Source organism: Clarias gariepinus, chromosome 18 (assembly GCF_024256425.1).
Source record: "Clarias gariepinus isolate MV-2021 ecotype Netherlands chromosome 18, CGAR_prim_01v2, whole genome shotgun sequence".
In the NCBI taxonomy this organism is placed as follows: domain Eukaryota; kingdom Metazoa; phylum Chordata; class Actinopteri; order Siluriformes; family Clariidae; genus Clarias; species Clarias gariepinus.
Window position 1 is genome coordinate 22969080 of NC_071117.1, and position 72089 is coordinate 23041168.

At 36.3% G+C, this 72089-nt stretch overlaps 1 protein-coding gene across 1 annotated transcript; it reads right to left on the reverse strand.

Moving 5' to 3' along the window:
- Positions 1 to 34884: 34884 nt before the first annotated feature.
- LOC128506219 (SLIT and NTRK-like protein 1) lies at positions 34885 to 39057 on the reverse strand. Its single transcript, XM_053476559.1, has 2 exons — positions 38255 to 39057; positions 34885 to 38178 (listed from the first exon to the last, which is right to left on the reverse strand). Exon 2 carries the CDS (start codon positions 38068 to 38070, stop codon positions 36001 to 36003), a length of 2070 nt encoding a protein of 689 aa, XP_053332534.1. The 5' UTR covers positions 38071 to 38178; positions 38255 to 39057; the 3' UTR covers positions 34885 to 36000.
- Between the last annotated feature and the right edge of the window lie 33032 nt (positions 39058 to 72089).

Sequence of the window (72089 nt, forward strand, 5' to 3'; positions counted from 1 at the left end):
GGTTGTGTAGTGTGTGCACACAAAGGCAGAGGAGGTCTCAGGGAGGCTGACTCGAGGACCCGTGAGCCTGGAGTATCATGAACATCCAGGCTATAAAATCTAACAAATGTGTGCGGAGAGGACCAACCTGCCGCATGACACACTTGTTGCAGGGGAATACCTTTTGCCAGCGCAGTAGATGAGGCGATCCCCCTGGTTGAATGAGCCCTAATTTCTAGAGGGGAAGTAAGCCCACGCGCCTCATAGGAGAGGGAAATAGCATCTATGTGACAGGGTCTGTGTAGTGGCGGCCGCCCCCTGGTTGTGGCCCCCATACCAAATAAAAAGCTGCTCTGATTTACGTCACTGGCTGGTGCGGTGGACGTAAATGTGAAGAGCACCAGGGGCACTAGGGGGCAGTGGTAGCTCAGAGGGCTAAGGCACTGAGTTACTGATCAGAAGATCGGCGGGTCGATCCCCAGCTCCACCAGGTTTCCACTGTTGGGCCCTTAAGCAAGGCCCTTAACCCTATCTGCTCCAGGGGCGCCGTATCATGGCTGACCCTGCGCTCTCACCCCAGTTATGCTGGGATATGTGAAGAAGGAATTTCACTGTGCTGTAATGTATATGTGACAAATAAAAGCTTAACTTAACTTAACCAGAAGAGATTTCCTCTGCTACATGAATTCTTTTCCAAATGGACTACTTCGGGGTGGGGTTTCCATTCCCCGTGTGTCAGAGCTTAACTGGACAGCATATCTGCTTCCACATTCATATGCCCTGGAATGTAAACCGCCCTGAGGGACAGGAACTTGTCCTGTGCCCAAAGCAGAACCTGGTACGCTAGCTTATTCAAGCTGCACGAGCGCAGTCCACCATGGCAATTAATATATGGGACTACCGTAGTGTTGTCCACCCGTCCTAGGACATGGTAGCCTCTCAACTGCTGGAGGAAGTGCTTTAGGGCCAGAAATAAAGCCATCATTTCGAGGCAATTGATAAGCCGCAGGAGAAGATGACCTCTTCAGCTTCCTTGGGCTGGACGGTCATCTAAGACCGTGAGGGAAGCATCCTTCGTTAGCATCCTGCGATGACAAGATGTACGTAGAGTGAGACCCAGAGTCAGAAACCGGGGTCTGAACCACATAAAAAGGGTGGTAAATTTACATTTACATTTAGGCATTTGGCAGATGCTCTTATCCAGAGCGACTTACAAAAAGTGCTTTAATGTTTACATCATTGGATACATACTTACACTGGGTTAACTAGGTTAATAACTAAGTGCCATTAGTCCAACACAACTGGGAAGAGGGCAGCTACAGGAAGCCAGTGCAGGGAGCGGAGGAGTGGGGTGGTGTGTTAGAACTTGGGAAGGTTAAAAACAAGACGTGCTGCTGCATTCTGGATCAGTTGCAGAGGACGAATTGTGGACAGAGGCAGGCCTGCCAGGAGTGAGTTGCAGTAGTCCAGTCTTGAAATAACAAGGGACTGAATAAGCACCTGAGTAGCCTGTGAAGAAAGAAATGGACGAATTCTTCTGATATGGTAAAGAAGAAATCGACAAGAGCGAGTAAGGCTAGCGATGTGTGGGGAAAATGACAAATGATTGTCTATGGTTACCCCAAGATTGCAGGCGGTGGCTTAAGGAGTGATTTGGATGTTGTCCAGGGATATCACAAGGTTTTGACTTAGGGATGAGTCACAAGGGATAAACAACAGTTCGGTTTTACTGAGATTGAGCTTCAGCTCATGAGCAGCCATCCAGAATGAGATGTCTGCCAGACATGCTAAGATCCGGGTGGAAACCTGAGTGTCAGAGGGAGGAAAGGAGAGAACAAGTTGGGTGTCATCTGCATAACAATGGTATGAAAATCCATGCGATGATATGACCTTACCAAGAGACCGGGTATAGAGGAAGAACAGAAGAGGACCAAGTACTGAGCCCTGCGGGACACCAGTAAAGAGTCTACGTGGAGCAGATGTAGATCCTCTGGCGGGTAACCCTTATTGGGGATTGGCCCTGGAGTGAAATCCCCTGGTTCTTAGCCACAACTGAGATGCTCTCATGTGCAGAAGGGCCAAAGGTATCACCGTGGATGCAGCTGCCATGAGAGCTAAAGATCTCTGAAAGTGATGAACAGTCACTTTCTGGTCTAGCTTGATTTCCTTGAAGTGTTGAGAATGGATTCGACATGGGGTAAGGGGGTTACCCACACGGTCCTGGGCGCATGAGCTTCAGGACTTCTTATTTTAAAAAAAGACGCGGCGGTCTGATCTCTTTGAGGCGGCTTGTAAGGGCGGCGAGCCGTACCCCAGTCCTTATGAGGGGGTGCCTGGCTGCTGATGCTTTCCTTCTGCGCCTCCCGTCTGGCGAGAATCAGATCTGGTCGAGACTGGGTGGCCGACAGCACCGTCTGCTTGGTCGCACGAAGGGACAAGTCAGTAGCCCTGTGCCACTGTAAATCTATGAATGATATCTCATTTACAGTGCCACTTGTGCTCAAATCCTTTAGCAGATCAACCTGGTATGCCTGCACGACCGCCATGGTGTGCAAAGAAGCGCCTGCCTGACCTGCTGCTTGAAAAGCCTTTCCTACCAGTTTAGAGTAGGAAGGGAAGTGGGAAGGAGGGAAGTGGAGGGAAGTGTTGGCTTCTTTAGTGAGGATGATGTCCCAGGAGAGAGAGAGCCCACGAGCGTCTCTTTTATCTGGGGCATCACCATATAACTTCGTGCTTTTGGTACAAAAATATGGGATGAATTTGGGGTGAGAGCGGCATTGTGGCGCCATCTCCTGGCTACGTGACAGAAATCTGTCGTCTAATTTTGAATATTTGGGGAAGGCTTGCTCTTCCGGCCAATCAATGTACTGTACAGCCGCTCAACTGCACGCGTTATAACTTCAAGCAGCTTCTCATACTCTCTATCTTTCTTAGAGGAGTGTTCTGAGGTAGCTACTTCCATTTCTATAGAAGCAAGAGAACAAGTCTCTTCTACACACTCACGAGAAGCACCAAAGTGCGCTTGGGAAGTGGAAGGAGAGACTTCCCGATCGGAAGAGAGGGCGAGAGAAAGGAGAGGAGACTCTGTCTTGCGTGCCTTGGCCAGATCGGCTTGTGATCCCCAGGAGTGCTGCGCAGCTCGTGGTTCTCTGAAGAATGCGAGGTGCTTGCGAAGCATTTCATGGGAAGAAGATCACAGTGTTCGCAGTCTCCTTGAAGCCCTTGGAGAGCATGACTTTCACCCAAACACTCAAAGCAAAAGTGTGGAGATCGCCTTCAGAAAGGAAATTTTCGCAAGGGGGGGACATCTCACTTTAAACTCCACCTTTATATTGGTGAGTTAAACACTTTTCTTTGCTTTTTAATTTGCTTGTAACACACACGCACAATGTGGTCTAAAGAAAAAAGATCTGAAAAATGTTTTCGGTTTACTCCTATTTATAACCAGCAGGTGGGTCTCATCAGATGACGTTACCTGACCGAGGTTATATAAGGCAAAATTTTACGTGTTTGATACACACATGCTTCACAACCGGCAACACAAAAAGATGTTCACATAGCGTTTTCACGCAGCATCGAGTGTAATAATAATATATATAATAAGTTTATTTTATATAGCGCCGTTCAGGAGACTCAAGGCTGCTTTACAATAACAAAAATGTTTACACATAGAAAGAGACATTTGAAAGACAACAAAACAAAATACAGATAAACATGAAAACCGGTAGAATTGATCTAAACACATATTCAAAGATTGGGAAAAGAGGAGGAGAAAAGATATTACAGAGGTGATAAAAGGCAGGATTTATTAAGTGAAGAAATGTGAGGCAGAAAGGAAAGATGGGAGTCAAAAATTATACCCAGATTTTTAACAGTGGTGGAAGGTCTAACCAAGGTCCCGTAAATGTTAACAGTATCAGTACAGAAAGAAGCAACGTTTTTATGTGAACCAACAAGTAAAAAAATCTGTTTTATCAGTATTAAGCTTGAGAAGGTTATGGATCATCCAGGCATTTATGTCATCAACACTAGCTGAAACGGAGTTAGTGGGAAAGGTATGGTAGTGTCGAAAACTGACATACTGTAGAGTTGAGTGTCATGTAGATGATAAACGGTAGTGGGCCAAGAACAGAACCCTGCGGAACACCATGAGAAACAGGAGCAGTAGAGGATTTAGACTGGCGGAAAGTAATATAGTGTTGATGGTCAGACAAATAAGAAGCAAACCAGGATAAGGCAGTTCCAGAAATATCAAGAGCAGAGAGTCGTGAAATGAGAATACTATAAGAGATTGTATCAAATGCAAAAGAAAGATCTAACAAAATCAAAATGCTAACAGAGCCAGCATCAGAAGCCATAAGAAGGTCATTGACAACCTTAAGTAGCGCTGTCTCTGTACTGTGGTGAGGGCGAAAACTGGATTGGAAACATTCATACAGATTATGAGATGACAAATAGGACTGTAGTTGAACAGCAACAACTTTTTCAAGTATTTTTGTAAGTAGCGGAAGATTTGAAATTGGTCGGTAAAGTAGTTGGCCATATCAGCCTGGTCAAGGCCAGGTTTTTTTATGACAGCTGCAGTCTTTAATTCAAGAGGAACAACACCAGTGTTCAAGATTTTAAAAATGAGAAGTGAAATAGGCCGTGGAATAACAGGTGCAGAGTATTTAAGCAGGGACAGGGGCAGGATCAAGGTGACAGAAAGAAGGATTAACTTTACTGAGTAACTCAGAAATAAAAGCAGGAGTTGGAGGATCGAAATCAGTAAAAATACCAGTTGCAAAGTCTGTAGGAAAGTCATTTGAGTGGATAGGGGAGTACACTGTTAAAAAGAGAGAATGTATACGAATTATTTTATTTTGGAAGTAATGCAAGAATGACTCACAGAGATCTACAGAGTTGGTCATAACAGGGACAGGAGGGCTAGTGAGTTTGTTAACTACAGAAAACAGTGTTTTAGGATGAAAAGATGCATTTGTGATAAGAGTAGATTAATAGCTGGAACGTGCGTTATTTAAAGCCAATTTATATAGCTGAATACTGTATGATCCTTGTATGCAATAAGATGCATGGTCAAGCCAGATTTTCTATAAAGGCGTTCCAGACGACGACCAGTGGTTTTCAATTTGCGAAGTAAAGGGGGTAAACCAGGGTGATGTATGTGTGGAAGGTACGATTCTGCATTTAAGTGGGGCGTGAATATTAAGGGCGGTAGAAAGAGCGTTATTATATTTGGCAAGAATATCAGGAGCAGAGCTGTGTTAAGTAATATCTGAAAGATGTGTCTGTACAAAATCAGTAAACAGTGAATGATCAACTGAAGTAATTTTACGAAAAGTAATGGTTGATTTTACCCTGAGGCATGGGAGAGGCATTTCACAACTGAGTTCAATAAGCAAGTGATCAGAAAATCCAATCTGAGATCCATACACAGAAACATTACATAAACCAGTTGTACAAATAAAATTTAGTGTGTGACCTTTTAGATGTGTAGAAAAATTAATGTGCTGTACTGGATTAAAACATTTAAAAACTGACATGAGTTCACGGGAGTCTGCACAATCTTTTTTAACATGTATGTTGAAATCACCAAGTAAGATTATACAAAAAGACACAAGTAAGTGTTAATAGTTCATGAAGTTCAGTGAAAAAAAGAGATTTTGAGAACCAGGTTTTCAAAGGTTGAAGTTGCATAAAAATCAATGGTTTTAACAGGAAGCCAGACCACCACCCATCGATGTCAGACGGGGTTTGGTCAGTTAGCTGTATCCAGAGGGGGTGAGAAGATTTAGGTGGAAATAGTCATTTGGTATTTGCCATGTTTCAATAAGCAGCAAGAAATCCAGGTATTTATCAGTTAACAGCGCGGAGAGCACGTGTAAGTAAGTGAACTACAGTTGAGCAGTGCTAATGCAGGACGAAGCGCACAATCATTGCGTGTCTGTAGAGCAGATGGAGACGGAGATACAGTAATTAATGCAGTACGATTGATGCCACGGTGGTTGGCCGGCAGCATAGAATAGCGTATAACTGAACGGTTAGACTAAATAGAAGGAATAGACGAGGATGTCAAACAGCGTGATAAAAGGTAGTGGCGACCGGAAACGATGAACGTAGCGCGGCCGTCTAGTAATCCCAAGTTCCTTGCAAAGCCTGTATGTAGATGCGTCCAGACGAGGGTGTGATTTCAGGCTTCGTAGTTGAGTTAACGAGTAGCTGAGTGCCATAACAATAACACAGTCACAGCTTTGCGAGCGGTGAAAGACATGGTTAGATGCAAAAGCACAACATCACTGGCAGATGAGGAACACACATCTCTCAATGAAAATGCAGGAGAGCCGCAACACACTAGCTTTGAAAGGGAACTCTGGCTGTGCATCAGAAAAAGTGGGTTAGCCACATGTGTTGTCAGATTAATGGGCAAAAACTATATATTAAAACTATATAAGCTACATAGCCTTTATAAGACTCTATATTTAAGTGCATGCACAATGACGACAAAACGTTATGATGTTGTAAAATAATGAAAGCAAATAGGGATACAGCGCTATTCTGTATCGGTTTCTATAAACTAGAGCATGTCAAAAAATAAACCGAAACTCTGTGTTTACTCGCCTCACAGACGTGAAAAATATATACTTACATAAAGCGAAATGTCTGTTTTTATATAAACTAATAGGAAAAAATTCAAGTTATGTAATTCATATGAAACGTGAATTGCTGGCCTAATTAAAGATGCTGGACATAAACAGAAAAAAATCATGATGATTATTCTTTTTCTGATTATTATTATCATGTTCTTTTGCTGTTTATATTTTCAGCGTTAAATGATTATTTGAAACTGAAGCGCCTTGTGTGGATTCATGCCACGAGTCATTTTATCATACAAAGATTATTACGTCGATGCTATCTTTAATAACCGGTGGAGATTTTAAGCTGTATACACACTCATTCTTGACTTGTGACACAATAACAGTAATATTTCGAACATTTTTTAGGCTCCCATTTTCATTATTCCCAGAGAATAATGAATAAACCAGTTGTTGGGTCAAAATAACCCAACCAGGTGTTCATTAGTATATGACCCCCTACATCTCATATGACCCAACATGAGCAATCCAACAATGTGTTTAAAGTATCCGAAATAACCCAGAACTTAAATTACAATAAACAGATACAGAGATACGCTATTTACCTGTTTATACTTTGTACAAATATAATTGTCAGCTAGTGAACTTGATCTAAACAACATTTAACCAATGTTTTTTTTTTTTTTTACTCATTATTGTATAGTAAATATTAATAGCCCTGGTTCAGATTTTTCATGCTTGTTGTTTTTTTTTATTTATTTATTAACAGGACAATGCATATTAAAAACAGAACATCTGTAACATGCCAGAATTAGCCAAAGGCTAGTTTTCATCTGTTGTCCTGTAAGCCTGTTGTACAATGGCACCCTAAAAAAGCATAAAATATTATAAACAGTTAAACAAAAAGCAACTATAGGAATCGGCATGTTAGCGGAATATTAATTGATTACAATAGTAACCGCAATGGCGTAAAAAAACAGTGTGGTTCAGATTAAAGAAGTTGTGAATAAGCACTAAGAGCAGCAGCAAAGAGTTTAGTAAAAACATAAAAACAGGAACAGCAACAAAAGGTTTAGCAAAAAAAAAAAAAAAAAGCAACAAAACAGTGTAAATAGCGAACATTAACAAAGCAGTTTGGATATTTACAAGTGCATATTAAAATAACAAACATTGTTAATATCAAGATCATAAAAAAGATTACAAAGGTCAGAAGGAATCACGCACTCACAAGTAAAAACACATGCTGACAGCAGCAGTGTTTTAGTGTTGACAGGTCTGATTACGAATCAGCCAATGTTTTAAGTGAGAGCGAAATAAATTGTATATGTTTATGTATCTGATTATTGATGAAATGGTGTTTCATTCCTGAGAGGCTTTGACAGAGAAAACTAACTGGGATAATACAGTCACCTCTAAATACTCCTCGAGTGATCCTGTATTTAAATGTTCTAAAGCTGACAAATTCACTAAGAGGATATGGGGCCATCCCATGTAGGATTTTATATGTCTGACAGGCGTTAATGTACTTAATTGGATTGTCCTAACTTAAAAGACTGTGTTTTGATAGAATAGAGCAGTGATGATAGTATTTTGGTTTCTTATCAAGTACTTTAATTGTCTGCTTGTACAAGGACTGTAAAGGTGTCAAGATGGTGGAATTAGTCTGGGACCAGCTTATTAACCAATAAGTAAAATGAGAGAAAATCATTAAGTGCATAATGTTTTGGCGGCCTGGACAGACTGGGATTTCTAATAAATTGGAAGTTAGCTAGGTTTAATTTAACTTTTTTACAGGTTTGCTTTACATGTGACCTAAAATTAAGTTCAGAGTCCAGGTGGATGCCCAAGTATTTAAATTCTTGGTCAATTTGTATTTTTTCTCCTGACACTACAATGTCTGCATCTTTGGTTACTTTATGATTTAGTGAAAAACAAACCTACAGTTGGTTTACTTTGTCAAATGCCTTTCTAGGATCAAGAAAGACTGCATCTCCGATGTTATTACTATCAAGTAGTAACTTGATTTTCTCAATGAGATGACAATTAGCTGACTCAGTTGAATAATTAGATCAGAATCTAAATTGTAGTGGATGAAGCTGAAAGAAGCTACAGTATTTAAGTGATCTTTGATTTGTTCACATATCCATTTCTCAAGAACCTAGACATTACTGGCAAAATACTGATAGGTCTATAATTGGAAATAGATTAAAATTTCCTGATTTGAAAATAGGTAATACAATGGCAGTTTTCTAATTGTTTGGAAACTCTGCTTGGCATATGGACTAATAATTTATTTTTGTGATGGGACTGATTAATGCTGGACTAACATTTTTAAACATAGTTGTATCCATCCCATACATATCTTTAGATTTAGACGGTTTAAGTGTTCTTATAATTGATTTAGTGTTTGTTTCAGTTGCATAATTAAAAACAAAACTAGGTTCTATTGTTTGAACTTTACACATCTCAGCATTTACAGGAGGGAAGCCCTCGCAATAGCTGCAACCGAGTAAAAAAAAAAAAAACTGGTTAAATGTTGCAGCTACAGTGCTGCAGCTGGATCCGTAAAGCGATTTCCATCCACAGTTAGTTCAGGAGATTTTCTTGTTTTAGATTTTTGCCCTATTAATATTTTCAGCTTGCCCCAGACTATCTTCAGGTTACCTATTGCCTCACTAATTATAGACAGAAAAAAAATTGCCCTAGATTTTCTTAACGTAGTTGTTACGGTATTCCTTAGCATAACAAAGTACTGTTTGTCGTGAGACAGTTTTGTCTTAACGGCCCTCTTTAAAGCAAGATCACGCTCTTTAATTTTTTCAGGACATCTGTTGTTATCCATGGGAGGCTACTTCTTTTTTTCTTGTGTGTAAACCTACAGGTAAATTCTTTAATAATACACTGTAGTTTACGTGAAAGTATTTTGCTTCCCTCATTTACTTCTTTTTCAGTTAACAAAAAGTCCCAATTAAAACTATTTACTGTATTTTTGAAGGTTTCCTGGTCTTTATTAGGTATTCTGAACGATTCCTGTTCTTTAACAGTACAAACACTGAATCTCTTTTTAGATATTTTTCTAACCGCCAGTAATAAATTGTGGTCAGATAACCCTGTGAACATATTTAGAGATTTTGTAATCCTTTCCAGTCCATTGCTAAATATCAAGTCAATCTGAGTTTTGGTGGACTGTGTTACTCGTGTTGGCCCTTTAATTACTTGCGAGAGATTAAAACAGTCTGTTATTTGTTTAAGATTTTTCCTGGCTAATCTGTCTTTCCAATTTACATTTATATCCCCCATTAATATTACTTTCTTATCGAAATTGCAATTTGTCAAAATAGTTTGTATGTTTTCATAAAAATCAATATTGGAGTTCGGAGGGTGATGAATTACAATAAGGCTAAATAACATTTGAGGTGATAAGGAAATTTTTTAAGCAATATATTCTAAATCACAGTTTGCCAAAGTTATCTTTTCACACTGGATGCTGTTCTTTATATATATCATGACTCCACCTCCTTTAGATCTCACTCTGTCTCGTCTGTAAATTTGGTAGACTGGTACCATAACTGCTGCAGATGGTGAATTTGCATGGAGCCAGGTTTCAGACAGTCAAGATAGTCAAGATTGGATTCTGTTAACATATGCTGAATTTGATCTGATTTAGGTACAAGACTTATATTAAGATGTCCCCCAAATGAGCCCCTAGGTTTCATTTTGGAATCCCATATTATTTTGGAATGGTTAACAGTTTGGAATATATTCCACTTCTTGTTTTTTACAACAGCTGGGTTTGTGTACTATTTCCAATGTTGGCAACTTTTTACACCGGGTGTAGTTAAACTCTTGTTTTGATCAGCTTGTATAAAGTACTCATGAGAAAATTACCATCACTATTGTACTTCTTCAAAACAACATTTCTGTTGTTGAAAAAATGACTAAATTTTATTTTAAAACTGTGGTGAGTGAAAATGTCACTTTGCGCCACCTGGCGGTAACTTCACGAATGACTTTGAAATGCAACTGATTTATTTTGGCTGCTGTCATTTTGCCGCGGCTGTGAGCACAGCGGTAATAGCCATTCCAAGTGGGTACCTACTCTAGATTACCTTGTGTACAAAGAGCAATTAAAAAGACACAGAACTGATGGTAATGCATCTACAAAGTGACACAACATTACTCCAAAAAAGGAAGAGTAGACTATGAAAACTGAACTTGCAAAGATGAATAGACAAATCAATGTATGTTTATTCTTTGTGCCGGATCACATGTCTCATGTCTCACATGTTCCAAAACTATGGCGCTAATAAAAAGCAGTAATGTGAAGCACTACTATAAAACAAGGGTCATTAGAGCAAACATATCCGCAGCAGTCTGATGTGAGAGCATGTAAAATACTAAGATCCGAACTGAGACCCCAGTGTTATACGCTCAAATCAAAATGTTGAGTACATAGCGATGTTATGAACAGTTATGTGCCGGATTTGATAATCTACTTTAAAATAAGCTATTAGTACTGTAAGCTACTTGCTCAATGTAAACAAACACATGCACCAATAGATGGTAATTAGAAAATCTAAACTAAATACCTTTACTGGTATTAGTTCATATTTTCAAATAACATAAATAGCAGTGGTATACTGTATATGGATTTTAATGTGCTGTTGTTGTTTTAGGACAAAACAACCATTATTTGATTTAGATTTTTTTATTTTTTATCTGTGATTTACTCCCTGATTACTGAACAGGGAGTGTATTTGGCTGATGATGAAAGAAGTACAACTTAGTGTAAACATTTTTAAGATACTCAACCTTACAAAATTTTAGATCTTTGTATTAATAAGCTATCCAAAGAGTTCTGCAATACATAGACACATAAAGACATGTACATGGGCTTCAACCAGAAATAATATTTTTACTGATTACATTAAAGCATACCTACATCTGCTCATTTTTATCTTTACCCTTTTAACTATTTCTACAAACTCTTTTCCTGTCCACATTGGGTAATGACCCTTGTTTTTGATAAAAGCCTGGGATTTTATTTGTGTCTCTCTCTTTCATTTCACTTCATGCTATGTCATGATAACACCAATGTTAAAAATTAAACAAGTAAAAAGGGAAATTTCAGGTGGTTGTCAGGGCTCATCAGATAAAAAAGAACTGGCAGTGGAGCCAAGGGGAAAAATGGGAGGAAAGAAATGAAGAGAGATGGATAAGAAGTAAACTCCATAACAGGAATGTAATGTCTCTTTGACTCAGTGTACTCAATGCCATGCATGAACAAAAGAAGGAAAGAAATCAGAATTTAGTTGAGCAGATAAATCACAGAAACCAAAAATAGTCTTTCTGACTGTGAGACAATTGAGGAAACGTGTCCAGCACCAGCTGTGTCCTTATTTCACAGACAGCAGGGGTTTTTATAATATTATACACAATTTGTGTGTTAGTTTTTCTTGAACAAGTCTATTTCTGTCCTAAAATAGTCTCCATTTGAGCTTTCTCAGTTTTCACAAGGACTGGACAGTCATCAAGCAAAACACACTTGACACTCCTGTTTTCTGCCCTCAGGTTTTTCTCCAAACGAGCAAAACTAGTGAGGTGGTGATGGGGAATCACTAAGTGGTATTTCTAAAAAAGGCTAAAAAGTAACATTTAAATGCATCATATTACATTTTTAGGTCACAATTATGCTGGTATTGGATTAAAACAAGTTAGAATTAAATTTAGTCTACCAGAATCAAAGCATCACTTCAACAACAGTTCAAAGTGTTATCTACAGTAGTGGCCAAAAATATAAAGACAACATCTGCCATCTATTAAATTTGTCCCTGAGCACAAAACAGGCGATGCCACTAATTAGTTTGAGTATATCTGGTTGAAGAGTTGTGTTAATTAAAATCAGCTGGTTTTGTTAATAGATGGCTTTGTTCAGGATTCAGACACAGTCTCAGTGTTTAAGTTCATGCCTAAAACCTTTTTATTTAGCCAAACATTTTTTGCACCTGCTTGCACTCTGCAGTAAATATACATTTGTTTCATACTGTGGCCATATCTAACTGTTATCTTATCTCTTTTCTCCCCTTGTCTCTCTCTTTTGAGCTACACATGGTTCTCCTCATCTGCCCGTGATCCAGACCTCCTCTGCCCCGAAGACCTGTCTGACCCAACCTTGGTCTCCTGATTCTGGTTGGAGATCTCTTTGCATGGAGCTCCATTTTACTCTTGGCTGATGCAGACAGCTGTTCTCTGATGACTTGTGACTATATTCACTCAATAGTTCAGGACTAAAAGTCCCACAAAAAATTTGTTCCTGGGCCTCCAATAATGAAAGTGGACTTCATGTAACATGTCCTAATATCCATCATTGCTATCTGATTTAACCCAAATTAGAATAAATTCCCTAATCTGGTTCCTCTCAAGGTCTCTTTAGATTGCCATATCAGGCAGTTTTTCCTTGCTACCCTCACGTTTGACTCTAGGTGAGGGATTGAATGTAGATCTATTATTATTATTGCTCATCAGGGATAATTTGATCATTTTTGTTTATAAATATTTTCTCGTAGGAAGAAACCTTGAGAGGAACCTGACTCAACAGGGAACCCATCCTCATTTGGGTGAAACAGAAAGCAGGAATTGATCTGCATTCATACTGTGTGTTACTGTAGTTGGCAGGCAGTTCAGCATAACAGTTGATGTAATTGATGTTAATATGGAGTCCAGTTGGTTATTGAAAACTCAGGTAGACTTGTATAAAGTTCTAGTCCTGAACTATTGAACAGTCAAGTCCTCAGAGAAACAGCTGCCAACACCAGTCGAGGCCAGTACCGTCTTCTAGGTAGAAAGAACCATCCCCAGACACGAGACAGCAGTCATGGATTGAGGAGTATTAAAGACATAGTTTAGACTCTATGCCCAGACGAAACCAGCATATTTTGAAAAATAAAAAACTTTATACTAAATATTGATTGTTGTATAGAAAGTTCATTGCATTAAATGTTATTATTATTATTATCATTATTATGTTGTTGTTGTCATTATTTTTAAAGTTCATTAACACGTATTTTACTTGTCCTAATACTTTTGCCCACTACTGTACAATGACTATTCATACATCTATCAAAGTATGTTCAATGTCTGTATGTTTGTTATTTAGTTGTGCCTTTGAGTTGTGAGATTCATGTAGCTTATACTGCAAGTAATAGTTGCAAAGTTTAAAGGGCAAAAATATTTGTATTTTAATATTTTAATTATAGTTTGTTTTAACTAAAAACAAATAACAACAACAACAACGTAATGCAGTCATAACTGTGTTTCTTAAACTTAACATAAAAAAATAATAATAAAGTAAAGATTGCAATGAACACAAAATCTGTCTGCCTGTCTTGACACTTGGAACAAATTGCCTGGGGGAAAAATAGAGAGATTGAGGAGGACAGCAATATAAGCAGTAAAGAAAGTGTCTTGTTTTTATTTATTTAATTTGAACTCTCTTTTCTCTTCAGTATATATATATATATATATATATATATATATATATATATATATATAATTTTTTAAAAATGTTTACATTGAAGAAAAGCAATAAATCTTTATTTTACTTTATGTAGATGACATTGTGTAATGTGAAAAAGTTTGCTTATACTTTGCTTTCAAAGCGGCCTCAATTTTTCATTGCATGGATTTCACAAGATGTTGGAAATATTTTTTTGACATTCTGGTCCATGTTGACATGATTGCATCATGCAGGTCCTGCTTATGTTTCGGGTAAACCTTCATGCTGCAATTGTAATACATCCCAAAGGTGTCCTACTGAATGTAGATCTAGCGACTGTTGAGGCCACCAAAAAAGCTCATTGTCATATTCAGGAAAACAGGTTTTTGCTTTGTGACAGGGTGCATCATTATGCTGGAAGTCGCCATTAGAAGATGGGCAAAATTGTGGTTATGCACATGCAGGGATGCACATGATCAGCAGCAATACTTACAATACTTACTTACTTTGAATGCATCATACTACAGTATGTTGCATTTAAGCAATGAGTAATTAGTATTAATGCGTCCAAAGTGTGCCCAAAAACATATTTTCAACACCATTACCTCACTTTCAACAGCCTTGACTGTTGACACAAGACAAGTTTGCATCAGCAGAAATTAGAAATCCGGTTTTACAGTCTTTAACTGTCCAGGTTTGGTGAGGCTGTGTGCACTGAGAGAAGTAAAACCTGACATGCTTTTTTACTGCTGTAACCTTACTGCCTTAAGGTCGATGTGCATACTGAGATGATTTTCTCTTCTATAGAATAGGTATAGAATCTGATAACTGCATTTATCTGCATAACTGTGTAGGTGCACAGTTGTTCCTGAAAAACTGTTTTGACAGTGTACTTACACTAAACCTACAGCTCCTTTGTGATATATACTAGTCAAGCGTTAAATCTAGTGTGTTAATATTCTGTTTTTTGATCTTCCTTTTTTTCGATAGTTTCTCATGCCTTGTCTGATTTAAAGTTTGTTTTGCATTGCATGATTCCAGCTTCCTTTTATGAATATGTAAGAGATGATCACAACAAGAAGTCTGTAATGGACTGTGTGATAATGTGTTCTTTATGTTAAATTAGATGTTGAAGATAGTTACTATGCACTGCCATACTGAGTGTGCATCCATGCAGGTTTATAGCTCTTCAATGGAAAGGCACAAAAAATAATAATAAGAAGAGGAAATTTAATAAAAAAAGGTCTCCTGTTGCAATTTAACAGAGAATCCAAAACTGCACATCATTTACCTCAGCAAAAATGATGGTCCATTAAATTTAGCAGAAATAGTATATGTAATGTTTGACTTTTGTTCCTTGTTATATACAGTTTAAAGACAAATATATCCTGTTAATTTAAACTTGGTCAAGATTTTGCACATGATTTCAAACAAAAAAACAAAGAAACAAAGAAACAAACAAAAGGCTACTTCTATAAAAAAGGTTAAAACACTGAATGAAATAATTTTATGTCCTGTGTACATAATAAGAATCCAACTATTTCAAATTTTGTATTGTTACAACTGAAAATTGAATAATTGGGATTATACACCAATTAGCCACAACATTCACACCACTGACAGGTAAATTACAAACAACATTGATTATCAATTATATATCAGTAAACTGGTGACACACTGAAAAAAAATGTTTTTCATTTATCTAAAGTATGTTTCTACATTGATATGATGGAAACTTAGCAAGTTCACTTACTCATTCACTCATTGTCCATACTGCTTTATTCTGTCTGAGTCTATCCCAGTGGACTTAGGGCACAAGGCGGGGTACACCCTGGACAGGGTGTCAATACAGCACAGGGCACACACACACACACACACACACACACACACACACACACACATTTACACACACAATCACATGCTACACACACTTTGCGAACACCAATTAGCCTAATCTGCATGTCTTGGACTGTGGGAGGAAATCCACCAAGCACAGGGAGACCATGTAAACCTCGAACCTGGAACCCGGAGGTGCAACCTGACAATGCTAACCACGAAGCTGCATTTTCAGAAACACCTGAGTTTATAAATTGCTCAGATTGTTATGACGAACAGCATTAATTAATTATATTCAAGTATTATTGGTTGAAGGTGTAAAGATTTATGGCCAAATGGCCTAAACAAAGATTAGTTTTCTTTTTTCTTTTTTACAGTATGTGGTATTTGCAATGTAGTTGTATTCTTAAAGGCTTCTAGACTTGCTAACTCATACAGTATGACCAATGTGGTCATGGCCTCCATTTATAATGTTAAAATTGCTATAATGTTAATATTCTTGTTCAAATAAAAAAATAAAATAGGACAGTAACACAATTTTAAGCCCAGTTTTTTTTTTTTTTTTTGATTAAACATTACACATGTGTGAATGTCTATGTAAGCTTGAGGGTGATGGGTATGTTACATGGCAAAATCAATTTACCATATATAATATGTGTCAGTCATTAATTGGCAGAGGTGACATGGGCACCCAGTATGCTGGCACTGTCTCTCCTTCTGCTAGTGTTTGCATGTGCAATGCTATCTGGCTACATCTGTTATAAACATGAGCTATCCAGGTAAGCTCAAACAACATTTTAAGGGCCCTGCTAAATAACAAAAGAAAGTGTGCTGAGTGTCAAGCTAGAAACTTTGAATAAGTTTAAGACATATTTCTGTTGAGCATGTTTTGCTGTTTTTATGCTTGATTTCAAATAAATCATTGTGAGATACTCAGAGAGGCCATTGTTGCATTTGATTTAAGAAAAAAACTAATTGAGCTAATTTAACACAGGCCTGTTTTGTAGTTTGAGTAAAGATAATATTTGTCTTACTTTTACATGGGACCAGCCACTGTTTGCTCATGCAGGGTGTCACCAGTAACAGCATTTTTTCTGTATTAAAATAAATTGTGTTTTATTTATTTTGTTTTTACTACTGTCTTTAAATTATTTATTCAATTTAAATATCATAGTAGAACATAAAAAAGAGGTAATTTACAGCTACATTTTAAAATATGCAATAAATGTGAACGTCTTTGGAGGAGAACATCTGTCTGTTATCTGACTGTTCATTGTGATTTCTTTCATACAAACTTCTAATTAAAATGGAAACCAAAACAAATTTATTTGAAAAAAAGTTATTTAAAGAAATACTCATTTTATTTTGCTGCTAGACAATCAAGTCATATCTAAGGAGGCCTCACCTCACAACCCATAGCACCCAATGGACAAGGAACCACAGCACACTCCCAGAGGTCTTGTGTAGTCGTGACCCAAGGGGCCACAGCTGCCCCGGTGGTACTGTACAAGGTGACCCTTCTGTACACAATACTAGGCTGATTGATGTCACAAACATGATTCACAGTACAAATGTTGTTCTGACTGTACTAAGCAATGATAAGTTTCCATAGTGCTTTGAGATAACCGTAAAAAGATAAACCTTAATCTAATTAGAAAACAAAACCTTTTTCTTTAAGTTGATTAGTCTCCAACATGTACTTTGGCAAACCCAAATTCAAACATGGCTTGCACATTTTTTTTAGATATTTTTTAAAGCTATATCCGCTTGATATTTGTCTAGGTATGTATGGCAGAAGGGGCAAGTTCGAGTCACGCATGCAGACAGATACTAGCATAGTGAACCAGCAGGTACCACATAATGATTTTCACCTTTCTGCAAAAGAAGGGGAGTCTGATTTATGACAAAAGTAGTGTGTGTGTGTGTGTGTGTGTGTGTGTGTGCGTGTGTGTGTTCTAGAAAATATGCACTAAAATGATGAAAAGAAAAGAAAAATGTGAAAATTAAGCCATAACTGCCTCTAGATCCACAGTGCACAAAACTGCTATAGTAGGTATTCTACCTGCCCTCTAACAAACTCTAGGTCTTTTAAGAGCAGGTCACAAGGTTACAGGGTTTATGTAGTAAGGTCATGTGACACTTTAAGTGCACACAGGTTGACGATATGACTTGCAGCAGAACTAATTTCAGAATATTACATTAAAGGTGGCTGAACACATGCCACATTAACTTTTTTATTTGTCAATACTTTTGCAAACTCTATTATTTTTTTTCATTATACAGTACTTTAATATTAAGAGCTAATTTGTATAGATGTGTATGACATACCATGACCATCACAATTAATACTAATGAATCAATACAGCATCATGATTTATTTATGACTAATAAAGTCAGCGTTTTAGTAAAAAAGGTAATTAGGAGAAATATATACTTTACCTATGTCACTGAGGGACTTTATTATTTGCCATTATTTTTGTCCAACCTTGGCCTAGTTGAGACAAGGCTAATTATGAAAGCTCAGCTGGAGGAAAATGAGCTTCCTGTAGTGTGCACTTCTTAGCAATGCTCTATCCCGTTGCCTTGCTTGTGTCTCAGGGGGTTACTGCAGTGTTTATTTAAAATAATCCATAATGCATTTAATTTAACAATAAACAAAGGCAGGAGCACTGTATTTTAAAAAGTAACTTGAAATGTTGAGTCATATAAAAGGTTAAAACATGTTTACTGTAAGTGAGCTAGGTACAGCAGTTGACTTGGTTGCTAGGTCAAATTTACTGAACTTGTCCTTTCATTTAATTGGTTTAGTTAAATATGTTCTTAACCAATTAAACAGCATCACAATGGTAAAGCGGTTAGCACCGTAGCCTCGCACCCCCCAGAACTGAGGGTTTGATTTCTGCTTTTTGGCTGTGTGCATGAAATTCCCATGTTCTCCCTGTGCTTGGTGGGTTTCCTCCCACATTCTTGCCTTAAAAAACTTTCAGATTGGGCTAATTGGCATTTACAAATTGCCCGTAATGTGTGTGTGTGTGTGTGTTGGTTGCATGATTTCATTTTAATGAGGTCTTCTATATAAATTGTATAAGGAAACTCTAATGTATATGCAAACTTAACTGCACCACTGCACACAGTTAAGTCTACATAGGCCAAGTAATCGTATACTGTACCATTTTATTATTAAACAAACAAACACTTTAACAAACAACTTGTTATTTAAGGGGTCACCACAGTGGGCCACGTGATCTGTACAATACTTGGCTTGCTGGGTGCCCTTCCTGACACAACCTTTCCATTATTTTTTTCATATTTCGAAAAGCAAGCACACACACACGCTTAAAGTAATCAAACTTTTGCAAAACATTACTATATGGACTGCTAATGAAAAAAAAAAAATAGTATATTTAAAAACACACAATACTGTGAAAAGTCTTCAGCCACCCAGCATTACTACATATTTTGCTGCTAAAAAGCCAGACGTTCTTGTATTTTATTGTGGTCTTGAAGAATAGTTCTTAAGTTTTTTTTTTTTCTATTGCCTTTACCTGACAAGTTTCAGAGGAATGAAACTGTGAAACCAGAGTGACATATAAATCATTTAAGCATTAAAAAAAAATAGTTAGTATATTGCTGATTCTGAATGCTAAGAGGTTGGAACACATGAGATGGGAAATTGGGTTGCTGCTCAGGTTGTTACATATAGAACCGATTTTTTATTTGTCTTTATGAAGTTTCCTCTCACAACATTTGTTCCAATTTCCTGAATTTAATCTCCTGTACATAATTTAAGTTAATTTAATATAAAGAAATGAGAGTTTGCTCAATACTTATTCAAAGATAGTCAGATAGCATATAATTATACATTTTCAGTAAAGTATTTGAGGAAGTAAAATGGTTAACTCCTCTTAACTGAAATAGCTTTGTCATCATGGACTGTTTTCTGGGGGAAAAAAAAGTGTGGATTAAAGTCAAAAATAAAATTTCTGCTACATCAAAGGTATAACTTCTCTTTGTTGTACTCAATATTAAAGATAAGAAAGAGTCCAAAGAGAAGGCCAACAGGGTAAAGGGTAGAATTGAACAGTCTGGAAGATCTGTGAGCACAGCATATTCCCTGAGCACATTGCCAATTTTAGTAACAATAACAGGGTAAATAAAAAAAAAAAAATCTTCCCCAAGCACCTTTAGAATGCCAAATTTCAATTTTAAACTAAAGACCTAGAAGACAACAATGATGTAAATCTTGTATTTCCACAGGCCTACATAGTGCCCTTGCAGTGTGCCACAATATTGAATGTGCATAATAAATTAAAAAGGCTTTATAGCATTTTATATAGTACTTACTATATAAACTAGACAGTATATTTGACACTAAATCTGGTGCATTTCCATATTCCATATCCAAGTTGAAAATGCAGTATTAAGTGGTGGAGTTTTGGTTCTTTGTCTTTGTTTATTAGTTCTTTCTCATCTCATGTCCATGATCTGTGTTATTATATTGAAAGACAGCTAGCTTTAGCTGGCCATTCAGGCTCAATACACCCATCAGTGATTAATGTTCAGTAGGGTGGGATATACTGTATTAGCCAGACAGTAAACATTTTTCCCCTGAAGTTAATGTAACAGAAGCACACAATGATTTATAAACACCACTAGTACATAACAGGAACTCAGCTGGGAGTTATTGCCCCCCACCCCTGGAACTGTCCTAACCTCACTTCATACCATTTGCACATGTTTGGGCCTTAAATTAGTTTCTGGGATGCCAGTGTTTCACAAGTAAGTAGTCTGATCATGGCTCTGATGTACTGAGAAAACATTCTACCTTGATGGTATCCAAGTACTAGTGAAACAGTGTGATAAGTTCTTTATAGGGGATTATGTAGAAAAATAAAGGGAGTTTTTACTCTCATAACCCTTATATTATTCTGCACAATCAAGTCCCAATTTGACATAAATGCCCCATGACAGCCAAACCAACCTCATTTTCACAAAACAACGTGGGCCATTGTTTATGGCTTTTAGCAGAAGAATAGAAGTTGGTATACTCCAACTTCTATTGGATAACAGAAAAATTCCTATTTTTTTCTCTCTTTTAAATACTTATGTTTCTGTTCTAAGCTGTCATCATCACCCTTGCGATAATTAGGAAAAAAAATACTTCTTCTCTTTGGGATTTTTGATAAGCCCTTGGCTCTCTAGACCCTTCCATGTGTTTACATTGACATTCTCACAGCCAGTTGCAAAACTTAGATTTAGACTCCGTCCACACAAAGCCGGTACGTTTCCTATCCGATAATTTTTTTCCGTGAACACGGCGTCGTCTCAAGAAATATCTGCGTATACATGAAACCACTGAAAACGGTGTAGTATATATGCCAGACCAGTATGGGGTGCTGTAATTCTGCCATAGAAATACACTATACACGGAGAAGAAGCATGCGCATAACCTTTGCGCTGTATATGAACCAAGATTGTGTTGTCCATTATCGCTTGTTGCTCATAACAGTTGCATAGAAGCAATAGATTTTGCTGTAATAAAGCTAGCAGGCTTAGTAGCAACACGAACACAATCATGTAGTCCGTGATTATTGTTGTTGTTGTTACGTGTGACGCAGCCGACACGTGATGTGATGACATCATCATTTTAAAAAATATACGGATTGGCCGTACACACGAAGACGCAAGGGTGTCGTTTTCAGATTTATCCACTTTGGGACCCGTATACAGCAAAATGCGTCTCCATGTGGACATGCCCTTAATTCTTATTATCTACCTTTCATATCCTGGATCTATGAGGCATACTGTAGATGTTTAAAAAGAACTGCATCAGCAACTTTCTTTCTCTCTCTCATGATGTGCTGAATATGGTGTAAATTTCTTCTGCAATTTTCTTAAAAAATCTGATTTAATTTTTGAGTCTATGAGAAAACCACATCTGCTTTATGTAGCCTCATTTCAATATCACAGGAAAAGTGTTGGAATATAAAATTTCATTGTGCTATTTAGGTAGTTTGGACTTCTGTGCAGTAGTACAACAGTACCTAACAAACTTGTGATAGAGGAAGCACAGGGCATACTGGATGAAGGAGAAATGGCATTTGATGTAGAGACAATGACAAGAATCTTTTAAGCAACATAGTTTACCTTCTTTTTTATTTATCTTAGATATATTGAAAAGGTCACACAGAGTTTCTGCAAGTTCTGGGTATCTAAACAGGAAATTAAAGTAACCACGGAGATTGAATTCTTATCTTAACATGTCTTTCAGATTATCTACGATTTAGGAAAACCAGGCAGATCAGCTACCTTGTTTTGTGATCAGTTACCTTTAAATACTGTAATAATAAATAAAATGTTTCTTTTAAGACTTGATACAACCAACTCAACTATTTCTCTAAGGTCCATCAAAACTTCCCATGATGGCAGAATCCTTATTTTACTATTGTGGGAGCAGTGGTACAGTACATTTTTTCAAAAGCATGTTTGTACTGTGCAATGACTTGAGGCTTATCCACCTATCTGTGTTTTTTTTTTTTTAATCTACAGTGAGTAGAGAAGTACTCAACACTCTGCTTTAAAATATTCACATTTTGTTGCTTTTCAGTTATAGGGTTGCAGAAGTTAAGATTCTAATTGTAATGCAGAAACACAACCAAACACAACAGAAAGCTTTTACTAGAGTAGTCCCAAAAGGATGACATGAAGTGTTGGCAACAAAACAAAGATAACATACCAGATATGAGACAAGAACGTAACATATGACAAGACTTTTTTTTAACCTACAGTACTAATAATAAGGTCACTAATAACCTACTAATCATTTATTAATAATGAATTAAGCTTAGGTAAGTGATGAATGAAGGTGGTAATATCCTGTTATGGTGGTGTTTCTCTGCAGCAGGAACTGGAGCACTTGTAAGGATAAAAGGAAATTGGATAGGACAAAATGCCATAAAATTCTTGATGCCCTCTGGAAAAAAAAAGTTGTGAATGGAAGGAAGATTACCCTTTCAACATGACAATAACCTGAAGCACACAGTAAAACTGACCACACAGTGGTTAAAGGGGAAAAAGGTGAATGTCTTTGCATGGCTTAGTCAGAGCCTATACTGAACTTAAGCCCTTTAAAAAATCTGTAAATTACTCAAAGATTGCAGTACACAAACGGTTACCATCAAATTTAACTCAACTTGAGCATTTATGCAGAAGAATAATAAAATATTGCAAAGTCTAGATGTGCCATGTGCTTTGTGTGCCATTGAGAAGGTGATTAGCTTCACCTGAATGAGATTTGAGTAAATACTGTACAGCTGGATAAAATAAAAATTGTGTCTGTTTTTATTTCAGGCTGCAAAGAAACAACATGCGAGTATTTTAAACTTTTCTGTACCTACTGTATAAAAAGTACAATGATTGCTTATAGATGTGAGGATGTGATTGCAGTTTATATTCCAGCAACATTTAGAAGTTTCTCACCTGTGTTGAGTTTCTCTAAGAAGGCATCATGTCTTTAGATAGTTCTCAATAGAATATGCTTAATTTCTGTAGTAACCACTCCATTTTGACTAAAAGACAAGAACAAAAATCTGAAGAACATTTCAACATTGAGGTGTTCCTAAAAATCTGTAAGTCTGTGGAAACCAAGATTGTTAGCATTCACACAAAACTAACAAAATGACCAAGGGTCTTAACATACAATAATTCCCCCTCTCTTCCAAGGACTTGATGTCTGCTATAAAAATTCCCAAAGAACGTTTTAGAACCAAACTGCCAAACATCAGCAGTCTTCCCATGCAGAGCTAGCTATAGGGATTGCATAGAAGAATCTTGGCAGGTAAACTAAGAAGAATCCAATAAGTCGCAGTAATCTTCATGAATATTCATTAATGTGGATTTTTGCAAATTACAAATTCCAAGTCATTACTAAATAGTCCTGTGCATTCTTTTGAAATCTGTAGTGAGAATTTACTTTCGAAGAGGGTTGTTAAGAACAATCTAGTTGTATGATATTATATGACTTTTTCTTTTTTTTTATGTCTATAGGAAACAGAAAATATCATTCAATTCAATACACAATTTACATTGCTTAAACAGTTTCTAAAGAAAAAAGGCCAGTAAGTTGAGCTTCTTATAAAACACTGTGGCAGCGAGGCTGAGCAAGGTAGATAGTAAAGGATGCAGATATGCAATGCTTTGAAAAAAAAAAAAATCCTGATTTTCTCCCTAATTTAGTCATGTCCAATTCCTCTCCGTCACTAGGGGGCTCCATATTAAGGCTACTATTACCACTCAGACAGAGGGCCGAAGACTATCATGTGTTTCCTTGCTCACACACCATTGAGAGCAGAGTAACACACTTGGAGGGCAGCGCTATCTGCTCCTTCCGCTTGCGTGAGCTCACAGATGCCCCTGAATGCCCTAAATTCCGGTTTGCTGCCATCACTACTATATTGCGATAGCCACATCGGCTCGGTCATTCAAAGCTGCCGCTTTAAAGGGATGGTGAGTGGCCTTCTAGCCTTTTCTTTGAACATGCACCTCCATTTCACGCCCCTATTTACCGCCATCTTTTACCACCCTAGTGTCATCATGCCCACTGGTCACTGCTTCTAATGCAGACATGCACATTTTTTTTTTTTCACGTTATCTCTTATTTTCTCTCTCCTAATTTTTCTCTACCAAAGCTCTATTATATGTCATCTTTTTAATATGATCAATTTAACTGACCCAAAGTTTAATCAAAACATCTTAACCAACTGTTTAAAAATGTTACAACATTGAATGATCATTTCAGGAATATTTAATATAGTAAGATTTCCTCTGGATTTATGCATTTGAGCTTGCTAACTCAAATGCACACACGCAATTTGATTTGAAATATCCATTGAGGAGTGGATAATACTGTAAATGTAACAATATGACATTTCACCATGCATCAGTCTTACTGTATTTATAATTGCTAAACATATAGTAGCAACTTTGGAAATGATAACGCAAAAACAAAAACGTATGTGGTTAACATGCACATACAGTATGGGAATTCATGTGCTTAACTCGAGTATTTTTGAAGCAAGTATAATTACTGAGCTTCTGTGATGTTTGCATCATTTGGTTTGATGGTCATCATAAAAGATATGCTCAGTCAATCTGACAAAGGCAAATAATGATCCTCTGAAACACACCACATAAAAACCCACCTTATCACCTGAGTAATTAAAATCCTTTGTTCTTGATATCTTTTAAATTTGTAACATGTACAAAAACCGGCTTGGCAAACCTACACATTTGAAAAAGAAAAAAAATCCTCAAAGGTTATTTGAATAGTCGATGCTTCTAGCACTCTAAAAAGCTATTTATAAAATGTTGGAACTGGCATGCTAACCACATCCAGATTCATCCAAAGGGTTTTTTTATTTTTTATTTTTTATATTTAACAAGTCTATTTATTGTAATAGTCATCCAGGGAGATTTTAAACTGTCATGACATGCATACACTCTTGAAAAAAAAAAAAAAAAAAAAAACAAGTTTAGCATAGCTTCTTTGAATTCGGATATGTAAAACTTGGCACTTTACACTTTTACAAAGTTCCTTAATGCTTCACACACCATTATTCTCATAAAAAAAAACAAAAAACAAAAAAAACAATTCTTACAGGTCTCCAAAATGTTCCAGCTAAAACACAATTCAATGAAGAAGTAGGTGTTTTTTTCTCATCCTTTTTTTGAATGTACACACACCACAGAGACCATATCAAATGAACAAAAGGGGAATTTTTCCATTTTTTTACCCTTTGACAGCGTTCCAGATTACCACATGCCACACATGCCAAGATCTCTTATAGAAAATACTCTACTGTTGGATATCAGCGTGACTGTGATGTGGTCAAAAGGATGAGAACAAAGCCTAAGAGCCAAAGGCATCACAGCTGTGCTATATCCAACACTTCTGGACAACATCAAGTGTGGTGTTGCTTACAACAGTTCTGCAAATATAACTTATTATAATCAGATTATGATTTCTTTCTATATTTAACTAGTTATAATACTCTTTTGTGACTAGCAGAATTAATTTACCATCATGGGCATAGCTGGCTGCTGACCTGGAGTTTGGGTATTGATCAGGGGTAAGTTATTTTTAATTCTTACTAGTACTATGCAGCCAAAAGGTGAGAAGAATGAAACATGGGGGTGGTGGGAAATTCTGTAAATCTCGTTCATTTCACTCTATATTTTTATAGAAATTTCATTTAAAAATATTAGCTCTGTTAACTTCTGGGTTGAAGCTAGGGTGTACAATCTATTGTCACACACATCAAGTAGTGCACTTGATCAGGGGATAGAGAGTTATTTCAGAATTTAGCCTTGTGTTAAAAGGTACAGTAATTAACTTTGTAGCTATAAATAAAAGAACATGAATAATTCCAATGCAATTGTTAAGGAGTCTTGTTTTGCTTGCTGAAAGTGCTTCTGGGCCAAACTTAGAACGTGGTTTTCAGCAGGCAGATGCTCTCTCCTCAGTATGGCTGCCTGCACAGACCTACTTTCACACATGCTGGTGACTGACAGATAGTGTAAGTAACAATTGTTAGAACATCTGTGATGCAGAGTGATACATAGAGATAAACATACCAGTGCAGCTGTGCTGTACAGTATATCACCACACATGGACTGTCTCCTGTCCAAACAGATTACTCAGTTGCAGCTTTGATAAAATAGGCATGACACAGTAAGTGTTAAAAGTGCTGTTCTCTATTTCAAACTTCCTCGGAAGATCGAACTTCCTGTGGCTCTAAATAAACGTTCACATTTCCAAAAGCAACAAATATGAACGTGACAATAGAACCTGGGATGAACAGTGTAATATTTTTTTTCCAGCGAGTAACTAAATTAATTATTAACGTATAGAATTTCAAATGAACAAATATGGATAATAGAATATACATACACAGAACTATTGCACATTCTGAGAACTAAGATTTTTTCCCAGAAAGTAAATGTTCAATATACTAAATATTTAATATTCAAGATTCTGCACAATTTTTTTCTGCAGCACATTCTTGCTGAAATTCTAAAACATCACAAAGGAGTTCTACTGCATTTAGATCTTCTGATATAGGAGGGCACTTAAAGACACTGGTCTCATCAACATGTTCATAAAACCAGTTCAAGATGACTTTTGCGTTTTAAATGTTAGAAGTAGCCATTAGAAGCTGGATAAATTGTCATAATGAAGAGATGTACATGGTCAGCAACAACACTTAAATAAACTGTGACATCTAAACAATAATTGGTTGGTGCTAATGAGCCCAAAAGATTTCCTCTCTTCATTTCGCCACCGTCACTGGCCAGGACTGCTGATACAAGGCAGACTGGGTCCTTGGATTCATGCTGTGGGTCCCAATTTCAGTCCAGCTTAAGCTGCTGGACAGATGGCTTCACATTTGTCTCTGAAAATATTCTGGTATAAAGGGCAATTTCATTGTAGTTCTAATGACTGTGAGTTTACTAGAACCTCTTCAAAACAAGTTTGCCAATCCAACTGGGTAATATACTGTGTTTGTTTTGTTGCTAAACATGCAAATGTGCATAATGACCAAACATCAACTTGGTCTCAACAGTCCTAAGGATATTGCTACAAAAAATATGCATATTTGTTTTGTGGAAAATTGGCTTCCTTCCTGCCACCTTTGTTATGCCACAGCCTCTCTTTCAGGCAGCACCACAGACAGCCAACTAGTTTTTATAAACAACCCAGTACTGATTGCTAGGCAAGGCCCTCAGGCTGACAACCATTGCAACACATGCCTTTATAAAACTGCAGCACACATACTGTATGCATAATTACTGTTCCACTTGTCCAAGTAGCTGCATGTTTCTTAAGCTTCTGGAGTAGAAGCTAATCTAATCTGAGAAAAAGTTTGATTGATGAAACACTTTGACTAAATATTAGGTTAATTGAGTTTTGCGCTGAGAAAAAGCTTTATTGAGAGAGAGGACTTAATAGCTTTATTAAGAGAGGACTGAATATTAGGTTATTTAATGCAGCAATTTTACATAGAAAAGAGGACAAAGCCAACTCGGTGTTTTGTAACTCACTTATGAACAAGTCCTGAAGTTGGCAAGGTGCATTTGGTTCTAACCCATACAGTACTTGTTCAGTTATTTTTTTTCCCTTGTTTGTGCAGTCAAAAACATTGAATGTGCTCGCAGAGGCTTTAAGCTCCTGGCTTTTTTTTTTTTTTTTTTTTTTTTAATAAGCAGACTGACCTTAAACTAAATTTTCTGTTATAATAATTTCTGGCATGACTGGCAGATGTCTTGTTCATTTTTGTTGTTGTTGTCACCTGTGGTTGCATGTTTATTTCTGGATGTACAGGACTATACAATTTTAAATTACAGTTGGTTCAATAAATAAAAGACATTTATTAAATAAGTGTCTATGAGTAGGAGATTATTATCCAAAAAAAAATTGAGCAATGCTTTTTTGGAACTACTTTTATAAATAGGAGTAAGAGCTATTTCTTAACATTCTTAAAACATAAAATCATTCCTAGCTCTCCTAGCTTTACCAAAATGTATGAGATCTCCATAGGTGTCCTGACCGGTTAGGAAATAACGTTTAGGCAGATAATTCTTTTTTTTTTTTCTTTTTTACACAGTGTGCAGTATGTAACTGGTTCATAATAAACATTCTGTAGTAGGTGACTGCTACTGTGTGCTTTATTTAGTAATAATGAAGACGCAGCTTTCAAACAGGGACCCAATCAGAAATGTCAGAAATAATTAACCAAATTTGGCTCCTCTAAGCGTCCTAATTGCCCCTAAGTAGACAAAAATTTTTAGAATGACGGAATTTCGGTCCTACTTTTAGCCGTAGGAATAAGAGATATTTATCAAGATTTTTAACATATCATTTGTATTTTCACCAAAATGTAGGAAAGCTCCAGCGCTGTCCTAACTGGTTAGGAGTAGTGAGGAAATGACGTTCAGGCAGAGACATGCACAGAGGAGAGGCATTTTAGTAACACTGCGGGACACAACGTTTATAAAAGATATGATTTTTATTATTTTAATCGTGTATGGTACGTAACTGGTCCAAAAACAAACATGTTGTATGCTGTCTCCGCACATGACTGATTCTGTAAGTTTTTCAGTAACAGTAAAAATGCAGCTTTAAAACAGTGACATAGCTGACATAGTGTCAGAAATAAGGAATTAAACTTTGCCCTTACATCACTGCAGGTGCAGATTCATGCATTTCCCCACCAAGCAGCATGAAATCAACGAGAAACAGGCTGGATTCATGGAGTTGTGGGCATTATTCATTGCACACAATAAACTTTTTATATTTATGTGTACATTTTATACACATATTAAATTATTTAAGTGTACTTAACTGTTTGTTTTAGATTCTCTGCTATAAGCAGCAATTCATCACTTCGTTACCATGCTGTACCCCTGTTTTACACACTTCTCAGTTTTTATTTTTAGAGGTACTGTACATTTAGGGCAGAATTTTACTTTAATGAATTATTTACATTTTACTACCTTCTCCACAAGCAAAACACTCTGACCATCTTTTAAGTTTCACTATCTTTTCGAAGTCATTTTGATCAAGTTATGACAGTCCCACACAGCTCTGTTATAGGGCTTTAGTCTCAGTTGTGATTGGAACAGTATGATTAAAATAATGTTATTTAGCGAGTCACGCATCTATAAGGTTTGTCTATGTGCATAAAGCTTTCACACATCTGCTGCTGATTTCACTATTTCGCTTTTCCACATTTTAAAACTACAGAACACCTATTATAAGATGCAGCCTACTTTGCAGTGCAGACAACAGTGTCAGGAAATAAAAAATGAGACTCTGCTCTTACAGCACCACAGATCATGTTCAATTTCATACATTTTAACACAGCGTGAAATCAATCAAAAACAAGCTGCATTCATAGAGTTGTGGGCATCATCCATGGCACACATATTAAAACAATAGCATTTATATATATATATATATATATATATATATATATATATATATATATATATATATATATACATTTTATATATTATTTATACATACTCCTCACAAAAAAGATTCCTAAATAACCTTTATTTTATTCAATCCCATTTCCGAGACGCTTAAAATTAATTCTGACCAAGGATTTGCTTTGGGATGAAAGCAAGCTGGTGAAGGAAGTATGATGTTCTGAGTAAAGTTCAGATGTTTCACACTGAGTACAATGCTTCATTCCAATCATTGGCCATATCATATTGGAGCAGGGTAATGTACACTGCCACTTTACAAAAATTGTTTAAATTTTTTTTAAGGAAAATGATGCATTTTATATTTAATATTCATAATGTTGACTTGGCGACAAATTCTCCTGTGAGATGTGCAAATCCAATCCATCCAGTTTTCACCTCACAACTTACATGCAGTCCTCTACTGATTATGTTGGATACACCTAAATTGCGCTTGAAAATGTAAAATATTCTTTAGTTTAGTTGCTCATTATTTGAGTTATTTAGATTACATAGAGCATTTACAGCTCATTAGTAATTTTTTCAGACCTGCATCTTTATTATAGTATATTATTTACAATCAATTATCTAAACTTTTCTGACCATTCATTTACACACAGTAATCCGAAAAGACAATAAGTGGTTCAAAATCGATTTAAAAATATTTATATAAATTTTCAGACCCTTGGCTAAAGTCACTCTAAATTGCACTTAGTTGTATCCCTTTTGCATTAATTATCTTTAAATTTCTCCAGAACCTGACAGTAGTCCATATGAGGTAAATTTAATGATTTGTCCATGATTTAGATAAGCATAGAAAATCTGTACATATTATATCCTACAATTTACAAAGTCAGATTAAAAAAAAGGTTTAAGTAATTTTCGGGTAGTTGTCCAGAATTAAATTTTGTCAAGTCATAAATAAAAGCATGGGTATAAAATCAATTCTGAAGCTTTGACTGTTTAAAGCACACCGTGTGTTTCATCATTCTGAAAAAAGAGGTTGGAACTTCTTACCAAAGATGGCTGTTCAGCAAATCTAAGTGACCAATACTTCTAAAAACAATTCATCTGTTAGTCTTATATGTCCCTTTTGTAATAAAAAAAAAGGCATATGGCAGACATAAATGGCTTGAGAGCAAATTTACATATGTTCTAGGCCCACATTTGTTACATGTCTCAGAATTACTAATAGCAATCATGCTCAAAGGTTAATTTAGAACAGCTTCTAGGAAAACGTTTGACGTTGCTATTTATAATCCTGAGACCCAAAGTGGACTACACATTACAGTGGGTGTTGTAGTTTTGAGACCGGTTTGTAGTTTTAAAAACAAAGTAAAAGCGAAATGTTAAAATACATACCAGTTGTGTAAAGCTTTATGCACATTGGCAAAAACCTATTGATGACTGATGGACAGCATGAAGTTATTCTATTCAGACTGCTCCAATCATAAATCCAAGCCCCTATAATAGAGCTGTGTAGGACTGTCATAATCTAATCAAAATGACTTAGAAAAAAAAAGCCAAACTGAAAAGATGATAAGACCATTATGCTTGCAGAGGTAATAAAAGTAAGGAAATATTTAAAAGGAAATTCTCCCCTTCTTTTACCTCTAAAAATAAAAAGTGAGTGAAAGGTAATTTGTGAAAGCCTCATAACCACCTACCATTTTCCTGCATGTATCTCCGAGAAGTGTGTAAAATGGGGGTAAATCATGGTAATGAAGTAATAAAGTGTTGTTTATAACAGAGAATCTAAAAAAAAACAGTTGTATACACTTAAATAATTTAATATGAATAAATACAATTTATATATATACAAGTATTTTAATGTGTGTGCCATGGATGATGTCCACAACTCTATGAATTTAGCTAGTTTTTCTTTTATTTCACGCTGCATGAAGTGTGACAAATTGTGGCTGCGACAAACACAAATCAGCACTGTTTCAAAGCTGCATATTGCTGTTACTTAAATACATAAAATACTAGTCACGTGCAGAGACAGGTTCCGAAATGTTCATTAATGGACCAGTTGCATATAACACATGCACTGTCACAAAAATTATTCCATTTTTGTCCAAACATATCTTTTATGAGCTCAGTGTCACGCATTGTTACCAAAACATATCTCCTCCACACACGTCTCTGCCTATACACAATTTCCTTACTATTCCTAACCAGGTATGACACCTCCAGAGCTCTCCTATATTTTGCTGGAGGTAGAAGTGAATTCCTGTTGGTACATTGTTCTTACTCATACTTCTAATAGTGAGATAAAAATTGCATCACACTAAGAATTTTTCAGCACTTAGGAATGATTTCCTACTCTGAGACACTTTGCTGGTGTAGGCGTTGGTCTCATGAGACAAAATGGTAACTGTTGCTAGTCTAAACTTCTAGCATTACATCAGACAAAAACAAGGTGCTGCAAAATAGCTGAATACTACCAGTTCTGTTATGAAATATGATAGTGGCAACATCACGCCACTGGGTTGTTTTTCAGCAGCAGGACTGGAAAAGCTGGCCAAAGTCATTGGATACGACAAAAAAAAAGACTTACAAAGTGCACACAACCAAATGACCACCTTACAGAATAACAACTTGAAGTGTATACCCAAGATAACACCAGTGTCCTTAGGTGTCCTTGAGCAGCCTAGCTTAATCCTAGATCTTAAGATTCTAGTTCAGACAATCCCCATTAAATCTGATCGTGATTGGATTAATCAGAAAAAACAAATCCACAGGTTTGCCCAAGAAGATTACTAGCCATAACATAACGGCAAGAAAAAGGTGCTTCTACAAACTATATGCATATCAACTTCTGATTTCAAATACATTTTAAACATTATTATTATTATTATTATTATTATTATTTATAATACAACTAATATAAAAGTATTGATTAATTATTTCAACTTATAACACAGCAAAGGGTACAAAAACTGAAGGCAATCAATGGTGAGTACACAAATTTTTACTCCTAAAGGAGCCTATACTTCAGAAATTGTGTACAGACATACATTCGAAGGTCTTTTTTTTATTGTTTTACAATTATTAGCTTAACACACAGTTGGCAATGTTAACGTGAGACATTAATATCACAAATATATATATTATTTTTCTAGTTGAATTTTTTCATAAAACTAGAAAAATAATGTAATAGTGTAAATTTAGTGTAAATTTTTGCACAGAGGTTTGAGGAAAGCTCAAAGCTGCCTGGGTAGCACATTTTACATTTCCTCAAAAGACATTATTTGGCCCAGTGACATTATTCATTGGTAAACAAATTTCAACTAAAAACATAAAGAATAAAAAAATATTTAAAATACTGAATGAAATTGTGTCCCATCATGGCATTAAATTTTTTTTTTTTTTTTTTACACCTATGTTACAGCTGTTTTTAGTGGTTTAGTCAAATTGTCTTTAGAATTTAAAGCAAATTTAAAATGAAATGTCTTGGTAGCAGGTGTTACTGAACCTCAACCACACTTTATTAAATGGAACAGAAGCAGGTGGAATGCAGCAGGAAAAGCAAACAGATGCAACCGTTGAGGACGCGAAAAATGCAACAAAGAGGAGATGTATTACAGAGACAAATAAACCAGCTTATACTGTTATTACAGTGTGTGCATGTGTGTGTGTGTGTGTGTGTGTACAGTATGTGTGTGTTAGTTACATCTCCATTTAGTACATTACATCTCCATTTAATTTCAAAATCAGAGGATTTTACCAACTGCACATTAAAAATAGGCAAAAAAAAAAAAAAAAAGAAAAAAAGGATGCCATCCCTGCTGCCGTTTTTATGTCTCTCGCTTTAAAATGTTAAAATGCAGCTTTAGGATTAGATAACATCAGTGTTTCCTGAAATATCAGTCATTTTAGGCTGATGAAAAAGGCCTTTACCTACTACTAGTCATAATAATAATAATAATAATAATAATAATAATAATAATAATAATAATAATTATTATTATTATTATTATTATTATTATTATTATTATTATTATTATAATTGTGTATATGAATCAGTGATGCTACACATTATTTTAATTAAAGAAAAGTATATGCTAATTACAAGCAAAATATTTTTTGCTTTGAAAAACAAATTATTTTAAGAATTGTATATTGCGAGCTAAGCTGATGGATGCTAATACAGTATGCTAATAGAAGCATCTGTTTACAAAATTATTTCCTTTTTTCCCTTGTTTTGTAAATAATACAAGTTCTAAGCTAACATTTTAACATTTTTATAATGATTCTGTTGGTGTTATTTAAATATGTGAATAATTATGATTTTGTATAGCCTAATCTAAGAGTTTTATTTTTATTACTATCATCATTATATATATATATATATATATATATATATATATATATATATATATATATACACACACACTGTTTAGCCATAACATTATGACAACCTCCTAATATTGAGTATGTCTCCCTTTTGCCACTATAACAGTGATGAGATATTGAAAATTTAGCTACTGTAAGAAGAGCCAAATTTTATTGGTTTTAACTGGGTCGGAGCAACTCCATAACTGCAGATCTTGTGGAATGCCCCTGTTCTGCAGTGTTCAAGCTGGTTAAAACAGGTAAGAACAGGCAACAGGGTTATGGGTGGCCAAGGCTCACTGATCTACATGGGAAGTGAAGACTGGCCCATGTAGTCCAATGCAATAGAAGTGCTACTTTTGCTAACATTAAGAAAAAGGTTAATGCTGGTTCAAACAGAAAGGTGTCACCACGAACACAATACAGGCTTACTGTTTTTGTTTCAGAAAGGGGGCGTATTTAAAACAGTATTGGGTGTGTGGTCATAATGTTATGGCTGATCTGTGTGTGTGTGTGTGTGTGTGTGTGTGTGTGTGTGCGCATGTATAATATTAAATAATACATTATTAATAATAATAATAATAATAATAATAATGGAATAAACATTAAATTCAAAGGTCATCTATAAAAAAGTCAATTCTAGCCAGAGTAGCTCGATACAGATATACAAGTTCAACTCTGTCAGCTTTTATTGGGTTGAGATGCAACAGCAACACCTAGAGGCAGGAGGCCTTTGACTGTAGACGAGATATTTACATGGCTCGCTTTTTCACAGTAACAATGTCCCCCCAAAAAAGGGAAAGGAAAAAAAAGCCATTTTTCCCTTTTGAATGATAAATAAACGGCTTTACAAAAGCTCACAAGAATTAAGGATTGAATTGAGTCATATGCCCCATAAAAATCTAATCTAATTCCATACTACACATACTAAAATAAAAATGAAAATATGCAGTTAGAAAACCATCCACAGCTCATTGTTTGTTTAAGAGCCTTACAAGGGATCACAAATTAAATTTTAGCTACATTAGATAAAATTAACAAACAAAAAATTATCAACACTTTTCATTATAACACATTACACCCATAAAGAGATTAAAATATAAATAATGATTTAACAAAAAGAAAAGTAGCCTACATGCATTAGTACATCTCTGTTCTCCATTTGTCCCCAAAGCATTGTTTTTTTTCCAGAAATAAACAACAAATACAAATTGTAACTGCGTTAATGGTTTGTTTCACAAAAAATAAAGATATGGCACTTTTTTAATATATTCATAAATCATTTTATGTTTAATATGCAGTCATCGTTTAAAAAAAAAAAAAAACCTGTGGAGTCAGCATGTTTTTGTTGTCTGGTTCCCGGCACTCGGGAGCTGAACCCATGCGGATTGGATCATGCAGGTATGTTACAAGTCACTATTTACATTACATTCATGCTCTCCTTATCCCATCGTGCAATATTTCCACTCCCTCAGGTAAGCAGTCTTATGATTGCAACACCAAAGACAGAGAGAGAAAAAGAGAGAAAGACGGAGAGAAGGAGAGAGAGGGGCAGGGCTAAAGGAAAAAAAAGAGGTAAATATTTTACAACAGCATCCATAAAGGTGGCTCATGAATATTTATAGTGAACCAAAACGAAGAAAAAATAGGGTATTTCCCAACAGAGTAAGTAAGAAAGCGCCACCATGATGCATTTGTTTTTCACTCAAGTGCTTTGATGAATGTCTAAGTGCCTTATTTATCAGAAAGCGAGTGAGCACCGCAGTCGTAGCTCCTGTGATCAGCATGATAAGCAGCGCCGTGCCAATAAGATGAGTCACAAACTGTCTGCAAAGAGTTGATCTCAGATGCCGAGGAGTTCCCGTCTCTCCGTTTGGACCTTTTACGGTGACGCAGGACAAAAACTAGCATCCCGACAACAGTGAAAGCAGAAGTGACAAACACAAGCAGCAATCCAGGCACGAGGACTGAAATTGAGACTCGGCTTGGCTCTGGGTATGATCCAGGACGTGTCCCTGTGTCAGAATCCATACCAGTAGTACCATTTTTAGACGCCAAGGTCGGTGAAACCTGTTCGAAAAGTTCTGGGCATATTAGGTCCATTCGGATCCGACGGAAATCCTGCTTCCAGAACTCCTCTGGTGACTCACATTTTAGGTCACTTACAATTACATCAGGTGCCATTTTTTCGGCCCACTGTTTCAGTGGCACAATGCTGCATGTGCAATCCCACGGGTTACCATGCAAGTCGATTTGGATAATTGAGCTGAGCTGATCCAGGACACCGCTTAAGGGAAGATGGGTGAAATAATTGTTATGCAGGCTTATTTTAGACAAGGAGATGCCCAGAAAGACATCCGCAGGTAGCGACTTTAACAAATTGTTGTTAAGGAACAGCACCCGCAGGTTAGGCATTGGACTAAAAGCTCCAGCTATGATGAGCTGGATGTCATTAAATTCCAAACTGAGATATTCAAGGTTTTGGAGTCCCACAAACATCTCCGCCATGACTGTATCGAGATAGTTTTTGTCCATGTAAAGCCACCGCAACTCGCTCAAGTTTTGGAAAGTGCCATTCTCAATGGTTTTTATATTGTTTCCACCTAAATCAAGCAGGTTCAGATTTGTGTAACCCCGAAACTGGTTTCTTTTCACTGCATGGATATTGTTATCACGTAGATTTAGCTCATGTGCACCAAGTGGTTTGGGTCTCAGATTGAGGACGCTCTCCAACTTTTTACCTTCGCAGTTCACCCCAAGTCCCTGACTAGCACCAACTGGCTTGCAAATGCATGTTTGAGGACAAGTAACATCACTTGTGCCTGATGCTATTGCTGTTGGTGTCTTTAGCTGCCAGTTTTCCCTTGCTTTGGGGCGGCCCTTGTTGTTCTGAGCATTTTTTTCTGTCACTCCAGCTATTTTGGATGTTGTGGATGTAGGAGAAGGAAGAGAATCCAATTCTGAGGTCTCGTCCTGAGTTGGAGGTGCGGCCAAACTGGAATCAGCACCATCTTTGGAAGGGCAGAGTTCAGATTCAGCTGTCTCGTTGAGTTCATTGCCCTGAAGACGCGCAGGTGCTTCGCAAACCACCCGGCCAACAAGTGCCCGTTGTGGGATGTTTTCAAGCCACTGCTTCAAAGAAAGAAGGTCACAATTGCAGTCCCATGGATTGTCCTCCAACAAAACCTCCACTATCCCCGGAATTTGTTCCAAGACTCCTTCATAAGGCAACGTCTTTATCCGGTTCCCACGCAGGTCAAGATGCGTTATAGGAACATGCTGGAAAATGTTAGTGGGAAGTGCACTAATTAGATTATCATTCAGAATTAAGACCTCTAATTTACTCAAATCCCTAAAAACAGTGGGATCAATGTCTCTTAAAAGGTTAAAATCAGCTTGGAGATACTCCAAATCATCCAAACCAAGAAAAGTGTTCTTTTTAAAAGACCGGATCTTGTTGTTGTTTATATGTAGACGCTTGACCAGCTGCAGGCCAAGGAAGGCGCCGGGGACGATATCGTGCAAGCCGTTGTTCTCTAAATGCAAGCTGACTGCATTGTAGAAGTTGGCGAACTCATTGGGAAACAGTCTGGACAGGGAATTCCCATGCAGCAGCAAGTGATAAAACTGCGAGCTTGGACCAGTCAAGTGCTGCAGGTTGCTGAAGCCGCGCTTTTCGCAGTCGATGTGCAAATCACCCTCTATCGCACTGCATGAGCAGATCTCCTCCTTGCACACGTCGCTCGTACTGTTCCCGAGAGCTGCACAAAGAGCCGCCTTCAGCAACACAATCCACAGCAGCATTTTTTCAATGCCGACGATTCATTCCCGTGATCCAAGACATGAAAATGGACAGATTATAGACGTCTGCGTTCCTCCAGACGCAAACTGACAGAAACATTGATCATCAGGCTGCAAAAAACATAAGGAGTTTTCATGTTTACATCCATGTCAATCAATTCTGCTTAAAAGATTGTTTATCCATTACCTTATTTTAAAAAAAGCAATCTTCATCATCATCAGCAACACCATCGTTTCATCATCATCATCATCACCATCATCATCATCATCTTTGATATGTCAGATTACAGTGTGAGGTAAATCTTACCGGATAAGTGACCTTGTGCATCCCCCCCTTCAAAAAAATAAAAATAAAATAAAAAATCCTGATTTATTGTAGATTTTGTTATTCCTCACGGAAAGAAGGGAGCTGTCCGTTCTCCCTTGGTTCTGAAATCCCAATGCATCGCCACAGAGAGAGCAAATAAAGACATAGAAGGGGGGGAAAAGGAATAATGAAGACAATAAAAGAGATAGAATGATGAATTAATCCGCAATTCTCACATCCTCACATTCCATCCTGCTGCTTCTTCTCGGCACTCTGCCGCTTTTTCAGCATTTCTAAAGCAACGCTTGGTGCTGCGTCTAACCCCCTCTGCCGAGCTGCAGTGGAAACAATCCATCTGTGTGAAGGGGATTTTTGTTTTATTTCAATCGATCCACAAAATCCGATGTTAAAAATGAAAAGCAATGAAGTAAGAGGATCATGGAAAAATAACAGCCTTTCGGGTTATGTCCGTGTTTGGACGGTCTTCACATCGTCGTTTGTGAGCCGCATCGCGCATTCTGCATTTCTAAGAACTGTTTTATACTCCACAAAGACCAAGAAAACGTCGCTTGCGTCCTCAAACTAACCATTTCTTGCTTTTTGGCTTAAAGACATTTCTTTAAGAAGAGCGATTATTTCCTTCAACGGAGAAGAGCGAAGAAAGGCGAGCATGCACTGCGCCTGCTCGGGGATACAGGTGTGTGTGTGTGTGTGTGTGTGTTAAGAGAGAGAGAGAGAAAGAGAGAGAGAGAGAGCTGGGGAGCCGCAGTTGTATGCGGTAAAATAATCAACTACACAACGCGCGCGATATCACATCCCTTTTTTGTTATTTTGCAGAGATTCATGTCGTGCTAAATGGATATAAATGGACAGAAATTGACAAACATGCTACATCACGTATTACGAAAACTGTACGAAGTGTGTGTGTGTGTTTAAGGAAAGAAAAATGAATCCTCTATGCGTGCAGTCACGCATCTAAACTCTCCGCATTTTTGTGCTCGTTTGCTTTTAAAAGCGCTTGAAAATTTATTCCGGATAATCATGTCGTATTTGTATTAGTAGTAATCTATAATTTGTAATTTCTGTTTTTTTTTTTTCACTCTCGTTTCTCGCGTTTCATCTCGACGACTGCTGCGTTTCCTTTCTTTCCTCCTTTCTTCGTTTTCCTCTCTGATGTCGAAGTCTGAATATGAGCTCTGATTTAGATTCGAATGCCACAGACTCATTAGCTGTGCATCAATATGCGGGACTGATGGGTGACATCCTGTTTCACTCGTTCACCGCAGTGCCGTTTAAACTTCATCAATCACTTTAATTAGAGGAAGAAGGGAGGAAAAGGCGGGAATAGGGAATTTTTTGGGGGGGAGGGGTGCAGCAGCAGCAACTGGTTTCTTTAATAAAAGATGAATGTTTATTTGATTAAAGAGAGTTCTGTTCAAGCTGAGTATTTCGTAATCAAAAAGCAGCTTCAGCCTGAGTGACCTAAATTACACTGAAGGCATGAGTAGATGCTGGAATGAATGAATGAATGAATGAATGTGCAATTGAATACATAAGTAAATGAATATTGAAATACATATGAATTAAATGAATACTGTTCGTAAATAAAAATAAATAGGATGAGGAAGTAGTTAAAGTACAAATTCATAAATCTATAGACCTTTCACTGACATCTGACTAACAAGGCATCATTGACAAGTACTGTTAACTGACATCAATAATACTATGCATTTTTATTAATAATTATATTTAAATTGTCTTTTGGAAGATGATATGGTGGCTTTGTGGTTGCCATCTTTTTGGGTTCGATTCTGTGTGCAGGTTCATAGTTTGCAGGTTGTCCCAGTACTTGGTGGGTTTCCTCTGGGTACCCCGGTTTCCTCTCACAGTCCAAAGACAGGCATATTAGGCAAATTAGCTTTCCCAAATTGCCTGTTGTGTGTAAGTGCCTGTATCCCTGGGCTGGATTGGCACCCTGTCCCAAGTCACTTTATACAGGGTAAAGCAGGATAGACGTGACTGAATATGTTTTAGAGCCAAAGAATAACAGAAACGTTATCTAATGATTATCTGATCACCTACCAGGTTAAATAAAATAAAACTTAGCAATTAATAGCTTCTGGTCTGTTCTTTATGTTCATATGCAGTATTTTGTTTTGGACTTTGTAACTTATTCAAAAGTGAAACAAGTTTTGGAAAATGGATAAAGAAGATAATAAGGATATCGATTTGCAGATGTTTGATTTGTTATCATATCGTGATTACTTTAGACAGAGCACAAATATGCGATTCCTCCTGGAATTGGTGGCGTTTGCATGGGTAACCGTAACTAATACTACCGTGTCAACCTTTCTAAATAACAGCTAAGTTTTCCAGTGTTGATTTGCAATTAAAATAAAATAAAAATGCAAGTGTGCTATGTAGGGCAAAGAAACCTCTTTTTCACATAACAAGTAGTATCCTTAATTAGCAATTAGTCAGAATTTAAGATTCAGCCATGTGTTAGAAGCTAGTTAGTGCTGTATCTCATGAAACCTAACCCAGACCGTTTCAGAGGCAATTTGGAATGATGCAGTTACCAAGGAGAAAAATTGTTGTTTATGATGACATTAAAATCTTGCTAAAAGTGCGTCTCAGATTGGTTTTATATGTGGGTTTTGCACTGGCATCCAGTATGTAATGTCTCTTCTGCTGTCCAGAAGTGGGTGGGACAGACAGATGCCATGACTTGGGATGCAAAATGTAAAAGAAATTCTATTAAAAAAAGTGACAAAATATAAGTTAAGTAGGTAAAGTACAAAGTAATAACCACCTGAAAAAGTTTAATGAAAAGTGAATAAAACACATTACAAAGGATATGGCAGTAAATAATTGGTAAATATATAGGTCAATATATAAAGAAATAAACATGTGAATCGTGTGAAGTTTGGTTGCTTGTTCGCATGTTAGTTTTTCTGCACTGATAGACCAGTCAAGGGTTTTTTATCTTTTGGTAAGGAGTCCTTCATACTTTCAAGAGGTGCTATATATATTAGTCGTAATAGCAATTGCCACGTGCTAATACAGGCTGCACCAGCTATGTCACTGCAGTTAAAAGGACTTTAAAGCACTGGTGCTTGTTTATACATCTGTAAATGAAGTAGGCTTTAAATACTACTCAAACAGGTTTCAGGAGTACACACCTGCTAGGCCTCTCAAGTCACTGGAGAAATATCTGTTAGTAATACCTAGTGTCAAAACAAAACATGGTTGTACACACAAGCATCCTTTGTGTAATACAAATATAGTATGTGAACAAATTGTATTAAAAATGTTATTGAGGTCAGGTTTAGTCACCAAAGGCCCACATTTAAAAAAATATATATCTTGAACCAGTAAATACAGCTAAATTACCTGTCTTAGCAACATCAGTATGTTATGCATGTTCTACCTTAGAGAAGAACAAACTGAAAAGCTTTTCCATGTTTTGTCAGGGTTAGAAAAGTGATTGTGATTTTAAATCAAGTTAACATTCTAAATTCCTCTTTCACCTTAAATGCAACATTTAGTTATTGTTTCCAATGTTGTATCAGTCATTCAGGTCTGTTTGAACATGGATTCATTGTTGCGGTTTATTCTGCAACTGAAATTGATGGCAGAGTTAGCTAAGTGGTTAAAGCGCTGGACTCCTGATTGGAAGGTTCCAGGGTTAGACCCCAGCATCACCACGCTGCTACTGTTGGGCCCTTGGGCAGGGCCCTTAACCCTCACCTGCTCGCATGTATAATGAGAGAAAAATTTATTGGTAAATAATGATAAGGGAATCTGTTAAATGTTATTTATGTAAAATGAACTTCACAAGTTCATATTATAGAAGGGATGATCATGGATTATAGCTAATGATCAGTTGATTTCCTGTCAATTTCACGAGACTGATTATGAAAAATGGCAGATTAATAATTCCTAAAATACATTATCTTGCATGTGTCTTTTTAGCACTCTCAGGCAACTTCTGTGTACCAAAAAACATGCAAAAATCTAAAGAGAGCATGTTTATAATTATGATAACTGTGTGAACTAATTTGTGTGTTGGCTGAGATGGGTACTGCCTGGAAACATTGTTCTGAAATCCAATCTAAATTGTGTGCTACCACACACTATATGGTACCATTTGCGATACCTAAAGACAAAAATTTCATCCAAATCCCAGAATGCATGGTCTTTCAGCACAATCTCTGAAGAGCTTTGCATTTTCTCATTATCTACTTGACACAGCAATGACAAATATACAGAGGTCCATACAGACTGCAGTGGTGATGGAATATTTCCTGGCAGTACCAAATGGTTATCTTGTGCTTCTTTCAGAAGGTTTCTAAGGAATTACAGACCTCAAAATCAACACACAATATTTGAGACATCTTAAATTTTCCTTGTGATCTTATGGGTCTAAGGTATTAAGGTATAAAATGGATTTCATTATATTGCCTAGTTTGTGCTACATAAGCATATAAGACACCCTGTATAGCACAGTCCTGAAAGCTGTATATATTCATTAAACAGAGTAGTAAATGTTTGCCAAAAAATATTCTGGAATTAGGGGTTAATGCATGAAAAATTATAGTTGCACCAAAGTCAGACCTGTTTGTAAATTAAACTATACTGTATTTAACAGCTTTTTCCAAAATAGTCTTGCTGTTCAGTAACTGAGATAAAACTATTTTAGACTTGTGACTGACTAAAAACTAAAAAGTTCATCAACATTGACAATTTCCTTAAAATATGGAATGCGCCAAAATATACAGTACTGAAACTTGGGGCAAAGATCCAGATGCACTTGATCCTAGTAGTAAAAAGGAAGTTGTGTGTGCATTTGTTGTCAGAAATGTGTCTCTCGACAGAGGAAAAGGTATTTACAGTTGAGTATTAATTTAGCTCACCTGGAAGTGGTCGTGAATAAAGAACGAGTTTGGAAAAGGTGGCAGTACAATTTCTTCCTATACCCGTCCCATTCCCCAACTCTTACACCACCTGATGCCTGTGGGGAATGTTTAATAAGTGTGTGTTCAACTGTGAAGATCTGCCAAGAACTTTACCTGCATTACAAGAGCAAATCATCTCCTTTTGCAGAAGTCTGCAGTGACCTTTGTTTCAGGAATCCGACTTGACAATCTGCGTGAATTATATGAACACTGTCTACAGCAAGACGGTGCACATGCACTTCTTACACTTACATTTCAGTACTGTATATTTTGGCACATTCTGTTTCTTGTTCTCTTTTATCCATTGTTGAAGCGACCATCCACCCCATGTTGTTGGTCCTGATTCACACAGCCCTACTAACTCTGTAATTACTGGTGCATCAAAAATGCAATTGTGTCTCTACATTGGTTTACTCGATAATATTTTTGAAATATTGAGCCGATGCTACAAATGTGAAGTCTTCTACCAACTCCACACAATTTCCTGGTAAATGCAAAAGGCTTTCTGATTTAACCAGCAATGAAACTAGCTACATTTCTCAAAGCAGCATTTTGTAAAGGTTCCCTCTCCTCATCAAAAGTCAAGAGACTTGTTTTCAGCAATATCTTCAGTACCAGTTGCTCTATTGACAGCTTTTTGACAGTCTGAGGCTCTCTGCAGAAATGCACTTTTAAAATCACTGGTTGATTGAGGAGAATGGTTTCTGCTTTAGTGTGATTCAGATGTCATAAAGTCATAACTATTAAAAATACAATCAACCAGGCCAGTCTCAAATAAGTTTTAGATGCAAAAATAATAATAAAAAAATGTTGTAAAAGTGTTTAATCCACAATTTTGACAACAAAATAAGGCACTCTCCAGCTATTAATGCAATATGGCATGATAAGCATGATTGCAGAGTGCTGTGGGTATTCATAGTGCAGACAGGGCTGTGACTGGTGAAGTCCTAAATAGTCAGGAGTATTCCCTAATGTTTACAAAAGTCCCGCCTCCGTAAAAAGTATTGTGGATAAATATTAGGTAGTTAGAATTTTAAGTGATGTTTAAACTTTGTACATTAAAAATAAATATAAAATATTTTATGCTATTCTTATCACCAAATCCGCAGACAAATCCTCATTAACAAAAGCTGCCCTGAATACAAAATGAAGATTTTGCTCTGTAGCTCAAAGTCCTTTAGGTAAGGAGCATGCACACTTAAAGTCATTTGTTGGTACCTGAAATAATGTGAAAATTTAATAAACATGAACTAATGAAAATCACACAGTGGGTTTTTATTTCTTTAACGGAAGGGACTATAAAATTCATCCAAATGTGTAAATGTACATGGATCCCAATAGTCCACTAATCTGAATAAGAGCCCAAACCAGAATAACACTGCATTTGGAACAGGGTTGGTATTACTGTAAGCTTGGACGAGTGCTTAAATAGGGAAATATTAGCCATGTAAACACTTGATCCAATCATTTCTTGTTAGGCGAAGTACATACATTACAAAAAAATATAGAAAAACCTACACTGTATTCTCATAAATACTTGTGTGTGTGTTTTTTTTTTTTTTTTTTGGATTGTCTGATAATTTTATAGATAGTAAAACTGGTTGTGTTAAGCTTGCAGATGATAATTTTCCTTTTTTGGTGCTGTATTTAATGCTATTACTTGCTTAGTCCTGATAGTTTATGCTTTAACATGTGCTTTCTACTGAGAAAAGATGTACAAGAGTAAGAGGCTGATGTGGTAGAGGTTGGCCATGATTTTTCATGCTCTGTTTATCATCCTGACAAGCACAGGTCAGGGCAAAGGTGCAGCATTAGCCAGTACATTTCTTTTATAAAGCAAAATAGTGTAATTTTAAGAATGCAATGATTCAGAGCCAAAATGGCATGAAGATTTCTTAGAATCAGAACTTAATAAGCTGGTGCATGTAGCTGTGCCACTTTTATTGTGTTGTTATGTAACCCTTTATGCCAAGCTTCTATTTGAGGAGCTAATGGATAACCTTTCCTAGGTATTTGTACAACAATATATAGTAGTTCCCTTTACTGTTTTTGTGAGTATCTGTGCATGCTACAAACAATATTTAAGCTATGAGTGACTGTCGGTTGATCATTTATCTTAAGTAAGAACATAGAAAAATATTATAGTTTATTATAGTAATTATTTAAGTATACTGTACTTTACTATAGCAATTACTACAGTATGCATTATAGGAAACCCTAGTATTTACTCTAGTAATGATCACAGTAAACTGTAATATTTATTATAGTAATGATTTCATGCTCAAATTGTAGTCTTTACTCCAGTGATTACTACATGTTTTATTATAATAGTCTAATTAACTAGTGTTGTAAACTATAGTATTTTCTATGGTAATTGACTTACTTAGCTGTATTAAATTATAGTTTTTAGTCTTGTAATTAAACAAAGTGTTTATGTGTGTATGTAGTGTTAATGCTGAGTTTCATCCTAAACAAATAAAGTAAATCCTTTTTTATATATATATTTTTTATCATCATTACAGAAACTTTACCATCATTTGGATATCTTGGATGTACTCAGTGAAAAGACCTTGCATAACCTCCCACACAAAAAATATACATAATAAAGACATTGTGGCAATTCTGAAAATAATGACTGCATGTTTTTTGTTTCGAATCAAACACACAGCAGGCTAAACAAACCAGCCACTTGTCGATTCAGCCTAGAATCAATTGGACACTCTCATTAGAGACAACATGCACGTACACACACACACACACACACACACACACACACACACACATACACACACACACACACACACACAGGGGGAAGATGGCCTTCAAATTTACAAGCTTTGAGACTTTGTTTGGTGCACCAGTTTTAAATGTAAGATAATAAATAGTATTTATATATATTTTTTTTCACTACACTGCTTTTCTCACAAAGATGTTTTACAAATGGCACATTTTTATGAAAACGCAGCAATAGAAAATTGAGTGAGGTTGAAGAGCAAGTACAGACTACAGTCACTTCCCTATTAGTTTCAGTCCAGTACTTACTATTAGTTCATTAAATAAATATCAGTGAATAAACATGCACATTTTAAAATATAACATACAGCAGAGAGTTTACCTTAAGGGTAAGTAGAACACCTGGTGTACAGAATCAGTGGATTACAAGTTCTAGTGCTAGCTGCTTCTAGTTACATAAGCCATGAGAAGAGTAACATAATATATATATATTATATATTAAAGAAAATATTTAAAGACTTAGATAGAATCAAGTCCTAATAAACAATAAATAATTTATTTCAAGTAAAAAATCCGATGACCCCATAATAAATTAACTTATGTGTTATTGCTATTCAGGAATTATGGAATATATGTGCAATTTTATGGAAAATTGTGACTCTAGATCATTTTTGGGATATTTTTAATTATTCTTAGAATAGGAGTTGACTTTCAAAATGAAGTCACAACCAAAACCAATAATTACTCAGTATTATGTTATAAAAGCTATAAATAATAGTGATAAGCAATGTAAAACCAGGTATGTTTTAGAGCCTTACATGTGGTTTAGTCACCATAAGCCAAAGGCAAGACATTATGAGCATCAGCACTGCAATGAAAATGGAATACATTTTCATGAATTTAAAATGTATATATATTTTTTTCTCCAGGGTACAACCCATCATTAATCTGTCCTGTGGATGGAATAATTGGAGCCTTCTTATCAGAGAAATATGGCCCTCAGGACCAGCGAATGCTGCTCTTCCAAAGGTTTTGAAATAAATTTACCTTTTTTTTTTTTTAGATCAGGATAAAAAGGGCTTTTGCTTGTTCCAGGTGTAACCTACTTAGAAGAAAACTTAGTGTACATTGTTCTTCTGTCCCTGGACTGCAGAGCTCTATATTAATAAATAATGCTCAGATTTCCCTATAGTACTCTAATGTAACAATACAACAACAGACTGAGAGGGAGTGTGTGTGTGTGTGTGTGTGTGTGTGTGTGTGTGTGTGTGTGTGTGTGTGTGTGTGTGTGTGTGTGTGTGTGCGTTTGTGTGGATGCGTGTAGATAGATAGATAGATAGATAGATAGATAGATAGATAGATAGATAGATAGATTGATTGATTGATTGATTGATTGATTGATTGATTAATTGATTGATTGATTCTTTGGGCTGCTTTGTAAAGTCTTCTCCAGCACATCTAAAATATTCTTAAAGATCCGGACTCTGTGGTGGCACTACCATTTAGGATAAATGATGTCTTTATGGCTACACTTTGCACATGTCTTATAAACATGTGTTAAGAACCCCCCTTTTACGATTTGAGCCTGATAAATCATGACATTGTGATCTCGGGATATGGCCATTGATTATACTGGTGACAGGATCATGAGCACCCATGCCTGTGGGGACCAGAGTACAACATGTCTGATTTAATCTCACAAAAAGCCAATGCAGCCAGAACTGGGGGAACCTACACATATTTGGGCATAATGTTTGCATTGTAATATTATGGTGAATCAGTGTATATGGTGGCTGTAGCTTGCACCTTTAGGTCCGGAGTTCGGTTCCTGTGCCAGGTCTGTGTGCATGGTGTTTGAATGCTCTCCCAATGACTGGTGGGTTTCATCTGGTTTGTCCAGTTTCCTTCCACAGTCCAAAGACATGCAGATTAGGCTAATTGGCTATAGTGAGTAAATGTGCACGTTAATGTTGACTGGAGGTTCTACCACAGTTGAATTATAATTCATATAATGGTCACTATTGTTCTCCATGTTCCCAAGTTGGACCACAGAGGTTCCTAAATGGATGAAGGATGGTGTATCTGTATTTACAGTATAGTCAGGTCTATAAATGTAGGAACTAATGTAAGTTTTTTTGCCATTTGGACTCCACCACGGACGGAATTTGAATTGAAACACTCATAATGTTAATGTAACCTCTTTTACCTTAGGTCCCTTTTTTACTTCAGTCCCATCTGACTTAACATTGTTGACTTCATTAAGAATTTTCTAATCTAATCTATTCTTCATATACAAAGTACACATAATTAACATCTCTTGTGCCTAATCAGTAATAAATCCACCCATAGTAATATTTAAAAATGTTAAAAAGTAATAAATTAAAACACAATGTTTATAATTACAGCTGTCTATAACTAAGCATATTTGCCATGTAAACAACTGGTACTGTACATGTGTTATTCTATCCTCCTGTGTTTTTTTTTTTTAACTCATCTGTCCAGCAACCATATACGGCTTCTCTATATAGTTTTGAACCATGACAAAGAGAGTTACTAAGACATACAGAGGCATCTGTTAAAAACCACTTATGCTTTTCCCCAAGCAGTACATTTGTGGCATTAACTGTCTATACTATATGTAAATGGGTAAAAAACACTTTGTTTTTTAAAGTACACTAAACAATGCACACCCCATTTACTGGCAGCTAAAGTTACTGTTTATTATTTCACAGGCAATCCAATAAGGATCTGGACAAAAAAAAAAAGAAAAAAAAAAAACTTGAGCACAATAGGCAACAAGGGAATTTCACCAACTGCGAATGACGGTTGCAGCAAGTTTTTTAGCTTCATGCAAAATGATGTGAAGGGCTTTGAGGTCATAGATGAAAGTCTGATGCCAAAATGTCTTTCTTTTGGATATGCGTCTGATATTCATTTAAATAACATCCCCAATCAGTCAGTTAGTGACATTGATATATGATGATCCTACTAGGGCTATGCAGCTTGTTTCATCTTAGGACCTCCCCAGTGATGATGTCGTTAAAGTACTGGATGAGCAGTATCTCTAAAGCAATGTTGATGAAAGACGTTCACCTTTCAGGAGACACTGTTCATTGCTTTCTATGTTTTGGTGGTATAGGTCATTATAGGGTAGATGATGAACGCATATAGCTGGAATTTATTAAAAAGGGAAATGGCGACAAATGGCAAAACACTGCACGCTTGTTGGAGAACTGCCAAGGCCTTGCCATTTTGGCATTTGATTTCAGTCTCTGCATCTTCATCTTGTCCAGTGAGGCTGCTGAGGAAGGTCTTTGAGATCATGAGACTGCAGTTGACTATGACTAGATTATATAGACTATGATACTATTGTACATACCATAGTACAATCACTTGTGGATTACAGTATGCAGAAAGGGTGAAAAGAGTTAACAGTGGAGGTCTGTTGTCAGAGTTAAAAATAAAAACTAAACAATGTGCATTTATTGGTGCACTAATATCACAGTGGTCTCCCACTATGACTGTGCTGATCTTTCATCTGCAGTGATTTAACTAAATATTAGTTAGTTCATGTTGGCTAGAAAAAAATACAAATGCTCTTGGTCTTAATTACATCTAACATTATCCTAACAATGTTAGTAGGGAATTTGATAGCTACTCTGCATTAGCATGCATCTTGGTTTAACTCTCAAACTCCTTTTATTTATTCAATGCAATATTTAGCATAATGTTACCTAGGAATCGAAGTTCCTTATGTTGTAATTACACAATAACATTAATCACCAATCAAGCAAATTTACCTGCTAGCACACTTGAAAGGTTTCAATTTCTTAAACTTACTCATAGGATTATCACTACACCGAAGCACATTGTTTTATTCTCTTTCATTCACCCATTTAAAGTATGGGTACTTATATTCACTTCCCTAAAGCCTTTGGGATCAGGCCTTTATTTTCTTTTTTTATATTTCACTGACCACTTTGTAGATGACCCAGATCTTCACAGAAGTACATACTCTGATTTTTTCATGAATTATTTGACTCATTTCACACCTGTAAAATTTCAAATTTAATTTCATTACAGCCAACAGGTCCAAGACAACCAGTATGAATACGGCAATGTTAAATGTACTATAGTATGTCCCTTTCTTACTTTCTCTCACGCTCTCCCTGTCACACAACATGTACAGTAGGATTTGAAACACTCTCTAGTTTAAATACAAAAAAAATGAAGGACTATTGAAAGGTTTCTTTCTTTTTCCTCTTATATCCCTCTACTTAGACTTATTTTTGACATGCCAGTCGAAAAAACTATAACTGAAGAACCCTAAACCACAAAAACAAGCGTGAACCCTTCAAGAACTTGGTAGGAATGCACTTGAAACCTGTGAGGATGTAGTTTTGTCTCTCTTGACCTAGAGCTACTGAGCATTTTAAAACATAAAAAAAGACTGTTGAGGATAGAGTTGAAACAAGGCACATGAGGATGTAGTAATGATGGCAATGATAAGTTAATTATTTGTCATTATCTTTAATGACAGCATTGGCCAATAATTAACACCTTGATGTACTACAAGCATGGCTCAGATTGGATGGACGTCTGGCTGACATTTTACTGGGATGTCACTGCATTGTTGCCATGTCAGTGGGGTCCTAAAATTCCCTCATCAGGCTTCTGCTATGACCATGGCACAGTAGGTCCATGCCATGTTGTAGAAGACCACATTGAGTTCATAATACATTCTTCTGGTGCTTACCATGTTTATTTCATGCATTCACCTTAGCTAAGTAAACTAGGGATTCATTATACCATAGAACTAACTAGCCAAACTAGTTGGCAGACATCTAGAGTTAGACTATAAAAAAACATATTAATTAACAGAGTTTGGACGAAATTTTGTTAGTATTATTCTCAATCTCTTGAGGATAATTTCTGATCCAGTTTGCTTTTCTTTGTCAGTTATGTTATGTGCTAGCTAGTATATCATGTATGTTAGTGTGCTAGTTAGAGGATACATTAATGTGATAGTTAGCAAATTTTTGCTAACAGGAAATGAAGCAGGAAACAGGAAATCTTTTATATGTGTGATAAGTCTACAAAGTAAGTTAAAGCAGCTCCAAGGTTTATATCCCTGGGGTTTATTGTAATCTTAATGATTTTGCTGCCTCAGCCTCGCCTTCACCTCGGCTCGGGTAATATCATTTATTTATTCACATTGATGTGCTGCTTTAAAACGAATGTGAAATGAGTTTCTCCAAAAGGAACATGGAATTGAAAAGCATATCTGATGTATTAAAGTTTCATTTTTAGATTGCTGTCCATGACAAAATATGCTCCACTTAAAAATAGACATATATATCGTTTATAAAGGGTTTAACAATTCAGAAACATGTTATGTGTCTCTTTCCTGTAAACACCTAATTTCCATTGCTACTTTTAACTGCTTATGATGCTGTTGTGCTGCAATGTAGTCTCAAATATATTCTGTATATTTTGCTGAATCCCCAGAATAGCCTTGAATATCGATTATTCTCAGAGGCATGTGCAATTTCAAGGTCTACGAGATCAAAATTCCTTTCCTCTCAGTTGTGTTATTTTTAAAAAGTCATAGCCCAGGGTTATTGATCAAATGCCATTATGAGGCATCCAATTTAGTACAGCCCTATGGTTAGAGTGCTATGCAAAATGAAATATAAATCAGGTAGGATGGGTAAAAATAAACACACAACTAATGAGACTGGGATTAGATCTAATCCAGATCTCTGTCTTTGCAAAAGAATGATCCACTATAAGCTTCACCACATTCACCTTTATTGACCTAGATCTCCACAGCAGCCCTTACATTATAGACATGATTGCTAATGAGATAGTGGAACTGATTGTGTCCTCACTGGACTGGTGTCTTGATTGGGCTACATTGATTGTGTTACTGTTTTTAGCCTTAGTGCTGTAGTAGAAATCTTCCTTTTTAATAAGGAACTCTTTACAGGTCAGAAAATAAGGTCACTCAGTCTAAATGTTATGGTTTCTTTGACCATTGGTTCTGTTGGCACATTCTTTGAATGTTCTTTGTTTGGTTAAGACCTCCATGATTGTTCATTTTCGGGATGCTTAAAAGTTCTATGTTGAACCCCTCAACAACGGTTTCTAAACATGACCTCCTTTTTAATGCCAAGAACATTTAAGGAAAACATTTTTCTTTGTGCAGGACAAACTTTAAATCACTTCTCATTATTCACTTTTTAATAACTAGGGCCTGTCATTTTTTCAAAGATTCTTTGGATAAATAGTGGTGCTTATTTTGCCCCATGAGGCGGTTCTTAAGCCTTTAATAAAGTGTATTTTTTTTCCTATCTGGAATGTCCACACATAAGTAACATTTATTATCCAAGAAACACCTAAAGAAACATTGAAGTACCTTTTTTATCTAAAAGTGTATGTATTACCTGAGTAAGTGTGCAGTAAAAACTCAAAATAATGGTGGTCATTATTTCCTTCTTAATAAATATGACCTGTTAGTAGTTCAACATTTAGCTGATCTGTCTTGGTGCTTGGGGCTTTCTTAAATTGTATGAAAAAATAAATAAAATGTCTTAATTCAATAAAATGGAATTAATAAGCCTTCTTTCGTTGCTCCTCTGTCATTCTAGTGAAAGTTTTTTAGCCTCTTACTGAAAGCATTTTAAATCAATAGGAACAACACGGCTTCAATTTTATTAAAATAAATCCATTTTTATCTGAAAATCTAAATAAAGGTTTAGCTGTACATTTCACATTACCAAGCCGAAGGAGAATAAACATTAGAGTTCATTCTAAATAAACTTTAACCCATGTTCTTCTGGGTAATGGTGGATCATGCAATTATGGGCCATTATATTTTGCACAACTACAGTACATGCTGTAAAATCAAACAGTACTTTGTTGAAAGAATCTTCAGTACAAGTCTGGTCAGTACAACACATGATATCTTAATTCAAAGATAGTTTTTATTTTTATTTTTGTTTAGTGTTTTTATAATCCACTGAATAATAAATGAAGTTATCCAATGAATAATAAATGAGACTTGGGCATAAACTGTTTTCAGTAGGGCAAGTTTTAAAGTTTTAAATATGATCATTCACAGCTACTGTATCTTTAGGCAATTTATATGAAGTCATCCTGAGCAGCAGTTAGTCATTATCTGGTAAAGTAAATTTCACTAAAATACAAAAAAAATATATGTAAATAAAAATAAATAGGAATTTGAGCTTATGGAGTGGCTAATCAGGTCCAGATCCAATCAGGATCACTGGCATCTCTTTAGAAAACTGAATTAACATGAGAGCTAGAGTGAGAGAGAGAACCAAGTAGTAGGAATGTTATTGTTCTATAGTGTGTTAATGTATATTGTGTCGAAAGTGCGAGCAGATATATGGTGGACTAGGTATGGCACAGTTACCCAAATGGAAACTGCATCACGAATACAATGTTTATACAGTAATTACAGATGTCTAAAGCTAAGCATATTTTCCATGTTAACAACTAGTACTGTACATGTGTTATTCTATCCTCCTGTGTGTTTGTGTGTGTGTGTTTTTTTTTTACTCATCTGTGTATGCATAAGAGTAAGGAAGGGATAACATCCTAACCCAGCACTCCAGTTTACCAAAGTGCTCCATGCTCATGAGCCCTACACATCTGCATTTTATACCTTAAGTAATGATATTAAAAAGGGTTGAATAAACAGCTACTGAGACTTTGTCTGAGTTCTAAAAACTAACTATAAAGCTGTTCCATAACTAAAGGTTTTAAAGGTTAAAACAAATGGTGCAATCGTTATTATTCTATGTGCTAATAAAAGGGCTGCACCTTTTGACCGAAGCAGACATTGTGGTTTAAAAAAGCTTGACCATTCAAGACATAATCTAAGGAATTTAAGGATGTTGTTGGAAATAAGATTAAATTCTTATTAACACTTCCTGAGATGGTGAGTGTTCTTTTCCCCTTTAGAGAAACTAGTTTTGGATCCAGTTTTTGGCTTTGCACATTGGAGGGTGCAAGACAGGACTTTGGCAACATTTAAAATTAGGTTGTGTTTATTAAGGCAATAAGAAATTCTAGACTGATTCCTATTGATTGAATGTTTAACTGCTTGAAGACAGAGCCAAAGAACACATCTTCAGAATTATTTCTGTATAGAATGAGCAGATCTGCATGCCAATCACACTGTAGAACTTCTTGTCTGTCCATTAAACCACTGTATCTGTCCTTTTTTTTTTAATAAAGTAAGACACATAAAGGTGACTATCTCTTTTATTCTGCTGGATGTTGCAGATTATTTTTTATGTTTGTTAGATTTATTGGTAATACTTATACAAATACAATACTCATGCATATCTTGTTATTCCATTGAATAAATATAAAGTAGTTTACCTTACATAGTCACCATTATCAAATTTTACTATTAGCATAATATAATTTCTAGAATAGGTGAAGATGTAAGAATGCTAAAAAGAAGAAATTTATTAGCGAGAGTATGCCAATTATTTTGCCAAAATAACTCCAACAAAAAAAAAATTAATTGTCATCAAGGGTAAGATGGATGGTCACAAACCACCAAGCAAAGCTGAGCTGTCTGCTTTATACAGAAGAGCGGTAAAGTTACCCAACAGCAATGTGAAAAACTGGTGGACAGCATGCCAAAACGCATGAAAGCTGTAATTGCAAATCAGGGTTATTCCACCAAATACTGATTTCTTAATGTTATTTAGTCAAAGCATTAACACAATTTATTTATAAATTGTTAGAATTTTGTTTTGAGTTATTAAAGCTCTGCAAATACTAAATGATCTTGGGTTGTTTGGATGTGTTGTGATGTTGTCATTTCCTTATATACACTCTAAATAACAAAAGTTTTATTTTTTTTAATTTGGGAGAAATATTGTCAGCAGTTCACAGAAAAATAAACAAAACTGTTTATCTCACCAATACATGCCGCTATAAGAAAAAAATTTGAATATGTAAAGCTTTTTGAATCTGTCTAGAATTCATGCTCTATACAATTATTATTATTATTATTATTATTATTATTATTATTATTTTATTATTTTATTATTTTATTATTATTATTATTATTATTATTATTATTATTATTATTATTATTTACCAGTGCTGCAAGTGATTATTTAATAACCTGGTTGTCACAGATGTTGGTGGTGTCATAGCCCATGTTGACAGTTGTAAAACCTGCTTAAATCTCTCACCAACCACATCTATGATATCACAACTATCAACTCCTGGTTTCATATCATAAGGTCATCAATATTATTCCACATTGTTATTCTCCATCGTTTGTCAGTCCATCACTCCAAAGGGGCATGCTGTTCAGGATTCAGCAGAACGATACTGTTTTGTTAGAGATGTTAAATTTTCAAATGCTCCATTACTGTTCCTGTAATGACATACTCTGAGTAGCATGCTAACGAGGTCAATCCTCTCTTTCTCTCTCTCTCCCTATCTCTCCCCTCCTCTCTCTCTCTCTCTCTCATTCTCTCTTTTTGTCTGCCTCTCTTTCTCTAGCTCTCACTCTGTCACTGTAATTGACAGGCAGAATATTTTGCTTTTTATCCTGAACACCAACATCTCAATTAGTTTGGCTCTAGCTCTGTTGCTGTGGCAACGGTTGTGCGGGTTACCTCAACACTACCTTGAAGTGGTTATGAAGTCTATGGTTTTTGATTCTCCCTCTCTCTCTCTCTCTCTCTCCCTGTGTGTGCGAGCGCGCTTGCATGTATGTGCGTGCATGTGTAGGCGTGTGATGTGCTGTGTACACTCTTGCTGCCTAAGTGAAAGAGATACTGGGGTTTATTCTCATCATTAGTGCAGTTTAAGGCATTGGCCCAGTGATTTGGACATGACCCCATCATCGGCTGAGGCTTTTGATACATTTCCTGGCTAAAAACAAGCCCTTTAGCTTTGATTATTGAGCACAATGCGATGGCCAAAGTATGTGAAAAGATATTTCCTCATGCTTCCAGAACCTGTGCCTTCAAGGAAAAAAAAAAACACTTCGTAGATGGGATAACCTGGTCAATCAGTATATTTAGATCATCAGCTGACTTCATTTTATCTAGAACTGACCAACTGAAGCAAGCCCAGATCATAACACTGCCTCGAGAGCCTTGTACTGTACAGTGGCCACTGTGCATGATGAGTGTATTGCTTTATGCCTGCCTTCTTATGTACTCATGAGTCTAAATGACTTTTTTCATTGCTCCTAAGTCCAATCTTTATGCTCCCTAGCAAATTAGAGCCTTTCTTTTGATTTGTCTCACTAACACCTGGTTTTCTTCTAGACAGTGCTTGTTAGTTCCAATCCTGTGAACTCCATCTCCTGAATTTCCTAAGTCTCCTGGGATAGGCTCCAGGCCCCCACAACCCTGTACAGGAAAAGCAGTATAGAAGACAAATGAATAAATGTTATGGAATGTTAGCCTAATCTGGCAACATACTGTAACAATTCAGGTCAACTTACATTTGTTGTATACTGGTCTATTGTATTACAGTGGTGTGAAAAACTATTTGCCCCCTTCCTGATTTCTTATTCTTTTGCATGTGTGTCACACAAAATGTTTCTGATCATCAAACACATTTAACTATTAGTCAAAGAAAACACAAGTAAACACAAAATGCAGTTTTTAAATGATGGTTTAAGTTATTAAGGGAGAAAAAAAAAACCAAATCTACATGGCCCTGTGTGAAAAAGTGATTGCCCCCCTTGTTAAAAAATAACTTAACTGTGGTTTATCACACCTGAGTTCAATTTCTGTAGTCACCCCCAGGCCTGATTACTGCCACACCTATTTCAATCAAGAAATCACTTAAATAGGAGCTACCTGACACAGAGAAGTAGACCAAAAGCACCTCAAAAGCTAGACATCATGCCAAGATCCAAAGAAATTCAGGAACAAATGAGAACAAAAGTAATTGAGATCTATCAGTCTGGTAAAGGTCATAAAGCCATTTCTAAAGCTTTGGGACTCCAGCGAACCACAGTGAGAGCCATTATCCACAAATGGCAAAAACATGGAACCATGGTGAACCTTCCCAGGAGTGGCCCGCCGACCAAAATTACCCCAAGAGCGCAGAGACAACTCATCCGAGAGGCCACAAAAGACCCCAGGACAACATCTAAAGAACTGCAGGCCTCACTTGCCTTAATTAAGGTCAGTGTTCATGACTCCACCATAAGAAAGAGACTGGGCAAAAATGGCCTGCATGGCAGATTTCCAAGCCGCAAACCACTTTTAAGGAAAACATTAAGGTTCGTCTCAATTTTGCTAAAAAACATCTCAATGATTGGCAAGACTTTTGGGAAAATACCTTGTGAACCGACGAGACAAAAGTTGAACTTTTTGGAAGGTGCGTGTCCCGTTACATCTGGCGTAAAAGTAACACAGCATTCCAGAAAAAGAACATCATACCAACAGTAAAATATGGTGGTGGTAGTGTGATGGTCTGGGGTTGTTTTGCTGCTTCAAGACCTGGAAGGCTTGCTGTGATGGATGGAACCATGAATTCTACTGTCTACCAAAAAATCCTGAAGGAGAATGTCCGGCCATCTGTTCGTCAACTCAAGCTGAAGCGATCTTGGGTGCTGCAGCAGGACAATGACCCAAAACACACCAGCAAATCCACCTCTAAATGGCTGAAGAAAAACAAAATGAAGACTTTGGAGTGGCCTAGTCAAAGTCCTGACCTGAATCCTATTGAGATGTTGTGGCATGACCATAAAAAGGCGGTTCATGCTAGAAAACCCCTCAAATAAAGCTAAATTACAACAATTCTGCAAAGATGAGTGGGCCAAAATTCCTCCAGAGCGCTGTAAAAGACTCGTTGCAAGTTATCGCAAACGCTTGATTGCAGTTATTGCTGCTAAGGGTGGCCCAACCAGTTATTAGGTTCAGGGGGCAATTACTTTTTCGCACAGCGCCATGTAGGTTTGGAATTTTTTTCTCCCTAAATAATAAAAACCATCATTTAAAAACTGCATTTTGTGTTTACTTGTGTTATCTTTGACTAATAGTTAAATGTGTTTGATGATCAGAAACATTTTGTGTGACAAATATGCAAAAGAATGAGAAATCAGGAAGGGGGCAAATAGTTTTTCACACCACTGTATGTTGCATACATAATATTATACTCATAAAGTAATGACATAGAGCTGCATACTTTTGTCTTTTTCCTGTTTCTCCTTTTTCTTTCACTTAATTGGCACATAAGGGTTTTGACCTTTTCTTGTTTATTTTGATTCATTTCATTACTTACGCCAATTAAGAGTCAAGACTGAACTATTTCACCCCTCTGGTGTGTAGATTGATTATCTCCTATATGTATATATATATATATATATATATATATATATATATATAATTTTTTTATTTTTTCTGCACGATTCCACACGAAACCAAATAATGAAATATACCTGTGAAACTATACAGTACAGTGTATCCATGTATTCATAGTGCTATAAATAAACTGTAGTTTATTCTGTAAGATACAGGATCCTAGTGTGAGTGTTTTAACTAATTGCATTGCTGTACAAAGCACCCCTGCAATCAGGCTTTCTGTTGAGCCACATGAGGTTATCTCGTCCTTTTGAGTAATAGACTTTCTCAGTTAGTCCTCTGCCTCACTCACAAACTAGAATCAGGGTGCCAACAAGGTTTATTGGCCTACTCGGTGACATGAAAAATGCAATGTGCAGATGAGCAATAGAAAACCAATAGTACAAATGTTAACATCATTCTGAACTTTTTTTTTGCTTTTTTTCCTAACATGCTCTCTGCTGCCCCTGGCAAAATGCCACCCTTGGCAACTGCCCATGATGCCTTTATTTAAATACTGAATAAAGCAGTAATAACTAACTTAGAAACAGAATTGTATTAATTAAGTTTGGTAATAACATACAAAATTTGGTAATAACATACAAGCATATTGTGAAAAGGAAGATGTGGAACACCAGACCCAACAACACAGAAGAGCTGAAAGCCACTAACTGGGCTTCCATTATACCACAGCATTGCCACAGACTGATCGCCTCAATGTCACCCCATATTGTTGCAGTAATTCATGCAAAGAAAGACCCGACCAAATATTGAGTATTTTTTTTTTTTGGTCTTAAGTAATTGGGCATTACATTTTCTTGGAAATTGAATTTTGCTTTTTTTTATTAGCTTTAAGCGATAATCATCAAAATTGAAAGAAACAAATTAGAAATATATCAGTATGTGTGTAATATATATATGATTTTTACTTTTGTAATTAAATTACTGAAATAAATCAACTTTTAAATATAATTCTGCATTTGTATTTAGAGCGGTAAAGAAACTTAAGGAACGTCTAAGGTTGAAACAAGAACACTTCAAATAGGTGTTGTCTCACTGAGGGTAAGAGTAAGGCAAAAAAAATCTAAACATTTTAGTGAAATCTTTCTTACCCAATCACCAATTCATCTGTCATTTCAAATATATGTTTAAAATAGCCATGATTGTAAGAAGCCATAGTCTAATGTCTCTGACTTTGGATACTAAGGGTACATCTTCTTCACCGAGACTGACAAGTTCAGAGGACACCATCCTTCACTATAAGTGTAAAGGAAAAAGGCCATGCCTCCTTCATTGATACTGTAGATCCAGAGACTGACAGGTGCATAGGCCATGCCTCTTTCAGTTAGTCTGACAGACAGATAGGTCACACCTTTTTTACTGTGACTGAAACACACAGAGGTCACACCTCCCTCACTGAGACTGACAGGTACAGAGGCCAAGCTTCTCTAGTGAAACTAGTGAGAAATATGGAAATTTAGCCTTAAATTAATTATTAATTTTCTACCTTATAATGAAATTGCAATTATTATTAATTAACTTTGGAAAGCATGAATGGGTTTTTGATGAGCAGCAGCTAATGGCAATCATTCCTTATTAAGTTTTCTTTATGCATATGAATGTGTGCAATTATTTTTAAAGTCCCAATCTACTTAAAAAAAATCAATATTATTATTATAATGCTTTTAAATTTGTAATTATAAACAAATACATTTATGTCAGGCAAGCCATTAGAAATTATATACAGGGGATGACACCCACCCCGACTACAGCACCACCACACCACTGCCTTAGCTCTAATACAACACAGCCAATTTCATGTGCCTGACCATTAGCTGTATAGTACTGTAAAAGTGTCTAACAAATATTTACAGATCCAGTGTTATAGTCGTGTTAAGGCCATGGTCTGTTTTGCATACATAAAGTTTACTCAATATGATTATAAAGCACATGGTGCTTATTTTAAATCACACAAAAAAGAAGTTTTCATGCTAGTATGTGATATTTATAATTTTCTTTTTTGCCTCAAAACTAAATAAGGAATAAATGTTTATTAGGCGACTTTAAAATCAAACACTAATTGAGAATTCTGCAAAGCATTAAATCATAAGATTAAATATTTATGGATAAATAAGTTTACTTTTCATCTATTAATTCAATCTTGAGAGCTGCATTATACAAGGTGTTGCTCAGATTGTTCGGACAATTGGTATACTGTATGGAGTATATGACTATAATGTAACCTTCTTTACAGTTATATTCTATGACGTGGCGCTAACTAATGTTTACGTCCAAATACAAGTCACCTGACTTTTCTTGCAGCAAAGTCTCAGCAAAGAAAATTTTCCGGTCCTTAGACTTTTCATATTTGTTTATTTATTTATTTGTTCCCTCAGTGAAGTGAATGAAGTCTGTTGAGCATTTCTTGGCTCATTGTGGAGTGCATATCATTTATAATATGGAACGCATCTAGTTTCATTTTGCTAAATGCATGCTCACCTCCAGTCCAGTCACTGGTAATGTAATTTGCCAAGTGTTTCAACTGCACCATTTTCACAAAAATAGAGGAGTAATGTGGTATCAGATGAGAAACTGAAATGTGTTTTAATAATAACAATACATTTATTTATCTTGGGGCAGTGATGGCTCAGGCCTTTAAGGCCGTGGCTTGCTGATCAGAGGGTCGGGTTTTGTCACTGTTGAGTTATTGGGCAAGTCCTTTAACTCTATACACTATACAACACAGGACCTGCATGCAGTGCCAGTCCCAACCCTGGTAAGAATATGGAAGGGTTGTAATAGGAAGGGCATCGGGCACAAACTTTATGCCAGGTCTAGCGGATTAAAATATCTGATGTGAAAACCCCTAGTATAAAAAGGAAAAAGCCCAATGGATAAATAAATTAATAAATAAACATAATGCGAATACACATTAATTGTGTTGTCAGATAGACAGTATAAGTCAGCAAATAAATTATGTAATGTAATCTAGGGTCAGCCATATGTCTTTGCTCAGGCCTGGGCCAGGGTCATTTGATACAGATCTTTCACAACATAGATGTATTTCATACTGTATGTCTATTAAAAAGATTGGACTCAAAATTTTTGTCAGTTATTTTCAAACATTTATACAATATATTTATATACGTGGTTGCATGGTGGCCTTGCACCACTAGGCCTCAGGTTCAATTTCCGACTAGGTTTGTTTCACGTCTCTGTGTGCATGAAGTTTGCATGTTCTCCCCATGCTTGGTGGGTTCCCTCCAGGTACCCCGGATTCCTTCCACAGTCCAAAGAAATGCAAATTAGGCTAATTAGGATTTTCAAAGTGATAGAAGCGCGCACGTGTGTGTGTGTGTGTGTGTGTGTGTGTGTGTGTCTGTCATGTGATGATTGCCACCCTGTCCAGGGTGTACCCTTCCTTGTGCCCTAATTCTCCTGGGAAAAGATCTAGGCCTCTTCGTGATCCTGCATATAGGATTAAATGGTATAGACAGTGAGATTTATATACATTTTAGCATTGCAAAACATTAAATTATCTTAGAAAAACATAAAACATGAAACTATGTAACAATTCTATATGCTACAATATAAGAAATATTAAAATTATGAAAATTAAAAAAAGGAAACCACAATAATAATACTATTAATAGTTGTAATAGTAGTAGAAGTAATATATACACTATATTGCATTTTAAAAGTCTTTAGAGGAACTTATGAGATGTGGTCTCATACTTTTTTTTATCGTGCACTAAGAACTGTACAAAGACAAATTCTCCAAAACTTTCAGCCTTCATAGGACAAGGGCATGACACTCATTTTGTAATGGCAAAATGCAAAGAACAATTTATTTAATTAAAAACATGACCTTTGTTTCTCCCTACTAAAAAGATCAGCTGCATAAAACATTAAAACATCATGTTTTTATTCAATAGTTTAATCAATTGTGCCCATAACAGTGAGGCAATATAGGGACATGTTTGGTCTCGGGAAAATTGGCAATTTCTGAACATACACTCAGTCGTTACTCACACTGTTATACTGTACCACCACCAGCCTGAGACATGGGTACAGGACAGGAAGCATCCATGCTTTAATGTTATTAATGCAATTAATGTCTAATTCTGACACCACCATCTGAATGTTACAGCAATCAAGACTTATCAGACCAGGCAACATTTTTCCAACCTTCTGTTGTCCAATTTTGGTGAGTCGATGTGAATTTAATCTCTGGTTTCTTGTTCTTAGCTAACAGGAATGGTACAGGAGTGGACAGAGTGCCAATCATGAGATGTCACATGCACATTACGGAAACTTTGGAAATTCTAATTAGCCTAATTTGCATGTCTTTGGACTGTGGGAGGAAACCGGCGTGTCTGGAGGGCGGGAAACAAACCTGGCTGGGAATTAAGAGGTGACCCCTGGAGGTGCAAGGCAACAGTGCTAACCACTAAGCCACTATGCACCCTGTATATAAATATATTGTGTTGTCTTCTGCGGCTGTAACCCATCTGCTTCAAGTTTTGAAGTTTTGTGCAATCAGATATTTTCTCTGGCATGCCTCATTTGTAATAAAATGCTATTTGAATACTGTTGCCTTTCTATTGGCTCAAACCAGGCTGGCCATTCTCCTCTGACCTCTGGCAGGAACATGACATTTTTGTCTAGAGATATGCAAATCACTGGATATTTTCTCTTTTTCAGACTATTTTCTGTAAACCCTAGAGATGGTTGTATGTGAAAATACCAGTAGATCATCAGTTTCAGAAATACTCAGACCAACCTGTATTTAGGAACATAATGTTATAGAGACATAGGATTATAAAACATTGGGTTTGGGGAAAAGTGGCTCTGGGACATGGTTTTGGGACCATATTGATCTAACCTAATTATTTTAAGTATTTAGGGTTTAGGTAACATTAGGTAACACTAGGTTTTGGGAACATGTGTTCTTGGGAATGTAGCATCCAGTTAGGGCTCTGGAAGTTGTGGTTTCCGACATATGGACATATGATTCAGGAAACATAAAGCTGTTAGAAATTTAGGGCCCTAGGAACATAGCATTGTGGGAACATACTGTAAAGTCCTAGGAGCATGAATATTCTGAACTTAGTATTCTAGGAACATGGGAATATATTGGTCTGGGATATTATTTTGTGAATATAGTTGAGTATTTTTTGGAACATTGTGGTCTGAAAACATGAAGTTTTCAGACCACAGCGCACATTGTTTTAAATACATTAAGGGTTCTCACTAAAGCATGAAGGGTTCTCACTGAAATAACACAACATTCTACTACATCCAATTTAAACCCATGCCTCACAGTCACACTTAGACCTTTTTTGCTGATGTATTGCTGTTTGGTTCAGTGTGGATTTTTCATTATACCTTTGTATTTTCTGTATATAATAGCATCCGGATTAAGCTTGCATGCCTGAGAGTTCTCTGCTGATTTTAGGGATCTTTGCGGGAGGCAGACAATCTGCTACACAGCCGAGACAAGACTCAGTGTCCTCAGATACCAAATAAAAATATGGGCATGATTCCAGTCTATCTTTTATTGTGTTTTCTGCATATCAACCATCATGCATCTGGGGCGGGCGGGGGGTGGGGGGATTTGGTGGGGGGGCGGTTCCTTCAAGTGTGACTGGATGTTATCAACTTTTTCAACCAAGGCAGACATGTTTTCTCATTTATCCCATGATTTAATACCTTGCAGACAGAATATAATGGAGTGAGAGTTCCAGAGCTCAAAGATTAAATGCATTTTGGAGGAAAAAGCATTTGTTTTACAAGTAAATTTAGCTGTGATTCAGCAGTGATGTCTTAATTAAAATGCTTTGGCTGAGCAAATGCAGATGATGGAAACAGATTAGGAAAAGCCTCAAACAGGGTTTTGGCCTAATTTGAGTTTTTTATTTTACGCTAAATGTTTTTTTTTTTTTTTTTGTAAGCATGTAATGAGGCAGTCATAGTCCACTGGCTCTACAATTTAATGCAACTAATAATTGCCATTAAATAGTCTTTTCCAATCAGTCTAGGTTAATTAAGCACCAGAATTCATTGATAGCAATTGTGCCACAATATGTGGAATTTTGTTTCTACACAAATTTAATTCAGCTTTATTCACATCTATGTTAATGTTGAACAAAACACCATCAACAGTCTACGGAGTTCCAAACCACAGATTATACTGTATTAACTGTGGACATGTCCCAAACCCAAACCCTATTTATTACATACTGTAGTCTGCATGCATACCATCATTAGAAACCTGTGAACAAGTTTCAACCTAAAAACCCATTCACTTAGTAGGTATGTGCACCCCAAACCATATGCTTTAATCAATGTATTAACATACTGTATGGACTGAGAACATATTCACAACCAAACAATTTATTCACCATACTGTACATTATAGGTAAGATAAATGGGCTAAGTTCACATTATAAGCCACATTCCTCAATGTTTTTTTTTTTTTGCTTGGAATTTTTCTCTGAAGCAGTAGGAAGATGGAACAAAGTCACTCATGTCCAATCTGAAAAACATCGCTTTTGTGCTTTTAGACAGCCTTAAAAAAATCAGATCTGTGTCAGTAAAAAAAAATGATTTGAGTCTCTTCAGGCTACTTATACAGTAGTTGTGATTATTTAACCATATGAATTAGAAGGAAACACTACCCACAAAATATAATATTAAATCACCAGCTACAGTAGCTGTCAAAGACAGTACTAACTTTGCTAGCCTTGCTAGCTATCTACATTAGGAAGGATAATTGTCATATGAAGGATAATTCTCACCAGTATGTCATCCTGATGATCAACAATGTTCTCTTACTAGTGTGCTTGTAGCTACTGTTGTATACTAAATGGTATAATGAGCTGAATATGAGAAAAAAAGCAAACTGTGATGTCATTTTATCTGTGATCAGCTGGTGGGACACTTGGTGAATACAGGATTGTGTTCTTTTTATTTTAGCTGTTTATTTTATTGCTTTTTTCCCCATTATTATTTTTGGTGAACTTTTCACTTGCTTTGACTAAAACGCAGGAAACAACTTGTCTCCCCTATAAACACACACCCGCACACCATAAACAGTTCATATTCAGAGACGTGAGAGTGTTTACAATCTTAGACGTGATTAATTCATAGATTTTTTTTCTATTAATTTATTTTTTTAGGGGCTGCGTTTTCTAAACCATGTATTATTCAACGCTGTAGCACACAGAACTTTCTCTCAACGGATTTCTCATGGAAAAATGCATCGATTCCCTAGTGCAGATACATATCCACCAAACAGGCTTTATTCCATCCTACCTTTGCTAGAAAAATAAAAAAAGTCTCACTATCATCTGCACATTGCTGAAAGTAAAAAGTGCTTTTGTCAAGAGAAAATTAGTGGTGCCATGTTAGGTATACTCAAAAAGCTTTAAACCACAGAGAATTCCTCAAAATATGTTTTCAATGCTAGGTTCAAGCACTCCTTCAGCTTTTTAAATGTTAACAAAAAAATAATTGAAAAAACTAACCTTGCTAACTGACCATATGTTGACGTTCTTGTTATCAGTTTTAAAGCAAAGTCTTATAAAATCTCTAACGTTAAAAAAATTCTAAAGTGAACAAGGTCAAACCACTGTATTCTGAGGTCAAACCACTGTAAAAATGCCAACATTTTGTCCTACCATTGATGTACAATCAGTTTACCAACAAACAATGTACATACAGTACAGCAAAGTAAAATTTTAAGTAAAAGATAAGCCAACTGGAGTACGGATCTCTGTAAAGAGTGGTGCTGAGGCACACATAGTGAACTTAAAATGCTCTTTATGTGGCCTATATAGTGAACAGAGCTGTGGTTTCGAACTAGCATTTAGCATTTCAGCCCTGGTTGAGGCAGAACTTTAGTAGGCAGAAAGTACACTTGTGATTTGTTTTGGTCCCTGAAGGCGGATAAAACCAGTTAGTGTCTCTTTAGTGCACATCTTCATGACAGCGTTTGCACACAAATGCGTCTGGTTGCTGAATCCAAAATTCCCTCATGGTCTAATTATCCTTCCATGTCTCTGTCTCGCCAAATCTGACCTTTTTTTTTTTTCCTTCTGCTTTTCTTGGGTCCTGTTTTTGTCTCTCAGCTATGTTGAGCTATTATAATCCCACTGCAGTGACTCTAGTATGCTCTGGAATCTCCCAGTAAATTAGTCACATGACATGATTTCTGCTAATAACATGACATCGTAATATTTATACTGTTTATGGTGTTTAAGGCTAAACCGTAAAACATATGGAATGTTGGAGCATTTCAATTTCAATTGGCAGCTGATGATGTCATAAAGAGTGTTACAATAGAGAGCCCTCCGGCCAGTTTGCCCCAACCCAGACTCAGTTGAACTGCACAATTATTCTTTCTCTTTCAATATGTTTTTCTGCTCTATCCTCAAATCCAACTACACTTTTGTCTTTCTTTCTTTTGCTTATTTGCTTATTTAAGTTGTATTTATTTTACATAGTTTATTTGATTAAGGATGAAAACCTTAAAAGTTAATTTATTTTTTCTTTCTTAAAAAAAGATGACATATCCTGTGGTCATACAAAGATATTACTCTGTTTCAGAAGGGTCAAATTATTGGCCTACATCAAGCAAAGAAAACAACTAAGGATATTGTTGAATCTAATAAAACTTTGGAACTCATTATTACAATTTGAAGGATAGTGGTGAATCATCATCTTTAAGAAAGAAATGTGGATGGAAAAACATCCTAAATGAGTGTAATTGGATATTACTTGAAGGCTTAGTGAAATCAATTTGTAAAAAAGAAATTACAGTAAAACTCATGGCTATGTTTAATAGAAAAATGAAGAGCATTTCTACATACACAAATCACAGAGAAGGGATTGGGACGAAACAACTGTGTAGCCTTGCGAAAACCACTTATCAGTGAGGCTAATCAGATCAATTTGCTAGAGAGCATAAAGAATGGTCTGTGGAACATTGGAAAAAGGCCATGTGGTCTGCTGAGTCCAGATTTACCATGTTTCAGACTGATAGGCATTTAGGGTAAGAAGAGAGGCAGTTAAAGTAATGTGCACAGCATGCCTAAGTGCGTACTGTACTGTACAAACCTGTGGGGGGGAGTGTTATGATCTGAGGTTTCTTCTGTTGGTTAGTTCTAGGTTCAGCAATGTTACTGTATGTGCTGAAAAATGTGGTCAGCTCCAGTACCTACCTGAATGTAATGAATGACCAGGTTTTGCCATCAATGGATTTTTTTTTTCTGATGCCACAGGAATATCCCAAAATGATGATGCCAGGATTCATCAGGCTAAAATTGTAAAACACCGTTTTAGGGAGCATGAGAAGTCATTATCACACAAGGATTGGCCACCATGGAGTCCAGACCTTAACTCCACTGTGAATTTTTGGGATATGCTGAAGAAGTCTTCATGCAGCAGTCTGCTTGACTCTCCCATGATCAAAAAAAGATCTTGGAAAGAAATCAGTTCATTGTATTTTTATAACTCTTTTATCAATAGTAAATTATCAAAATATAATTATAATGATATGTTTGTCCCTGATGACCAAGCTGAGGGTGCCAGTGGCAAGGAAAACTCCCTGAGATGAAAAAAGGATGAAACCTTTGGATGAAGCAGACTCAACAGAGACTCCAGCCTCAGTTGGGTAATATCAAATAGCAGAAATTAAATTGCAGTCAAACAGTCTGTTAAGGGGGCTAGGAGTGCAGTATTACAGCATATTTGTTTAATTTAGTATAAAGTCCACTTTCATTTGTGGCTTAGCTGCAAAACAGTTTGTGGGAATTTCAGTCCTAAACTAGTGACAACTGCAGGCACAAGACATCAGTGAACAACTACCTGTATCAGCCGAGTCCAAGATCATCTTCATGGCCAAGTGGAACCATCCCCAGTCACCACATGTATTCCAAGCAGGCCATATGGGGCCATCTTCAGCAGAGTGCTAGAGGCCTCCAAACAATGAGAATTCCAACTAGAAGGGGAACTCCAGGATGTATCAGACAGGTTCAAATGGAAGAGGGGGGCTGGATCACCTGAGTGTCAGAGAGAGAGAGAGAGAGAGAGAGAGAGAGAGCAGTTAGGTATGCTAACAGTGACATAATGTATAAGTTTAACATATATTTTGTGCAGAGTTCAAGCAGAGATTCCGGCAGGAAAAAGAGAGCACCAGAAGGTAATACAGATAGGAGGTCTGCCTAAAAAGTAAACCAGTCACTCCACCATTAACCATGGAAAGACAGCATCCAAAAAAACTCCATGCGTCTCCCAGATCTGCACATTTACCTTTACACCATAGGTTCTCCCAGAAGCCAAGGGAAGATTGCCAAGATTTTTCAGACTGTACATGTCATTTTAGTTATAAATATAACACTTCATTTAACATTTTTGGAAGCCAGGTCGAGTTGACATTTCTTTCCAAAAAAAAAAAGAAAAGGGTTAACCAATTAGGTACTGTAAGGCTATTGACATACCGCCAACAAACTGTGAAGCCAGACACCAGAAACCATATTTTGATTTTTAGGCTAAAAAAAAAAAAAAAACTTTTTTATTTGTTATTGAAATTTTGCCTTTTGCCATTAGGTGCCTGGTTATGAATTCGGAAGAAGAGTTGTATAAATGAAATCTTAAGAACCATGTGAGAGTTTGTGTATGTACGTGTGTGTGTGTGTGTGTGTGTGTGTGTGTGTGTAGGTAAATGCTGCATTGACTTTTCTGTGGGATTGGACAAGACAGGCTAGCCTTTTCTTTCCTCAGTCTTAAATTAGCTTTTGATCCTGCAGTTTACGGTATAAAATTAATATGATAATGTGTTAATTTTATGGCTGATTGGTATGTTTATTATTCTTTTATGCAATTTTGTTAATTGCAATTCTCAGCTAATATTTTTAATAAATATGCTTATGTTTGAAGTTCGGTGAGAATCATTTGATGATTGGATTTGTACGTAGATACACTTTACTGGATGTCACTTTGCTCCTCTACTTAAACTGTAGGTTAAACCATAATGTCTGTAATCTCCTTGTTAGAAGCTCAGGAAGCTGGTTAACACTGAAAGCAAGCAGGAGGAGACTGATGTAAATTAGCATGCATGCACACTCACGTACACACACTCATATTAAGTGTTTGGTGTCTCCCACTCATCTCTGTTTTTCCATCTGCTGCTGTTATTACGCATTAATCTGCCTATCAGTCACCTAATGATCGAAAGTATAATCTCAGTATCATGAATTAGCTTGAAATTTGGTTGATTCTCAGTTTTTGATGGAACACTGCACTTAAAAATGTTAATAAAATGAACACTAAGCAAAAGCATTCTTGCTAACCAGGACCTGGCTAATATTTTAGGGCTGAGGTCTTTTGTTGTAGCATGTCAGCATGCAATTTCATTAGTGCAGCTGTCACTTTCAGACTCCTGCTGTGCAGCATTTGTTTCACCCAGCATTAGCATTGTGCTTCAGCTAAGATGAAACGTCTTTGCTAGTATAGTGACAAGGTCAGACTTTACAGCTCATGTTCTGGCAATTTGTTTTATAAATTGGGTATCCATGTAGTACTGCTAACTGTAGCTTAGCTGCACTATATAATGTATAGTTGAAATACATAGCTTGTTAGTGGCAAAGTAGTTCATTTAACTATATGAGATTAGATGTGTACCATTATTGAATAGCAAAAGAAAAATAGGAAAAGCTGAATCTCATAGTTTGGCTCTCTACAGTATATGTCATCACCTTCAGCTCCCATGATTCCTTACTATGTATCTACATTTATTTACATTAAATAAATGTAGATAAATTGTCAACAAATATACTGCAAAGGTTAAAAACAATTTGACCTGATGCTAGGTTGGTCATAGAAATGTTCCGTAGCCTTAAAGTTGTTGTTTTTTTTCGTCCTTTTTTAGGTGTTAGCTAGAATTTAGCTAGCTAGTTATGTTTCCATTTATAACAGTGTTTCTTCTGAGTAAGTATTAGCTTTCAATTAAAGGTGATCATTAGCTAGCACTTCAGACTACTCTATTTTATTAACAATTTATTATTCAGAAATTGTGTGCGTGACTATTCCTTACACAAAAAAAAACTTTTATAGTGAAGGCAAATGCCTAGAATCTGGGACATACCACAATATGTCTGTCGTTCATTATGCTATAAGACTACTGCTCACTCAGGTACAGCATAAAATGTGGAGCTCTCAGGTGTATAAACAACCCCTCAAGGCCAAAAGGACTGTTTATATATAGCAAGTCATGCTGGGAAGGTCAGGCTTCAGATGCTGACACAGAGTCCTCTAAGCACCGGACATCATACTTACCCTGTTTACGTTTTACTCTCATTAAAGGGACAAAAGTCCTAGTCCTTATATCTGCAAATGTTTATGAGAATGCCCTAAAGGTTAATTAAGCAAAACCACACTCAAGGTTGTTTTGTTATACAGAATATTAACATGCCTGTGATACAGCTGCATGAGGGTGTAGCCTGAGTAGCCAAGGCATCACTAACGTTATTATAATAAACACAGATTATAATTTGTTTGTTTATCAAACCATGTACAGTATGTGCCAACATTAATTGCAATTAACGGGATAAGAGTTGGTTTAAATTCTTACTGGTGCTATGTAGCCAAAAGGTGAGGAAAATAATCCATAAAGCAGTGTATAGTTTTGTAAATTTATAAAACTTAATTCATATTTCCAATGTATTCCTGCTTTAGAACATCAGTTAACTTGCTGGGGTTCTGGGGTTGAATTCCAAATGCATAAAATTTAAAGCTCATGTACAAGGTACAATCCCTTGTTCCACCCTCCAAGTAGTGCCCTTGACCAGGGATTAGAGAGGGATTTGGGATGCAGCCTTGTTTTAGAAGCTCGTGTTAGCCCCGAACAGAACAACATGGGCAGTTCAGAGGCAATTTAGAATGACTTAGGAGCAAGTCATGCTAAGTAGACAAAGTGTTGTTTAACATTAACAAATCTGTTTTTGTGCCATTGTGACTGGTTTTGGCAGGCAGCTTATCTCCCCTCTTTCCAGTTCCAGTTTAATGACTTTCACATAAGCTAAGACTGACAGTTAGTATAATTATTGATTCTTAGCATGGAGTTAAATGTCCCAGTTATACTGTATACAGCTGTTATACTCCATATTACCACTCGTGGAATACCAAGATTACTCAGCTTGTTGTATAAGCTGTAATAATAATAATAATAATAATAAGAAGAAAATAATAAGAATAGTAGAAGCATTATAAAGAAATGACACCTCTGCAATGTTTGCAACATCTGCGTTCATGAGCATCCCAGTCTATACAGTAGCACTGTGGAAATATTAATGGTTAAACCACAAAAAGCATCATCCTCAAAAAAAATTATCAGGGTCTCTTACTCTTCTGTCTTCTTCTTTATCTTCCTTTATCTATACTTCTCCTTCCTTTGATTTTTTTACTTCCTTAATTATTTCTCTCTGTCTATCTCATTGTATTTCTATTTTTTTTCTCTTTTTCCCCCTCTGTCCACTGTCTGGTTTTATTCGACAATTTTCATCTTTTCTTTTTTCCTTTTCTCTTTTTATATCACCCTTTAATTGTAGCTCTTAAAGGATTTTTGTGTAATTGGCATTTCCTTGCTCTCTGTTAAAA

What these genes read in the sequence shown, in the direction of transcription:
- LOC128506219 (XM_053476559.1), bottom strand. Translation starts at nt 38,070, where the DNA reads ATGCTGCTGTGGATTGTGTTGCTGAAGGCGGCTCTTTGTGCAGCTCTC.